The sequence below is a fragment of the Populus trichocarpa genome, chromosome 18 (assembly GCF_000002775.5).
Source record: "Populus trichocarpa isolate Nisqually-1 chromosome 18, P.trichocarpa_v4.1, whole genome shotgun sequence".
Lineage (NCBI taxonomy): Eukaryota > Viridiplantae > Streptophyta > Magnoliopsida > Malpighiales > Salicaceae > Populus > Populus trichocarpa.
Genome location: NC_037302.2, coordinates 11,899,571 through 11,971,306, shown reverse-complemented (window position 1 = coordinate 11,971,306; position 71,736 = coordinate 11,899,571). Strand labels below are relative to the sequence as shown.

Below are 71,736 nucleotides of genomic sequence, written 5' to 3'. Positions count from 1 at the left end.
ACATTTTAAGTAAGTGTTAATTCAATTATTAAGATCACATTACATTTCATTCTAATAGTAATTTAAGTTATCATTCAAATATTAGGAAAAGTCGCAAGAAGTATATTTTATACGTACGAATAATGTGAAGTGGACTATCCTAGCTCCAATTATAACTCAATATAATTTTCATATATTTTGTGACCCATTAATTTGTATCGGTTAACTTATGTTTTTTAAATATTAAAATTTTACAACATGCAGATCTCCCAACTAATCTTTAATATTTGCCTAAACAATCTAAAAGTGGATAAAAAAGAAATGGATTTTTTTTGTACAATTGAGAATAAAATGCAAATTAAACATTTTAGGATAAAATAAAATATAAGAACTAGTTGATATTAATTTCTATTTAATCATGAAAGTAATAAAAAATATTAATTTCTTAGTTACATTTATTTTATTAGAAATAATGTTATTACTAGCCTTAATTGATTTAAAATTATTTTATACTTCTTATTTCTTTTATTCTTATCCACACATAAATTCAGAGTTGTGAGGGATCACTATTAGCTAGGAATTCAGTAGCTATGACCAGCAGTTTTCCGATATTTTCCCTCTGGGACCAGTTGTTGAGAGTATGGTTTTTCTAGAATGTGTGTTTGATAATGTATGGATTTTTTTAAAAGTATTTTTTATTTTAAAATGTATTAAAATTATTTTTTTTACATTAATATATTAAAATAATCAAATAACATTAAAAAAACATATTAATTTGAAAATTTTCAAATCAGATAAACTTTTAAAATACATTCAAATACAATTTTAAACACAAAATCAAACCAAAAATTCAAATACATACCAACATGCTTCTTCGTTTTAATGTATAATTCAACAATGCTGTTGAGTGAAGCCCATGGGGGTTTGTTAAGAGTTGTGGTGTGCAAACGTGTATGCATAAGATAGCATTCACTGTACGACGACCACGGCCTGCATGATTTAAATTAGGTATTATTGTGCAATTATTTGCAGCAACCACTCTCTCTGCCGCCCGAAGCTGAAAATGAAAGGACACTGTTGCTGGTAGAGTAGCTTTTTTATTCCAACAGTTTAGATTCTTGAAATGAAGACAAAGAAGTCTATGCATATATTTTAACATAAACTTGTATGTAAAGAAGAATGTCTATTGTGTTTTATGTCATAAACTTGGAAAGATCTTTGAAGTATTTTATTTTCAAATAAATAACCGAGCAGTCCATTATTAACTGCATTTAATTATTATTGAGAATCTGAGATACGATTGGAAAAAACAGAAGAAAGAATTCATGAATATTGCTGGGACTCAATTGCTTGGGCGGCAGCTTCACGGGCGCTGGAAAGGCACCCCAACGTGGCATCATACTAACCATAACCATTGAAAGACGAAACATGATCCCTGGAAACTACTGGCCAAGGCCATGATTGAAATATCTACAAGATGTTGAAACGTGAATCAGAACACACGAAGAATTGGGTGGCATCATTACTAGCTGTTGAGATCCGTAGAAACTCATTAGGGTTTGATAAACAACCCAACACGTTTTTTCTTCAGAGAAGGGATAGGCTCGAGATAGGGCATCATATATACAGCACAGATTTGCAGTCCATAATATGTTACCAAAATGGTGCCAAAGGTATGGTAAACACAGGAAGAAAGAAAAGTCATAGCAAGAGAAGATGGTTTTCGATCCCACATGTTGATGTTGTTCTCTCCATCAAAAGTTTCTGTCCTCCGCACAGTAAATGGAATTGATGTGTTATTTGGAAAATTCCGAATGAAAACATGAAGATGTCGTATAGATTAAAGACCCCTATCAACCCATGCACGTGTGTGGCATTAATTAGGCTCTCTTCTGGGAAATGACCCCTCCCTGCAGCAGCGATGGCACCCCCCTCCCTGACGATCTTTATCCAGGCTAGGCTGGTTTATTGGTCATCTTCAATGACTAGAAAAGGACCCTTTATGCTCGCATACGGATTTAATTTCTACAATATTGCAATCTTAATTTCAAGCAATTTCTGTTACAATTTATACAAATTCCTCAAATTGTTTTTAATAATAAAGAATAATATAAAATTATTTTATACTTTATTTAACTTTTTAACTTTTTAGATTGAAATTATTCTTTAATATATTATCAAAAATTTAAAGATAAAATGATTTTTACCTATTTCATTAGTATTAATTAGATTAATAAAATCAAATTAAGTGTAAGATTGTAGTAAGTTTGTACTAATTTTAAATTTAAAAAACTTTGAAATAAAATGATGTGTTAGATAGTAATATAAAATTATTTCTTAAATTTAACTTTACAACTTAACTTTTTGAGCTAAGATTCTTCTTAAACGTTTTTTTATTGATAAATCATGGAAAAAATCATAACAAAGTTTCATTTTTTTGTACTTGGTCCTTGTAGTTGTAGGTTTGTTTGTTTTGGTTTTCTAACTTCATTTTTACCATGTTTCTGTCTCTAAGTTATGATAAGAGAGAGAGAGTTGTAAAAAAAAGAGAGAAAAAGTGCAAGGACAATCACATTATGACCATAAAGAAATATGAGCTTGGTGTTAATGGCTTATCTTGGATAAAAGAATTCAATGGAGGTGGTTGTGTCATCTGACTATAACAGAAAAAAACAAATATAGGCCTAGCAAGGTTTTTTTTTTTAACTTGTTTTGATTTTCTTGTTTTTGAGTGATTAATTGTTGTTTTGGATTGGAAACAATTATTTTGAGGTTTTTATATGATGTTTTTTTATGTGGATATTTTCAAATAAAAACAAGTTGAAAAAAAGACTTGGGAGATCCAACAACTTGGACACCAAATTTCTAGTCACCTGAGGTGATTGAAATTTACACCCAAAGATAGCGCATAGATTGTCTAAGTAGATGATGTATTGTCTTGTCTATTTAAAAAAATAAATAAATAAATAAAAAAGACGAATGATGCATTGGCTAATCTATTAAAAAAATGGAGTTTTTTCTTATTAAAAAGATAATTTTTTTCTTTAATTCAAGTTATTAGAATTTTTGCAAATATCTCTTTTAATTGTCATTATCTTATATCCAATAAACCATGTTGATAATAAAAAAAAGTATATTCTTGTCAAAACAGAAAAATTATATGAATAAAAAAAGGTAATTTCCATTAAGTATTTCTAATCATCATACTTTCTTACTAATATCTATTTTATTATTGTAAAAATATGTATTTTATAAAGTGTCATCATATCGTGTGCTCACTAGTTAAGGGAGCAGGATCATGGCTGGATTTTTTCGATTATGATCGGAATTTTCTAATTAGATCCAATAAGGAGGGCTGGGTGCTTCACCTAGTGCCTTTGGTATTCATATTTAACACTATATAAAATTTTGAGTAGCCACGCAAGTTACATAAGGTAGCTCTATTGATTTGGGTGAATTGACAATTAATGCATAGAGGACTGCAGCTCTAGAAGTTTACGCAACTCGTTAGGGTAAAAGAAAGAAATTAATGGAAATGGAGTCCTTATCACTTGTCAGTTCATTGATCTTGGATGAGTTCATGCAAAGTTACAGACATTAAAGTTAGACCAGCCTAAGACCATCCCCCGCTAGCTAGGAGATGGCGTCTTCGCCAATCTATCTTACCTTTCGAGTACTGGAACCTGTTTTTTTCACGAGGGTTTCACTTTCATGCTCCTTTCCAAAAGTTTATATATATATATATATATATATATATATATATATATATATATACAATAGTCTTAACTTATAGTATATTGGTGACTGATACGCCGCGGGCTTTATTTTAAATATAAAAAAAATAAATTATTGATGCAATGTTAGTAATTTTAAAGAAGTGAAAAAAACTTAAATGACTTGGTTCAATAAGAGTAGCTAGTTTAATAATATGATTAAATAAAATTTAATGTTGAAAATTGAAATTAAAAAAATTAATTAAAAAAAAAACTCGAGTCAACTCGGGTTAACCTGCTAAGCCCATGATATGAGATATAAGATCGGAATGACCTCTTAGAAAGGAAAGTGAAAAAATCATGAAATTTAATCCCCAACCAACCCAATGTTAAATAATAAAATTGAAAAAGTAAATTAAAAAGGACCTAAAAAAACCAAAGTTAACTCGGACCAATCTTTAAAACTTGTAACCTAGATCGTAAGGCTAAGACTAACCCCATATAAGTCAAATAAAAAAAATCATGAAGCTAAATCCGCAATCAATAAAATATTGAGGGGTGAAATTGAAAAAAAAAACAATCAATCAAAAAAGAAAAAAAAACAAATAGCAATCTAAATGATAAGAACAAATTTGAGATAAAAATAAAATGAAACTGAATGTTGAGTGATGAAAATAAAAAAAATAAATCAATTAAAAAATCATAATAAAAAGATCGAGGATCAAAGTTGATATAAAAATTAAATGAAATCAAATACAAATGGATGAAATTAAAAAAATCAATCAATAAAATGATTCAAAAAAAAAATAGTAATCAAAACAATAAGGAACAAATTTGATTAAAAAAAAACAAATGACAGGATATGTTTTTTTTTTTGCAGGCCAACATGATTCCTGAGGAGAGGAGAGAGAAAAGCAAGAGGAGAAGAAAAAAAGATTGTTGGATCTCAACTGTCATGCTTCTACCAACATGTGTCGGACCACCAAGAAAAGTGCAAATAGATGCTTCCAACACCTCCATAGAAGTTGTCGTTTGGCCACCAAGTGACTCATCATGCACCGCTTGAACATCGTGGATGTCTCTTACCCACTAGAACCTGCGTTGCACATGCCAGCTTATTTGCCATGCCCATTTACCCTAGTTCCTATATTTGATTTAGTTTTAATTGTGGTACTATTTACACTAGGTTTTATTTTCCTAGGGTTCACCATTATAAATAAGGGCTTGAGATACCTATAAAAGAACATAGAGGTAGGGGAAAAAGAACCTAGCAAAAGTAAAAGAAAAAAAACTAGGACACTTAACTACCGACAACCCCTCACCAAAAAACAATCTCTCCATATGGATGTGATTCTTCTTCTCTCCCGATCAGTCCCCTCACTGAGAATAACCATCATTTTTTAACAAACTCGTCTCTTCCACCACAACAATCCCATACAAACTCCTCTCCTCTATAATAACCGTGACACCAACAATTGCAACCCTACTCTCCCTTCCCCGATTTCCTCGAACCATACTAGTCTTTTCTTAGTTCAATAACAACTAACTCTCTCCCTCATTGATCCCACACGACAATAGTAATTGTCATCATTCTCACACAACACAATTAGAGCAAACACCAGTCACTATAAACCCAACAACTTCTAACCCAAATCCATACAAAAATCGACCAAATTTAGCCTCAAAATAAACAAAAATTCAACCTTAACTATGATAATAATCAAACCAAAAGGAACAAACAAAATCATATATTAAATCACAATTGTTTGTGGTGTTTTGCCCATGTATTAAAATTGATGAATACATATTTAGCTGTCTTAGTATATTGTTTATGTATTTTTGGTGGTTGTGTTGAATATTTGATGTCATATATGTTGAGAGCTCGATCTAGGATCAGATGACCATTCTCAATTCCTATCTTTAAAGGTTGATTATTGGATATTTAAATTGGTGACTACATGTTTATGTGAGGTCCAATACATGTCTTTCGTCAAAGTAAGGATTGAGTCTTCTCGAGCTCAAATCCAAAACCACTCTTTAGTTTAAATCTAAAATAAAAAAAACATTAGGTTTTGATTATCCCTAAGCATAATGAACACATTTAATTTTAAAATAAAAAATAATACAACTTATTTTACGTATAATAAATAGAGTCATCATATATTTTCTATTACATTAGCAACCTTTTACTTAGAAAATCTGAAAGATCAATTAAATTTTTTTAATTATTATAAAACTAGAGGACTCGTAATTTATCAATACATACTTTACAGTAGATAAGAGCACTCTTAAATATTATGTTGATGTAATTCTTTTTCTGTTTATTCTTGTTGTAGATTCTATTAATTAGTGGTACATATGTGGATGTTGTTTCTTAGTAGCTTAATTAATTATGTTTCAAAGTGATCGACCTTAATATTACAAAATATTTTTCTCCATTTTCTTAGAAAGTTTTTTTTTTTTACAAAAAAAAATTATATAAACGTTAACATCTATAAGATAATTCCATGGTGTGTGTGTACATTAAATTGGCAATTGTATGAGTAATTTGGATGATTGGTGAGTTGCAAATCCAGGAAACTGATCCATCAATTGATAGGCCAATCAAACATTACCGATTCAAGTTTGAAACTTTGATCGATGGCATGAAAATCAAAACCCATGTGTACGGCATGTGCACGAAGTGTGAAGGTTGAGATAAGCTAGCTAAAAAAGTTTCTTTGACCTTGAATAGAAAGGGCCAAAAAGAACTTTAGGGTTGTCAATTTCATACCGAAGTTCGATGCATCTGCCATTACCAAATTATTGGAGCCAAGCTTGGCTCCTTTCATAAGAAATTAATTTGCAAATAAGGTTGTGTATACGAGCCTCGTGACTGTGATTGAAGTTACCGAAATATAGTTTATCTTTGATGGTGAAAAGACGTGTTCTTCAAAGAAAATAATAGAAATAAGAATTTATTCACCTTTTTTTTTTACCTAAATAAATACGTTATATATATGGCTACTTTCAATTTTGTAATTAATTTCTAGTTTTTTCCGTACTATATATATATAGGGTGGATCTACTACTTATGCTATGGGTGGCGCCGTGGGACCCCAACAAAAGATAGAAATAATAAAGTGAAGGTAGAAAAGTAAGATTATAGATTTTGAAGGGCCTGTTTAGAATTTTCTTAGTGAGAGAGGGGCTAAGGTAGAGTTTTTTTTGAAAATGAGAGTGTGTGTGCTAGATGAGTGGGAAATACGGAGGATTTTTTTTATTTTTTTTAATTGCCTCCCGTTTTTCTTCTTGGTTTGGCTTTGTTTTATATCCAGAGTTGCATTTAGCACACCGCAATTAATACGAGAATGTTTATTTTTGTTTTTTTTTTAAAATTAAAATATCTTTATATGAATGACCAGCTGCTACCCTCTTCAAACTCCTAACTTGGGATGCTTTTGTAGAGACATGCAGCATGCCACATTCATATTACTTTAAGCTATCATAAATTAAGAAGGAAACATATAGCACTACCATGCTTCGTAATAAAGAAAATTCTTGCTCGTCATTTAATATCAAAATGTTTTAACTAATTTAAAACAATCATCAAATCTTTATTCAAGATAACTACAATCTAAATAAGAAGAAGAGGAAGAAGAAGAAGAAAAGATTGCGGTCGCCGGTGATGAAATAACATGGACAACAAGGGGAAAATATTTTTCGAGAGGGGAGAGAAGAAAGAAAGTTAACTGGGATTTTACTTCTAAAAATGTCACTATGATTAATTGCTGCATGCCAAATTTACAAGACAACCAAAATTAATTTGGATCATCGAGAGTTTTCTTTTATAAATTTGATCTATAGAACAAAACAATCACAATGAGTTCCTTGCTCAGAAAATCAATCAATTTATAACGATAAGGTCCTCTACACCACTCAATTAATTAAACTGTCCATGCAATAATTTTACGACTGTGTCACGACATGGTTTACTAATTAGTCAAAGCATTGTTTGTTTGTCAATCATACAACCTAGCCGTGACCCATCAAGTAAAGAATCGATCCTTGTAAAAAAAAACAGATTTATTATATAGTTCAATAATTCGGGTGTATTTTTTTTTTTATTGTATAGCCTAAAGCTTAATTATTAGATTTATTATACCTCTTGTTAAAACTAAGAGAAAAATAAGGTTTGACAATGGCTAAATACTGGTACCAGTGAGGGAATTAATGAAGAAAATGAAGATCTTATTTTTGTAACCCCAGTTTATTAAAATCTTCATGAAGTAGTTCTTGACGCGTCCTCAGTTAAAATCTTCCCATTCTAATCAATGAGCCAATCTATAACAACAATTCATAAATATCGTTATTAATCACCCTGCAATATTAAAATAAATCACAAAGCACATCCTTTTTAGGTACAAGATCAAGATAACAAAGACGAATTCTTAAAGCATATCCTGCTTTGAATTCAACTTTCCTATAGAATTACTGCCTTGCAGGGTCTAGCTAGTTTGAACAAGCCTGAGTATGCACCTCTCAGATTAGACATCATAGAAAACACATAAACTCTGGAGAAAGCTCGCTTTAAGTTGCAGTGCAAAGATGTAGTTTGCAGTCATTTGGAATAAAGTTTCCATATTGTCCATAACTTCACAGCCTGGAATGATCTTGTGGAGCTGATGCAGTTTCTTCCGCATGGAAACTCTAGCAGTACTCCTAGGGTTGTTCCTGATTGATGAGAGTTTCGGCCTTTTCATCTTTCTCCATTTGCAAGAACGTTTTCTCATTTTGTGTCTCAGAGAGAGGGGGCGACGTCCTAGAGAGGGTGTTTTCTTTGAGAGAGAGACGGCAAGGGATGGAGGAAGGGAGGAGATGTGTAAGAGCTTGAAGAGCTGGGGATCTTTATATAGGCAAACATCCTAGGCAGATAATTCTCCTAAGGTCTTAATTAATACTCAGAGATTAAGGAAGAACCCACCACGTGCGTGTGTGTACGAGTTCACGTGTGAGAAAGGTATACGAGGGATACATGATAGGATGTGGTCAATTTTTTATATGAAAAGTTAGGCTAACAAGAGTCACATTTTATATATGATTAATTTAGATTTAAATAGTTATGTTAAGCATCACATTGGAGTCTTACCTAATTAAGAATGCATATTGTCTTGGTAAGAATTAATTGTTTAGTATAATGCAATGTGAAAACAGGCAGGGTTAATAATAATAATAAAAAACACAGCTTACAAATCTATAATAAGCAATAAATTTAAAATAATGTAAATAAAATAGGGTATTTAATTGCTGGATTTTGAATGAAAATAAGAAAATAAAGAGGTTTTATACCCTTTATCTTTAAAGATAATATTTTTGTTACTTGGTATAAACAATTTTAAAGCAAATAGTTTTTAAAAACTCCAACAACACTATCTTAAAATTACCTTTCAAGGTTAATAATTAAATTGAAAAACAAACTTGATTATCTCCATAAAACAACTGAACTTAAAAGCTATAGAACTACATAATAGAAAAAATAAAAAAGACATGAAGAAGACAATATGAAAAGGATTGCAAAAAAGGTAGAGCTTGCTAAACTTGTTGTTATGCCTATACATAGTGCCTCCATCCTCTAAGGACCTGGGTTGCAAGGATTAATTTTGATTCAGAGTATTCATTTTAGTAATTTTTAAATAAAAATATTAAAAACATTTAAGATATTAAAAATATTTAAGTTATTAATCTAGATATCAAAGATGTTTAAGACTTTAACCAAAACTCTCTAGGTATTAAGTAAGATGATAACATATCAAACAAAACAATTTTGAAAACGTGACATATTCAATGACTAGATAGGTTGGAAAAAAATATTCTTAATTAAAAAATTATTTTACAATTAACCTAAATTAAAGCATAAGCCGAAACGATTATGAGAGTGTTGTTTTAACCCATATCCTATAACGTCTAAGATCTCTCAACTTAGAAAGTTTTGTGGCCCACAAGCTTAATTTTTGCAACTATATAAGCCTCTTGAAATCTTCTAATATGAGATTAAGGTTTTTGGGTTTGAAAATTTTGCCAATTAAAATTTTTTTTAGATTAAAGTTTTAGAAATGTTATTGTTTCATATTAAAGTATTTATGTTTGAGAATATTATTCAATAAAATATTAAATCTAAATATGAATGGACCCCACTTTTAATCATATCAAAATCAATTTCCAATTATTTTTACATGAATGAAAATTGTCTAGTAAATTGATAGATCATTATATCAGAGAGAAAGTAATTAATGGACATTATGTCTTGAATTATTCAGCCTCTTATGTAAACCAAGATAATAATACTTACATATTTCTCTTACAATAATTTTTTTTTTACTTCTTACATTTGTATTCATTTTAGCACTGAACAACTTTGGGTTCATGAATGACCTAGTGAATTTAGCTTTTCAATGTTTTTAAAGAAATAGCCATATTTTTCTCTCATGTATGTGATTTCTCATATTATATGTATACTATATGTATTCATTTAAGCCTATTTTTTTTTATGAACTACACACAAACTATGTCGTTAAAATTTTAGTAAACGGATTTGTAGTATTTTTCTTTGACCTCATAAAGTCAACAAAAATAATTTCAATTAAAAGCAACAATTTAATGGTATTACACAAACACCCCCCCCCCCCAAACTTACCATTATACATGCTACTTTGTGCCATTCCAGTTGTTGGTCGTCATAATGGACACAAACCACTAGCACTAGTTTTGGCAAACTCTGAATATCCTTTACGAAATTTTGAAGTAATTCAACTTCCTGTCCAGTTTTATCAAAAGTAATAAAACATTTGTGATCTTACAATACAGGTTTAATTAGATGATTTTCAATACTGAACTACTCTATTGAGTGTGAAAATATATAAACTAGTGGATTTTGAGTTCGTAATGTTAGATATCCAATTTGCATCACCATAACTCTCAAGTATTGCTGAGTATCCAATATAGTGCAACTCATAGTCTAAAGTATATATCAAATATTTAAGTACCACATTTATAGATTTTTAATTGTCCCACCATAAATTATTGGTAGATCTACTTAGTTTTTTCACCAAGTCAGCAATATCCAATCTTGTATAATTTATAACATATATCAAACTCATGTGTGAGAGAGATAAATGAGAGGTGTATGATAGGTTTTGGGTAATTTTTGACAAGAAAAGTTAGGCTAATAAGAGTCATATTTTGTGATTGATTTAGATCTAAGTAGCGCAAGATATGAATGATGGCATTCATATGTTCTTCATTATAAGAGTGTATGAATTGAATAACAACAATTTATGAATGATTAAATCTAAGAATGATTAATTATGCAAATCCAAAGTGTCTAGAGAGTTGTAATTCACTCATATTCTCCCCTTGAATTGGACTTAGGATCAAAATAATACATATATATCATTATAATGAAATTTAACATCAAGGGTAAATAACATCGTGACTTAGTATGTCAAGTTTCAATATAATATGATAGGTTAAATAATCTATAGCATTTGAATCAATTATCCATTCACAATTATTATTATTAGGTGCATAAACTTTAAGAGTTTTACCTAGGTTACCTAAAGTCGCGATCAAGGTTAAGGATTCTCTAGTAAAAGGTTCGATGACAACAACTTCTTTTACTATAACAACAAAGGCATGGTGATCTGGTTTAGAATTTTAATTATTGGGTGTCTTGGTAGGATCCTACCATTATAAATATCTAATCAACTCATAACATCGTGACTTAGTATGTCAAGTTTCAATATAATGTGTACACAAACACTTTGATCTTAAAACTCTTACTTCATAACTACAATTTTGTGATCCGAATGACCAATCTTGATAAGCTTCATGATTTAGTAAGCTAGATGCTCACTTAGATTGTAGATTAATTTACCTTTATTGAAGTTTGGACTAGCAAACCACTATGACAATTGACTCTGGATGATTAAGTTCCTCATTCAATGTTGTTCAATAAACCACTATGACAGTTGACTCTAGATGATCATCATGTTCCTCATTCAGTATTGTTCTGTGAATAACATCATGATGTATAAATGTATAAGTTTCTTTAAAATCCATTATTATGTTCTTTTTAAGAATCTCACATTGAATTTGTTCATACTCTATATCAATTCCATTTAAGAAGATACACACACGCAATCATACAATTGACTTTTTATATACGAGAATATAATTAGGATTTTTATTATAATCTTATCACCATAGTACAACTTCTAGAAACTTTTAACAAGATAATCATAATAGGTTGATAGAGGAAGAGCAAGTTACTTAATAGAAAATGCTTGTTAATTCAATGTAAAGATTTATGATTCATTTAATCTATAATATAAAGTTTTGGCCAACATACTCTAAATCTCATGTAGGCAATCAAAGATAACACTTATGATATCAAGTACAAAAAAAGTAATGTATTAGTAGAGAAAGAACAACAATATCGTTTTGAGGAAAGGTATTTCATTGTATAACTTTTTTAATTGATATGAATACATAATAAATGTATAATGTCCAAATTAGAAAATAAAAAATTATAAAATATTAGAAATTATCTTTCTCTACTAAAAGAATTAGCCTATTTTGTAGATTCATTATTCATGTGAACAATGAAGCTCCTCTTTTTTTTTTTTTTTTCTTTTAATTTTTCAATTTAGCTCCTTTTTTTATTCCCCCTTTTTTTTAATTTCCTTTAAATTTCATTTTTTTCTCAATTTATCCTCATATTTTTTAATAGTCATTTGGATTGTCTTTAAATCAACCAAGTCAACCGAATTATGTTGGAGCAACTCCTGCGCGATTTAATTTTAACTCGTACTAGACAAAAAGATGAGTCAAGAGATTTTTTTTTAATTTAATTCTTAAAAAAAAACCTTTATCCTCAGACTTTTCTTACTAATCCAACGAGTTGCACTAAGTCGACCGAGTCACATCAGGACAACTTTTACATGATTTATTTTTAAACCCAGGTTAAGTAAGGAATCAGATCGAGAGATCTTTTTTTTTTTGTCAATTACATCTATTTTCTCTCAATTTTATCCTCAAAGTTTTAATTTTAATCTTGAGTTAGGCAAAAAGTTGGATCTGAATTTTTCTCCTATCAATTTTTTCTTTTTTTTTTCAATTTCATCCTCAAATTTTTTTTACTGGTCAGTAGGGTTGTCTTTGAACTCGTCAAATTAATTAAGTCATATCGGGGCAGCTCCCGTAGAGTGTAATTTTAAATTTGGCTAGGCAATGAGTCAGGTCGGAAGGTTTTAAAATTGACCCCCTAAGATAAATTTAATAACAATACCAAAAAATTCTCTTTTATTTGTTAAATTCAAGAAAGTTTTGTAAAATTCAATAGGATTTCAAACTGGAATTGTAATAGTTTTTATTATTTGACAATGGAGCCCACTACCACTAGTGCACATGATAAAGCAATCCCTCAAATTAAGCTGAGCTACACATTCACCTCAACAAGTGTGAGTGTCTGTCTGAAAGATAGACAGAAAGAGAAAGGGAAAGTGAATAAGCTGTTTGTTTGGAAGACACGGCGAGGGACTTCCGGGGAACAAAGGCAAAGGGCAAACGCATGCGCCTCTCGTTTTTCTTCTCTATGAGCCAAATGACGTCAAAGCAATCATTTTTCCATTTTGGTCCCACCCCATAAAAAGAGTTTTTTTTTTAAAAGACATTCTATGTAATTCCTAAGGGCATGAATATATATTACCCCTTTTTTTTGGTTAAAAATTACTATTTTTCTAATTAATAATGGATCTTCTGTGGAAAGATCAGTAATCTATATTAAAAAATTAAATATAAAACAAATTAATTAAGATTGAGTCTATAATGCAAATATATATATATAAAAAAGTGGACGATAATTAAGTAAGTATATTTAATAGCCTATTGTATTAATAAAATCCTGCGGTGATTATTGCCGCATTCTATGTTGCCTAAGACGGTTTGGTTTTTCCTCTAGTTTCCCGCCTCTGTTTTCTTTTAACAAGGTACCAAGCATTAGTTATACGCGAAAATTTCGGGTTGAATAAAAAAAGATTCTAATGCCAAAAAAAATAATCAAGTATAGCTAATAATTGTTTTAGAAAATAAAAAATAATAATAATGAATTCAAAATCTAATAAACATATTTATTAAAAAAATTAAAAAAATTAAGCATAAATAAATGTTAAATTTGTTTTTAACACTAACCATGTACTAGAATAAAAATAACTGATTCAAAGATAGGTCGGAAGATTAGTCCAAAACTCTACTTGATTTAAAAAAATATTTCACAACGTCCCAAAAAGTGTTAAAAACACAGTGCTTGAAATAAAAGGTTGCAATTTATAATTTCTTTTTATTTCAGTTTTTTAATTTTTAATTTGTTGCAAACAATGAAATACTTGAATAATTTTTTTGATTTACACTTAAAAATTTTTATATAAGAAAAAGCATTGAAACAATTTGTATATATATATATTTGCAGATAATGGATACGTTGCAACCCTATAAACCAACCAAATGAAATTATTTTAAAACATGAAATTTTACCCTTAAAAGGTTGGTCAAAACCTACTTATATTTTATTAGCAAAATTAACAGGCTTAAAAAACCCTCAAAGGCTCGAAAACCCACAGTTTTAAGCAACTTGTCCAAGGTCGGCACCCAACCTTTGTGGGTTTGGTCTTGGGAAGAACCCGACCCCATGGACTTAACTTAAAGGAAGAGTCCAGCCTCTATGGGCTCAGCCTAAAAAAGCCCAATGTCCATGAGCTCAACCTTGGGAATAGCCTAACATCGGGGAAGAGACCAACACCATGGGCTCAACTTTGGGAATTGCCTAATATTGGGGAAGAGACTAACATCATGGGCCCAGCCTTGAAAATAGCCCAACATCATGGGCTCAATCTAGAGGAAAAACTTAGTCTCTATAGGCTCAGTTACATTTTGGATCCTACTCTCCCTATACCTTTAAATGTATAAACCCTCTATAGACCTATCATATTTCCATCAACATTAATGTTATATAAGTGATAGTGTATAAAAAATCTCTCAAGTACCTACCATATTTCTATCGAATTAATCTGAACTGGTTTAATCTGAACTAGTTTTTGGTTTGGTTCGAGTTGAAATTTCTAGATATTAAAAACTTTAGTGCGGTTAGATTTTTTGGTTCAAACCGACCGGACCGTATCATACCATATCGTGAACATGCCTGTATGTATATGTATATCTATATGTATATGTATGTATTTAATCATTGAAGAAGATTGTACTTTGAGAGAGCCTACACAAGACCATCCTTTTAAAATCCCATGTGGAGACCATGTGAGAAATTTATTTTCTCTCTATTCTCTGTCCAAAGCCGAACCCCATGCCATAAAATTTCTCTTATGTGGGTCCTTTTCAGTTTTCTCCCTCTCAGCATTGCCATGTTTTCCGGATCCTGCCAATTCTTCTCCCCAAATAAACATCCTCGCAGTGCAATTCCATGGAACTAGAAGCCCAAAAATTAAAATGATAATAATAATTAACTTTGAGTGGGTGTATTTTAACTAGTTAACATCTGGTTTGTTTTATAGAAATTACCAGTTTGAGTGTTACAAATCTCGGATTATTGGAGACTTACCTGATCATTAACTTCAGGATCTTGAAAAATTAGTCAAATTACATGTAAACTAGCCTAAATATTTATAATAATAATAATAATAATGATAATGATAATAATTCTGGTGATTAATTTTATTGGACTGGTCAAATATATTCTTGCAACATTACTGAGATTTCTATCATTAATTTACATTTCATAGCACATATTTTGTCGTGGAACACGTCCTAGCTAGCTTGGACAGACCTGCAAAAGAGGTTTGAAATTATTAACGTAGTTGAAAAGTCCAACTTAAAACTTCTTAATTCTGAATGTTAATTGGGAATTTCTTATGAGTAATTAGGAATTTTAAAATAGTAATTGGGAATAGGAAAAATGCTTTAATTTCTGTACTAATTCAAGATCATTAAGCATCCGAATGCTAAGTAAAGAAAATAGAAATAAAGAACGATTTATACATATACTTTGGGATATTGATCTTAATTTTGTATAAAGTCTTGAAGGACAACTCATGAATTCCAAATGCTTTTTACTCAATCTTTGTCCGAAGTACTCCTTTCCTTTCTGAATCCTAGATATTAACACAAGTACTTTGTATGAATACAAATTCCAATGCCAGTCTAGAAACAATAATTTCTGCTAAGCATATATAATAAAGAATTGTTTGTCTAACTTCTTTCTCCTTTTTCTTTTCTTTTTTTATTCGAACTTCTTGTACAAATTTGGTACCTAAAGAAACCACATGTTTTAATATGTCCACGTTTCATCCCTTGTTTTCTTTCTATATTATCTTTTTTTTTCTATTTTTTTTAAAAAAGGAAAAGAAAAGAAAGAAATAACATGAAATGAGTGAAAAGGGTCAAGTTGAAAATAGATTTAAGAATATAGGGACTAATTAATGATTCGTAAGACCAGGGGGATTATCCAATTAACTTTGCAAGACTATAGGGACTAATTTATATCTTAGGGCCGATTTCTTTTTTACATCTTCTAGTTCTAGGGTTTGTGTGGTGGGCCATGGACACCATGTGCCTGCATGTGCTGTGTCTTTCTCTCTTAAAGGCCCACTGCTGCTTTTCCTTTGAGCAAATAAATGGGGTGGCTTCACTTTCTTCTTCCTTCACGTTCTTCTTCCTTCTCATTCTCTCTCTCTCTCTCTTACATCATTCTAGGATTCTGAGACACACTTTCTTGGATCGTAGAATTGCATCATTCTGCAACTTGTCTTACTTACTTCTTATGATTTTCTGTGCTCTTGCTCTATACAACAAAGGTATGCTTCACATCATTATATATCTTGCTCCAACAATGCATCATGTAGTTCCCATGACTAGATAGATCCATGAAAGTGCATAAATTCACCTTAAACTTGCCATCGTCTTCTTTTTGAAATAATTGTCCACCTTCACCCTCTCATGATTCCTTAAATCTTATTAACTTATACTCACTCGCTCTTTAAATCTTTTCCCATTTTTCCTTTCTTAATTTCTTGGTTTGGAAATATATTTACTTCTTCAATTCTATGCTATGGATCCTCTCTTTGGTTGAGAAAAAATTGTTGGAAGAAAATATTAAGAAAAGTATAAAGCCAGCTAACTGACCAAACTAGCAGCTAGACTGAAGCTATAAAGCTTGTAGCATTTCTTTTCCTGTGCTCACATCTCTTTCAAATTCTTCTTGTACTGTCTTCTTATCTTATGCAGAATGCGCGATCCTAGTTCACTCAAGCAACAATTTCTCAAGAAATGGATATTGGGTCTCCAAGTATGTGGTTCTGGGAAGCAGAACATGAGCATCTTGGAGAGAAAGAAGGCAATAGAGCTATCAGCAGACATTGCCTTAGCTTCTACTAGAGATGGAAGGACTTGTTGGAGTCGTGCACTCATTGCCAATGCTTCAAAACATGATGATAATAAAGTCCTTGTTCAGCACCTATTAGCTCCTGAGAGTGAGAGGCTAAAGAACGCGTCAATTGGATTGGTCATGGACAACAAGAGGGTTAGATGCAAGAAAATCTTGAAGAGGAGTTGCTGCATTAAAAGAGTAAGAAAAAGTGAACCGCAAGTTGTTCTTGCTAAATCTATTGCTAAAAGGATGGTAAATAGAAGAACACAAGTATTGAAGAGTCTTGTACCTGGAGGGGAATTTATGGATGATATCTCTCTGATTGAAGAAACCCTAGACTACATAGAATCACTTCGAGCTCAGGTTGATGTCATGAGAACTCTTGCCAAGGCTACTGAGCTAGTCAATGGTAAATAGGAACATCGATGGAAAAGTAGCTACTTTCTATAAATTCTAGATCTTCTATTTCTTATTTCTTCTTCTTCTTCTTTTTTTTTTCTTTGCAAGACTAGATATAAAAAAAAATAAAATCAGGAGGTGCATGCTAAAAGGTAGCAAGGCATGTACAGAGGAACCATATTTATTAAATCAATCAAACCTTTTGTTTCCCTCGCCTCTACTAGCTAGTCTTAGTTTTAATTTACATTAAAATGATGAGCAAGATTCCGGAAGTGTTTGCACAAATTTCTAAAACTTAATTATTGGTAGCCAGCAATATTGCACTGAGCATTTTCGATTTCCCTTTGTACTGATGATGTTTCTTCTTTTCATTTTGTTGTCCAAGATATATGGGATGTGCTCAATATGCAAACAAATTAAGGCTTACAAATTGTGTTCAAGAACATGACTACATGAGGAAATTCATTAACAACCCATATTTCATCCACAAAAAGAAAAGAAGGGAAAGAATAAAATAATCCAAAGAAGGAACTTCCACTATACGAGTACTTGAATTGTTGCTTAAAATTCTACTTTGATTGTCTTTTGATAGTGTTCTTGTGTTTGTCCTTCAGTAAAGGGAACTAGCTTGGTACATACTCTCTGTTGTCACTCAAACTGATATCTTACCGTATGAAGTATTGCTTAGACAGCTAGCTGTTTGGTTCTTCTTTGCTTATTTTGGTTAAGGACGTGCGATGATCTTGCATTATTGAGGCATGTAGGAGGGAAAGTTGGTGTTGACACAAGATAACAAAGAAAGGCCAAATTACTATACCCGTGCAACACCCTGCATATACTATATTTCTTTGATGGTGACAGCAGCAAAGATTTTAAGATGTAAGAATTCATAAATTGTAGTCCATGATGACGCAGATATATATTATATATACACGCACACACAACCGTATCCATGAATTTATATATATATATATATATATATATATATATATGTGGCCTATAGAAATATTTCAACTGGTTGTTACATGCAAAGCCTGATCCTTGCTTATTAACATTTATGGAACCACTGGATTATTGATCTCATGACCTGGTCAACTATCATAAAAGTGATCAGTCTCCATTGGTGATCAACATGAACCATGAAAGATGTATTATAGTTTAGCATTTTCCAAAGTTTTATAACTGGCAAACCTTAATATAAAAGATGGTAGATATTAAATGAAGATACAAAGAACCACAATCAGCCTTTCTCGTTCAGATTTCTTTGTTTATTTATTTTTTATGAATATTGTTCTAGTAATTCTATTAAAATTAAAGATGGTACAATGTCCAAAACGAGAGAATTGGCCAAAGGAAACAAAGATAAAAGAGAAGTAAGAGAGGCTTCAAAATGTCATGAAGCTAAAGCAAAGATGGGGACTGAAACGGGTTGCAGTTTCCTTTGATTTGTTGTTAACATCAGAGTAAGAAGATGGTAATCCATATATACCAGTTTCCATTGTTATTACCATTTATGATCAATATTAAAGAACATCATTGTAAGAAGCACCGGTTTAGTGGGATTTCTATATATAGTCCGGCCATGTATTTATATTTCTCCAACTGTAATATCCTGATTGTTTTAATAGTGAATTATCGAGGATAAATTAATTTCATGATTACAACTCTTAAGAAGATTGAAGATAGGGTTGTGATCACAACTACTAATAAAATAGTTTTACTACAATTAGGAGGCTATCCAAATTTTGCCCAGATGAAGATGGCTAACAATACAAGAAGAGAGCAGTAAGTCCTCTCTGCCTTCTCTAGATGTAACGAAGAGTTGGTTGGCCAATTAATTATGTCCCATCTAATTAAATTTGACCATTTACCGTCTAATGTTGCTGGCCAGCTATATATAATCAATTCATCTCTACATATAATGACAGACACATGCATGATTTTTGGAAGTCATAATGGTCTTAAAATATGCAAAAGTGTGCGTGTACCATCATGGACAGTGAGTTGATTGTCTTTACTAAGAAGTGAGACCAGCAACCCTAAAGTAAATAATAATGCTACTGGCATTTTCCATTTGAGAAATAAGTTTATGCACAAAGGAAAGCGACCTACAGCTAGATTTCTGATTTGATGCCCCTGCACAAATTATTATGAGCCTTTAAAATTTGGACTAAGCTGGAAAGAATCTATGTTTAGCCATTTCCTTCGTTGTATTGATCATAGAATCCGTAGGGTTGGGGGCTAGTTGTTATCTGTTGTGTCAAGGAAGAAATACATGGTATTATAGTATATCACTTAGGTTTTACGTAGGGTGAGACAAAGGCAACGAGCCAAGCCACCAGACTCCATTGATAGTCCCACTGCAAGAACACTTTCAGGTTCTTGAAAGGCCTGTTGAGGTCAAATCGGCCCCCCCTTCAGGGCCTTTTGGTATTTGTCCAAATTGTGTCTATATAACCTTTCTTATCTGATAGGTTATGATTTTTGTGGTCAGCAAGTTCAGTCCAAATTTGGGTTCGAGCATGAGTTCGAGTTTGATTACAATAACATTAAGCCTGCTCTCAACTTCACTAGGCACAGACAGAGCAACTTTGGGCCAACCACATCGACCTAGTAAGGATTTGGGTCACACTTCAAAGAAAGGACCTCATCATATAAAGCCAGGCTCACAGTGATAACTTATCTGCCCGAAGAGCAGAGACTGGAGATTTTTTTTTCCCCTGGATTTCCACGAGTATATTTTACTGTGCCGTTTATGGAAAACAAATTTTTATAGTAATTTTATATTGAACAATAAAGGATATTTTTATATATTGTTCCACGGGGCATCTTGACGAACTAAGAGTAAAAATAAAAAAATAAAACCTAATTAGTCTTCCGAGTTTTAGATAAAAAGTTGTTTATGCTAAAGTAAAAATAAGCACCTTTCTAAAGCATTCTATATAAGGTAAGTTTTATTCTGCTTGTTTCTAAAGATAAAAATATGTAAGAGCTATTGCTAAAATTGGCTTAAATTGGTATGTGTATAATTGGTTAAAAGAAAAATTATCACTAAATCTAAGATAATAATTTAGACTTGTGCTTGATAATAAAGTCCAATCCATATTTAAAATAATAAGTGTTGGATCTGAACTATGACAAATGACAAATCGAACTTTGAACCCGTTTCTTGGATCATGCCTAAAATAAACCTAAAAACCATTATTCACACTTAATAAGTCTTTTTGGGATCACGTTAACTCGGACTAAATTCACTAGTAATAATAGGATAATAACCTAATCACATAAAAAAATTATTTTAAAAAAACACTAATTGACATTAATAAAAAGGAAAAATATTTATAAACAAAGATAAATTTATTGGTATAATTTTTTTTAAAAAATAAATGTTCCCACCTTAAGAGCGACTCTACTAGTAGGATAACAGTTTATTATATGAAAAAAAAAAAATCAAAAGGGAGCCTTTAAACTCATGGATTGAATTCATATTTTTGAAAAACAAATAATATATATGTATAATTATAAAAAGGCTAGCGGTGATGTTGGAGAGAGGGGAAGAAGATGGAAGAAAAAAAAGGGTCAGGATTTTTTTTTTTCTTTTATGTTTATATTTTTGCTAGTCTTCTTTTTTCTCTTTGCTTTATTACTCTCTATTTTTGTCTGCTTGTGATTTTACTTTGGGATTTTTTTTTGTTTCTCGGTTCTTTCTAATATTGCTTCCATTAAATTTTTTTGCACTCTTTATTCCTTTATTTATAGGCTCTTTATAAAAAAAAATTAAAATACTAATCTTTTCTCCTCTATTTTATCTCTTAACCTCCTAATTTCCTATTTTATTTTAAATCCATAGTTTTTTTTTAGATGGACTTAAACTCCTGTATGTTTTATTTTGGTCCTGATTTCTTAATCTAATTGTCATTTCACTCTTTAATATTTCTTCTTCTTCTTTTTGAATGTGGGGTAAAAAATCAATTACAATAGTTTTTCTCTCTTTACAATACTTATGGTACAAAATAAAAAAAATATATTTTTCTTTGACTTTGTATTGTGAGTTTGTAAAGAAAAGAAAAGAGTTTCTTTGAAAGGAAAGATGTCATTAGATTAATAAGCTTTCCTTGAATAAAAATACTATTTGGAAAAAAATAATTATCATCATCCAGTTGGACTTCTCTTTGAAATTAAAATCATCTAAAAGAAAATTGTTATCAAATTGATGGGCTTATCTAAAAAAATGCCATTTTGATAGAAAATTATCATCGGACTGATGGGTCTTACTTGAGAAATTGTTATTTGAAATAAAACTATCATTTGAAATGTTGTATTCGACATTGCAGTAATCATGTCCTCTTTCTTGAGAAGGAGAAAGTTTTTTTGTGTGTTGAGAGGGGGGAAAAGTCTTATGTTAAAAAGAAGATGTCACATAGTATTATAATCACTAGAAAACCCTATCATCCTAAAGCATCATTGTAACTTGTCTTTTATTTCTAATGATCTATTGTCTTTAATCTATTAGTGATCTATTTATATTAGTGATAATTAATCCACTACAATGAGTTGAACCTTAAGTAGATGTTCAAGTCTAATTATTATAAGGTCTTGTTTATCTTTGTCACTCCTAAGTTATTATTTTTTTTTATAATACTTGGTGAATTGACACGTCTATAACTAGTAACTACTTATCATGACATATGACAAATAGTCTATCAAGTCATTCAAATGAATAACCAATAAGCTTATACTGGGCTCCTTTAACCTAACCTAGATCCTAGAAATGGTCCATAAATAATGTCATGTCTAAGATTCATTTATAATATTTTTTGAATGAAGATTGTATGCTCATTTATTTGGAATGAGATCTAAGTGACATAAAGATCTCATTTGAACTAAGTTTTGACAATGACCCTTTTAGTGTTCATTTATCTTTTAGGTATGTTATTTAACATTCACTTTTTTTTATTTAATTTATCTTGGTTACCCCTCATCACTATAAGTGAACAACCCCAATCCCGTTTGTTTTTAATTTGTTAAACATATATATGAAACTTGTTTTAAAGACTAAATATCTCTTATTTAAAATCATAAAATAAATACGTGAACAATGTACACATGTAAATTATACAGAGATTTATTAAGTATGATATTTATAATATCGACATAATGTGAAAGGATTGACTTCTTCTTCATCAAAATGATTTGAGTCGTAACAACTTATTTTTAATGAAAAGCAGCATATCTTATTGATATATAACAAAATTTATATATGGAAAAATTAGAGAGAGTGAAATGGAAAAGATTTATTTATATATAAAGAATTGGATTTATATGAGAAATAGAGGAATTATAAAATTTAAAGGGAAAAAAAGAAGGATAATAACCAAAAGCAATGAAACAATGAAGGTGTTTATAAAGGGAGATAATGTAGAGAAAGGGTTTTTTTTCATTTTCCAAGTTAACTTAAGTCAACCCAACTGACTTGGGACCTGACTATTATTCCAGGTCAACCTTCAGGCCGAGTTTTATAATTATGGTTTCTAATGATAAAAATAATTATGTCCTCTTGCTAAAATTGGTTGAAACTGATATATGTATATTTGGTTAAGAGAAAGAGGATCATTAAACTTAAGATAGTGATTTGGGACTTGGTCCTCGTAATAAGGCCCAATCCTCACTTTAAAAATATAACAATTGAATCCAGGAGGATGATAAGTGACAATTGGGTTTTGAGCTCGTTTCTTAGGTCATGCCTAACATATACTCAAAGACCACTATTAAAACTCAATAGGCCTTTTTAGGATCATGTTGACCCTGCCTAAATTCTCTTGCAATGATGGGACAATATCCTAGACACATAAAAAAAAAAAAAAACCTCTTAAGAAATGCACACAATGACATCAATAAAAAAAAAGATATTTACAAACAAAGATAAATTCATTGGTATTTGTTTTTAAGAAAATGAATATTGTCAGCAACTATGCCAATAAAATAATGGTTTATTATATGAAAGAAAAGTGAATCAAAAAGAAACTTTTCACCTCATATATCAAATTCATATTCTTGAAAGAAATAATATATGTATGTAATTTTGGAAAACAAGTTATTTTTTATTCAACTTTTAAAGAGCATGACTCATTAAGTGATTGTCTTACCTTTGGGTTGAACCTAAATCACAAAAAAAATATTAAAAAAAAATTGACATCTAATTGATAAGACATGTTCAGTGATCTACCAATAGGTCAATCCTTTGATAAAAAACAGCCAACAATATAAATGTTTAAATATATGTATATATATACTCAAAATATTCCTACCATATTTAAAAAAAAAATCATTGAAGATTCTAGCGTTCTGAATAAAAAAAATCTACATTTAAACGCATTGAACATGAAATTCAAATGTTTACCAACATAAATTCTCCACACATATATTTAATCACATCCATGCAAAATCAATAAAATCATGCTGAGAAACTATAAATCACCCAACCTAAACAAATAAATACAAATATAGATCAATTAATCAACACGTATAAAAATCACACTATTCAACAAAATATCACCCAAATTATATTAACACATGTGCAAATAAAAAATCAATCCACACTAAATCATCTACACATCAACATTACAATACAAGTAATTCAAACAAATTGGCTTTTAGATATGAAATTGACCTTCTATAACTATTAGAAATGAATCAAACAAGGCAGAATAATGTCAACGCGTGCTTGTCATGCGTTGAAATACTAGGTTATGATAAATAGAGAAGGCACATGCTCTTTATGTGCCAAGGATGTACCTGCAAAATCACATAGAAATGATGATCTTTCAAGTGGATATGGAAGCTGATTGTTCCTTATTTATTTTGGGGATGATTTGGTTGGGTTTTAGCTGTATTGTCGGGTTTGATTGAGATAATTTTTTAATGAAATTAAGGTTACGATTTTGGGTTAAAAAAAGATCATGATGATGTGTTGGGTGGTGGATATGAAGGCTATTCTATAGGGTGACAGAAAGAGAGCAATGGATGCATGCGACAAAAAGGTGAGAGGGATTGTCGTGTGGAGGAGATGAAGGTAGTGGAGCGATTTGGAGAAAGAGGACAATAGTTAGGTTTGTGGTGGTCTGAGAAGCTATTGTTAGTTTTGTTCTCTGAAGAGAATGCGATTTTTTGTGGTTTACTCAGTCTATTACTGGGTTTGGGGTTGCTGGTTTGACCAAAATTCAGCAAGGAAAAGGCTTATGGTTGTGGAGGAAGAATGGAAGAAAAGGCTTACTTCTTCTTCTTCTTCTTTTATCTTTGTGTCAACCTCTTTTTTTTCTCTTTGCTTTTTTTTTTAAAAAAAAGATTTTACTCTCTAGCTTCTCGCATAAAATTTTTTCTAGGATCTCTCAAAGTTCTCTCCACTTTTCTGCGCATATGATTTTTCTTTTAGATTTTTTTGTTTCTCGATTCTCTTCAGTTTTGTTTCGGGAATTTTTTTTGCACTGTTTATTCCTTATTTATAGTCCCTTCACCATATATATATTTTAAATTCTTGTATTTTCTCCTCTATTTTATCTCCTAATCTCCTCTTTTATTTTAAATTCACAATTTATTTTGGAGATAAAATTAAACTCTAGTATTTTTTTATTTCAATCCCTATTCTTCATTTGATTGGTGTTTCGCTCCTGAATTTATTTTTTATTTTTTTTAATGTGGGGTCAAAAATCGATTATGATATATATAAATTTATACTAAATTCTTTTTTTAATGCCTATATTAGTATGATATATTGAAAAGAATACATTCATCAAACTTATCAACTACTCTTAAATAATACAAAAAAAATAAAATATGATTGCTATCTTGTATTACTTCCAAGAAAATATTAATGATATTTATGAATTTTGATTGGCTCTAGATGATTCAAATAAACAAATAAAATGTATATTTTTTTAAACTTAACTTGATTCAATGGCTACATCCAAGAAATTTGATGACCTAGTATTTAATTTGGATCGATTCTAAAATTAAATAAAATAAAAAGTTGATCTGGTAAAATTTCACTGACCCAACATAACCTGATTCAAACTTATTAAGTTAATTATAAGATATCACCCCTGCTTTATTTTAAGATTATGTTCGACTGATCTAAAAGAAACCTTGAATTGCAAGGTTTGCAAACTAGCCGCATGATAACCTAAGCATAAGAATTTAGGATAAAACCTAAACTTGGACGAGAAATAATTCTCGAATCCTACTGTTTTCATCAACAGTTACAAAAAAACATACATTAAACACTTTGAAATTATAAGTTCTGAGCGTGCACCTAAAACTCACCATAATTTAATTTACAAAACAAGATTAAACTCGTTAAAACTTCCTCTATATCGATTAAGCCTCTGCAGCGTAGTGATTTATCAGTACAGATTTACATGCCGAAGATCCCCAGTTCGACATTAATGTCTTCGAGGATTAAAATGCAAGAAGCTGAATAATTCTTTATCCCACTTCGGCCGAAACTTTAATTCAGAATCCGAACATTAATCTTTATGCTCTTAAATATAATCTTTAGTAACCTTCCCAGAAAATCAAGAGAGGAGTGCATTGCCCCTAGTCTCACATCGGTGCTTTTTCTTAATCACACACTCAACATTTAATTAAGAAACACAAGTGATCACGAGCACTCAAATTATTCGCTTGTCACATGAGTCTAATGAGCACACTTTTAATAAATAAATAAATAAATAAAAACCCTCTGCAAAGTCCAGTAATCCATCATCAAAGCAGAATATTGGTGACCCCATAGCCATTTTGAGAGATAATCGAACCCATAAAAAGCTACTCAACTAATTTTCATAAAACCCTTTTTAATACAAAAGGCTAAACCCTAAACCTCGTCGTTTAACAACTTGTTAATCATCCAACCAATATTATAATCAGAGAATGTCTAGCTTCACTATTGATACATGTCTTTGTAGCTTTATTGTGGTTAACATCAATCATACTTGTCTACATCCTTTTTAGCAATGTTGGCCCTAGACTGCATGCTTGGTTATAATAATGCCTCACAATTCTTGCATCTTACTCTCTTAACTTTTATGGCTATAGTACTGGGAAATGTTTGTTTTTGCTATACAAATCGTGTTTTATAAAAAAAAATTAAAAAATTACTTGAAATTAATTTTTTTAATGTTTTTTTAGCATTTTGATGTGTTTATATTAAAAATAAATTTTAAAATAAATAAATATTATTTTCATGTATTTAAAAATAAAAAAAAATCATCACTACGTTACCAAATACTACCTCAAAAAAACAAACATGGTGGTCCTGGACAGCTCGAAGGAGTCACGTATCACTTCCTCATCAAGCCTATTCTTCATGCTTAGCTTGAGTTTATGGTTTTCATTTAAAGATGCAAAAGGAAATGGACCTCTCGATACCTTTTTTGTATGTATAATTTAGTATACAAGCATTAATGCTTCTACAGTGGTAGCATGTGTTCTCTATCATCAAATCTTGAAGGAACCCTCTCCCATCTAAATCTATTATTATCTAGAAACTCTTGTTATACCTAGTAGGTCCCTTGTTCCCAGCTCCATGTTTACATATTCATAAACATCCAGTTACCCTTTCCAACTGTAATATCTCATCTGTCTAAAACCCTTTTTTGATGAACTTTAGGATCTGCATACGAGGACAGCAACAAGCTGTGCCTGCCAGCACTAACCTTTTAAGGCCATTTTTTACCCATAGATGCATAATTTCCCATTTGAATCTGATCTCTCATATGGGTCAATCACACCAATGGTGATGATTTAAGGAGGACATTTTGCAGCTCTATTCTATCCAATAAATTAAACATGTGTATGGGCCATATGTTTAGAACCCTCATCACAATATTGACATGATAGGGATTTAGGCATAGTCTATTTAGCATTCATGCATGTTAAGACTTGCTTATATCTGAGACTTAGCTGAGCCTTTCCTCAATCTGCTGTTAATTTTATCACCTCCAGTTAAACACAAATACAGTCTATAGCTCCTAATCGCATACATGGATTCAATTATGAAGCCATCTCCCTCTGAGGCACATCCTGAGACAATGGATTTTCTTTCGAGCACTTGGTGCAACTTTGCTGTTCAAGCTCTCCAACCAGACTTGCAAAACCAGCCGATTATTCTCCTAGATAATCCAATCAAGAAACTCGATTGCGACGTCATGAAACCTCCTTTCTCGGTGAGTCAATTTGTAGCAGTTTCTATGTTTGCAGTGTTTTATGATTTGAATGTTATTGGAGCAAAGGACATGAATGGAGGTTTATTTGTCTACCTTGCAGAAGATGGACAAGAGTGTCAAAATGGATGATGCCTTCAAGTCTCTGCCACCATGGAAATCCAATGATATGAAGGTAGGCACACTACAGCAATAGTATAGTGGTTATGATCAATGTTTATCATTTAGTTGAATTTATCCAAACCAAATTCATTGCTTTATTTCTTCGGTTTTTTGCTTACAGTCATGGATATGGATGCAACAAGCAATGCATCCTGAACTGAACTACAACAGTTGTTTCCGCAAGAAATGGGTGCATAATCTTGTTCTCATTGACTTAAGCTTTTTTTATAAGCTATAAAAACACATACAAAAGAACTTAATCTAAACAATTCTTAATGCAGTTCCCATGGAAAAATATACTGCCCTTTAAGACCATTTCAATAAAGAAATGGTTGAAAGAGATAAAGCTGAAGCGAAAAGAAGAAGAGAGGCTACAAAAAGCTGAAGTACATGCAGCTATATCAGTAGCAGGAGTAGCTGCTGCCTTAGCTGCAATTGCTGCTGAGAACTCCAAGAAAGATGAATCCAGCACTGCCAAGGAGGCTGCCATAGCCTCTGCTGCTGCTTTGGTTGCAGCTAAATGCGCACAAGTCGCAGAAGCAATGGGGGCAAAGAGAGAGCAGCTTAGCAGTGCCATAGGCTCAGCCATGAGTGGCACAAATGCAAGTGACATAGTAACACTCACAGCTGCTGCAACAACTTGTAAGTTCCTTCAATTATTTTTCTGTAGAAATATGAGGAGTGCTTTTAATTCACTTGATAATAGAAAGAATTATTCTTTTTTGGCAAATAGAGCTATAATTGGGCTCTTGGGTTTAGATTACTAGATTGGCCTCACAATGGGGCCATGGCAACAATAATATGCTAACCCAGAGAGTTTTGTTCACTTACTTCCCTAGTTGTGTGCTTTTGGTTACAATTGTTTGTAGCATTGAAAGGAGCTGCTACCCTTAAAGCAAGAACAGGATGCAAGAACAGACTAAATGCACCAGTTCTCCCTTTAGAGGATAACAATGACATTGATTTTGACTTTGAGAAGTGTAGATCAGTACTTGCCAATGGAACAGAGCTCCATGTTGAAACACCTGATGGTATGTTGATGGAGAAGTCACTACTGGAATGTCAGCTAGTTTAAATAGTAAAATCATTTGGCATTTTGCTTGATTATAATTTTTTGTGTAAACAGGAAATTTCAGGGTGAGATCTGTGTCTATCATCCTTAGCAGCAAAGCCAAGGTTTGACTAATATTCTAGTCTTATTTCAGATTCTGCAATGCATTAATCATCAGAGGTCATCAAAGTTCACAAGACATCATCATGCATGGACAGTTGAGATTAAATAGTCAATCATCCATAACATTTCTTTAAACTAGAAGTTTATGTAAATTTTTCTCTGGTGTAATCTTAACCATTGATCCTTGAATTAATTATACAGGTTATTCTTAAGTTGAGGAAGCTCAATATCCTGAAAGGCAAGAAGGAAAGTAGGTTATACTATTCCTGCTCTCCATTTTTCCTTTTAATTACTTTATCTTAAATACTACATGTAGCACTAAGTTTTCTTCTAAATACAGAACAGAGAATTAACCATTATGAGTACGATAAATATGCTTCAGGTATTGTACTGGACTTGCATGCTGAGTTGTACAAAGATTTAGAAGCTGATCGAGAGACTGGTCATACATGTTATCTTATCGTGTTAACAACCAATATGGGGATAATCAAGCTAGATATGGGGGATGATTATCATCGTTACAAGACATGGGCCACAACCATTAATCACATGCTCATGCTCTCTACTTCTTATGCAAACTATGGGCTTCAATTCTATGAACACTGAAGCTGCTAATCTACTCTGTTGTGCCAGGTCGATTTGCATATTTTGTACTTTTATTATGTAATTATTATCAATTACATTCTATTTTTTGTTTAATACATATAAATAAAAACTGTTTCAGGGATATCATAATCTAAGGTATTTTATGTCCAAAACATTGTTATTCAAATGGTGTAAGCGATTAATCAGAGAAGAACATAGCTGTCTTATGGTCTATCTTAGGTAATAATTTTGCAACCAGAACTTGATACCAAAATAATAATCAAGTCATGGTGGATCAAAACAAGATACATGAGAAACATCATAAACGCTGTAGATAAATCATGCGTAAAAGCACACCAGATATGATTGAAAATTATGAAGTGATTGCAGGTCATGATTTAGAGGGGGGTAATGGTAGTGATAATGTCTTTGTATGTCTTAAAGCTTCTCATATTGATTAAAGCAATATGTCCCTCATAGGGCTGAAAGGCATGGGCATGATGGACCTAAGATCATTTAGCTACTGAAAAGCAAGGGCAAAGACTAGCTTTCGAAAACAGTGAGAAAAGTTTTGGAGTGGAGGAGATGGGGGCGATGGGGCTTTGAAGAGGGAAGAACAGATTTATACTTGGGTCAGAGATAGAAACTAACAAGCCTAAAAGAAAAATAAGAATGGCTAGCTGGAATGGGAAGATGGGTTTCTAATTGATCTCTTGACATGCCTCGATTCTTTGAGTGAATCAACTAAATATTACAAACGCAGCAGAGCATAACATGGGTGATCTTGCTTTCTTGAACTTACACAAACATAACCAACAAAACATAACTTGATTCATCATAGTAACAAAGAAGTTGGAACAAGTGCTATTGCAGTTTATTATGATGTCCACAAACTTTAAGAACAAGTGTCTGACAGAAATTACACTGGCGAGTGGCATCTAAAAGCTGAATTTGTGAAAGATACAACATGACTAGGCAGACTCATAACTTGATGTTACACATGGAATTGGCACTTACATTGTATACAGTTGCTGAGATGCCAACGCCACGAAGCAACTCAATCTAATTAATCTCATAAACCTGCAGGAGACACTTCAGAATATGGACTTGCAATTTTAGTTTCATAATATGATCAATAGACTTCTGAAACAAAGTTTCAACATCAGCCTCTTCACAACCACGAATCATTTTCTGCAAAGTAGAAATATTTCTTTTCAAAGAAAATTTAACCAACTTCACCTTCTTTTTGGCTATCAAATCGCCCCTTTTCACCTTCATGTCTCTTTTATTCATGGATAACTAGCAAGCACGTCTAGTCATGAAAGAAATCCTAAAGGTCAAGATATTTGTGAGACTTTAAGACCTAAGGGATAAAGCAGGTTTATATATAGATGAGCTTCACTCCCTTGGGACAATAGTGTAAAGGAATATGGGGGAGATATGGAGCAAAGCTTGTCGAGATCCGTTACATTTTGTCATGTTGTGATTTCTATTTACACATTTTAAACAAACTCTAAGCTTTTGTTCCTAAAAATCACAAATAGAAAATGCTAGTAAACTTCACGGAGCGTATTTGATTTTGCTTGCCTCTAGACACTATTTTAGGCAGTTAATGCAGTAGACAAGAAAGCGTGGCAAACAATCACAATTCACATGAATTAAAATTCTCACATTGAAGTTGACTTATGAACACAATTTTATTTCTGTAGAAAGGTTTTGATATTCCCCACTGATGCTGGGAGTGTTCTCATACGAGTCATACAAGTCCTGGTTCATGTTAAATTATCAAAATAAAACTTGCCTCGACCATCTATGAGGCTGCTTAAACCACTTCAATTTAAGTATCTAATATACTCAAAATCCCTTTTAAGTAATAATGCTCAGCTATGGTTACTGTTATTCCATCTGCTTACTGGTTGAGTGGAACTGTGGAAGGAATATTTGGAGAGACCAGAAGGCAAGGGCCTTCAAGGAATATCTCATGTAAAGGACCTTTCGAGGAACATGAAGTTGAGAGGACCACTTCGTACTTTATTTGGTATGGATGCTTCTGTAATTCTAACTTACCTCTCATTCTCATTTCTCGTTCTGAAATTCTATTTCATTTCCGTTTCTCCATGTAAACAATGAAGTTGTAATACAGAGCACATTGTCAGTATAAACCGACCAAACGAACCGACAAATAAATCTTTGTTCTACTGTAAATTGTCAACATCCCACTCCAGCCAGAGAGTCTCAGTGATGCTGGCTGGTTTATTTCTTGCTACCATGATAGGTGTACAGTAAATTTAACAAATCCAACTTTTCTTAAGAAAATTGGCACCTATATAAAATAAACTGACCCATAACTGTAGAGCCTATGCTTGCAATTACATTCATGAACCTCCTGTTCCAAGATGTGGTCCTTGCACAGCTTTTTTTTTTTCCTCTCTTTAGGAACCTAATCTAGCTGCAAATGGGCTCATTCAACTCCACCCACCAACCGACAAATAAATCTTTGTTCTACTGTAAATTGTCAACATCCCACTCCAGCCAGAGAGTCTCAGTGATGCTGGCTGGTTTATTTCTTGCTACCATAATAGGTGTACAGTAAATTTAACAAATCCAACTTTTCTTAAGAAAATTGGCACCTATATAAAATAAACTGACCCATAACTGTAGAGCCTATGCTTGCAATTACATTCATGAACCTCCTGTTCCAAGATGTGGTCCTTGCACAGCTTTTTTTTTTTTTTCCCTCTCTTTAGGAACCTAATCTAGCTGCAAATGGGCTCATTCAACTCCACCCACCAACAAGACTTGACATAGGTTTTCAGGGCTGCCATGAGATGATCATTATGGGCAAAATGCAACTCAAGCTTTCATGGAAAAAATAGTGGAGATTCAAAGAATGTGAGCTATACTGAGTCAAGTAGGCCAACTTGCATAAGAGATACTATTGGCATTTTATTTGGAGTTCACTGTTTCAAGATTGACAGATGAAATAACGGCATTTATCTTAAAATCTATAGAGCTGTGCTGACTCCTAATTGATTAGACACATCACAGAATCCACATTCACACTGCTTTGAATAATGCCAGATATAAAAATCAATTCCCATTCCCGTCAACGAATATTTAACGTTTTACCTAAAAGAAAGGACCGTGATATTTTTTTCCTGATTTCACTTCGGATTATGTAATGAAGTCACCACAAATGTGACTTCAAGTCATTATCGAATTAACAAACTTCCAATTGAGGTAGCAGAGATCAAGACTAGTTGAAATCAGAAGGTCTTTGCTGAAAGGAAACAATTATTACAAATCCTCTTTTCTTAACCACAGGAGCTTGCAAGAAATTGGCATATGAATAACAGTTACTTAAAATGCAAAAATTATGTTTTTACCTGTGCTGTCTTCCCACATAATTCGACTGTTGATTTAGCACTTCTCAATTGTTAACTTCTAAGAGATGCCAATCAAGGATCATGATGATGCGTTTGGATAATGTTTTTTCAAACATCATGGCACTGTGGTATGACAACGACAATCACTACATAAATTTTAAAATAAGAACATATCAATGTACACCATACCAACAACAAAAATTCCCTTCAAGTGAGGAAGTATGTTCCATAGATCAAAAGTGGCAAAGAAGTATTTCTACAACAAATTAATCTTGGGAAAGAAAAGGGACAAAATTATCAGAAACCTGTGACTTGGATATGACTGACTGCACAAAAAATAGAACAATTACCACTAGTTAGCCAAAGCATATACAACCACTGATGCTTGAAGATCACGGTCCACCTTGAAGTGGGCATGGAAAAACCTTCTTATCTGCCATTATATTTTAAACTTAGCTACAAAGAAGATATGGTAACACTGAAAGCAAAACTATATATTGACATAGGTTCCGCATGTACCTCTGTGAAAGAATGTGAAATCAGAAAATCTCTTAACAACTTCTCCTCAGAATCAAATAATACAACATGACTAGGCAAAGACCCGTTTGTCATCCGTGTTACAAAACTAACAGGATCCATCATGAAGTGGTCTGACTCATCTGGGATTCCTTTCTCTTCACTGTTGAATGAGATATCAGACCATAATTAAGAACTATTAACAATAGCATTTCAAGAAATATACTCTTAACCAAATTGCTAAACTCCAAACCTTGGAGAACAATCCAGAATACGCATTGGCAGATCATAATGCAGTGTGGAGTAGTAAGGAGTGGCATGGCAGGGCATTAGAAACAGGATACCCTTTACTTTCTCATTTTGCGCTTCTTTGGATAGATAAATCATGACATCCTCAGTTCCTCTCTGTCTAGCATAATCACAAGTAAGATCAACAGAAGAATACAAGGGGGAAAAAAGGTACTAATATGAACCTTTTTCTTTGAGAGCTCCCTACTATTCATTCTTTTTTCTTTCTCAGGGTTTGATATATAGCATTTTCCCATTTTATTTCTCAACTAAATTAGAGAAGATAAAATAACCAAAAAGCCAAAACAGGAATAACATCAAAGCAATAAGCCACATTAAAAGTTCAGCTGTTGAAGCGGACAAGGCTTCTGATCAGCTTTGTATTTGGTAAAGTTGAGGAGGTATCTCACATACCTGATGAACCAAGCTCATGTACAAGGCCATCGGAATGTTAGTGGCAAGCAAGAAAAAGATGGCAAATCCCACTTTTGAGGGCCTTTTCATGTGACTGTTAGGAGAACCTTTTCTTCTACTATCAGAATCAGATTTTGCCATAACAGATAACGAATATCCAGAGAACATCAAAGCTATCGGGAGCATAGGCAACACAAACCTGTAACTCAGTTTATTAGAGGATAAGCTAATTTAGAAACATGAGCCAATCAGTTTCCATACAAAACAAGGACGCAAAGAAAAAAAAAGGAAAATATACCAAATAGAGAGTACCTGAATTCTTTATGCCCCTGAATACTGTAAACAATTAAAACCCATGCAATGAGTCCAGAGAGCTTCCAGCATTTAGACTTTATGCTGCCAGCAATTGAAAATGGTAAGAATGTGAAGAGCATGACTGTAAATCCTTGAGAGAAGTACCAGTGCCACTTGTGAGTTCCGTAATAATCTCCGCCAGATGAAAGAAAATTGAACTTGAGAAAATTAAGGGGTACAATGACCCATGAGCCATACATCAAACGATCCAATAAACATGAAAGCCCAAGCACCAAAGCCCTGATGATAGACAAAATTGTAAGTAAAACAACAGTATAACCATACAGAAGAGAAATTAGAGCAAAAAAATTGAGAAGATGAATCCGTGCAATTTACACTGTATTCTAAAGCACTAACTGCAATTCAATGCATTGTTTTCCCCTTCCTTGCTATTGTCATGAAGTAGGTTTAATCCAGCTACATTTAGTATGGCATTAGAAGGGATTATTAATCCCCTCAAAAGTTCCAAACAAAGCAGCTCACCAAATGCAAGAAAACTAACAAAGAAGTAACTAACTAAACAGAACCAAACATTAAGTTCTGAAACTGAAATGCAGCATTTTCCAACAAACCATGTCTTGAATTGTGAAATGTCAGGGCATTTGATACGATTCAATTGAACAAGAAAAATATTTTAAAGTGTATTCTTATGATGTTCATTCAACTCCATTGTTAACAATATCTCAAAGGAAGCATGGCGTGTTTCCCCAATGCTAGAAGAGAGGGTAATATTTTTGCTAGAGATAGCTGGCTATTGACCAACCATAAAAATGACAATTACAGGTAGCTTCTCAAGATCAAATATTCATTAAATCCATGAGTTTTATTTGCTAACAGCTAATGGTAGCAGAAGTAAAGGCAATTGCATCAGTAGTGGTAACACTAATGGCAATTGAACAAAATGTCTTAAACCTATGTCTTAATGGTAGCAACCAGGACTCTAAGTGTTGCACCCCAGTAAGGCATGTTGAGTGGCCTCCTTTTGAACAACTATCCACTGGCAGATGTGACTGGCTGTGTAATCTCCAAGATTCGCAAGCAATTGGAGCAAGGCTCCATACTGTCTCTTAAGGAGCATGGATATGTGAATTAATAAATGCATGCAAAAAAGCTAGAATGTGTAATGCTCAACACCTATTGTATGCATCAGAGAGCATTGTCAAGGGTCAGGCAGATTATCAGAAAAGTCCTCAGTGATTTAGATGATAAATTCAAGAAATAGAAACTGGAGGCATTGGCAATTTTCACAGCCTATGAGAAGAGACTCATAAACCAATTAGATGGATTTGCAGACATAAAGTGCACCAGTAATTACAATCTAAGTCTTTGTAGAGAAATTACTTTCATGTTCATGCATTACAAGCAAAACTGAGATGAACCAGCCATTAAAAAATAAAATCCCTCTCCCTTATTCCAGCACAAAAATCAAGTTTCAACAACTAGGTTTCTGACATCACCCTATTTCTATGTTAAATGTTGCAATCATCAAATCATAACTTCCTCATATTACTTGTATTTAATTTCAAAACATTTGGATCATGACTAGTCATGCCACAAAATCAAATTAATAAAATTACAAAGCAGGGAAAAAATAATTGATAAAGACATAAGAAAATTATATTTAGCGTGCTAATGAATTCTAGACAAGAGGAAATGAGGAAAGAAACACGACCTACCCAATGGGGACCACCTCCAGAACAAGGAATTTTAATCTATCACGTGTTACAGCCAGCTCAAGAAGGCCAACATAGACCCATGTAATAGCACTTGTTGGCCGGATTGCACAAGCTAATGCTGCTATAGCCAAACCCCACTTCCTTAAAACCAGGGGAACTTTGCTGGGAGAAGCTCTCATACAGGGCCAGTAGTATAATCCAACCAGCGTAAGAACTGTTTCCAAACTATTTGACAATGTACGGTTGAAGCAGAAAAACATGAACCAGTTTGCCAATTGAGAAAAAAGCTGTAATGGTTAAGTCCATCATCTTTCACAAGCATGATCGTTACCCACAATAATATGAGACCACAGTTTCAAGTTTAAAATGAAAACAAAACATTTCATTTATTAGTCAAAGTTCAATCTGAAAGAAAAAGAAAAAGGATACTGCCCATTTTGCCACAAAATTGCCAAAGATAGCATTTGAAAGTCTGTAGAAATATAAATCACCAACTGCAGAAAACAGGGCTTGCAGCAACCGTGGTGCGTGAGCCTACAAAGCATCAGACATGAGAAATACATTGACAACTGCTGAATACCGATTCAAAATGCAACAGACAAGCACCATTATTACAAGCACCTGTTGTTTGTTTAAAAATGAATATGAAAAGAAGAAAAGTTACCCATTTTTACGCAACTCTTCATATCAAGAGAGCATGCATTTATTTGGTAAAAGTTAGATTCAATTTATTAATTAACTCAATAGCATTACAGTCTCAGACTTCAAGCATGCAATTAGAGATAGTTAAAGTTAATCAGGAACAGTAAGAGATTGTTAAACATTACTGATTATTTGAAACAAATTGCTGCATGATAATTTCTCCAGCAACTCTGTCCTAACAATCATGGGCTTAATGCACAACCACATATAAATCCTATAAAAATGTTGGTGGTCACCATGTCAACTCTTCAACCGTTGTTATGATGCACCATAAATAGCTTCAGGAAAAAAATCACACGGGTTTCACCATCTCCTTCAAATAATAATAATAATAATAATAATCTTCTATTTCATGAGAAGCTTCAAGCATTCAAATATAATTTTCCTACAGTCCTCAAGTTCACCAAGGTCAAAAAAAGTGTACAACAGCATTCCAGACCCTTCTCCACCTCACAGACTTGCCAGGAAAAATTCTTTTAGAGCTTTATACTAATCACACCCTAATTCCTTTAGTTTTCAACATCTTTTAAAAAACAAAACATTTCTAATTTAAATCCATGATCACTTCTTGATGGTGGTGGTCATCAAAATATTGAATGGCCTTCATCTTACTTCCTATTGAGTCTAGTTTAACCCTCAAACCTGTTACAATATGCATTACAGAAAATGGTAGTTCAAACCACTCGATGCCTAAAGTCTCACAAACGAATTTGAAATAACCGTGATTATCCCTTGAAGATTGCTTCACAAAAATGTATCTTATTCAAACTTAACAAAGAAAACAGTACCGAAATAATAAAAATCATATTAATCATGAAAACAAACCGAAAGCTAAATTTACCATGAACCATGGAGTATCAAGACCAAACAGTGCAAGAACTTTGTACAGCACAGCAAACAACAACGGGTGGAAATAGCTACGAATCCCCTTCCTCCATTCCCATGTCAAATGACCATACCTGCCATTTTAAACACATTTTAGTTATCACAACTTCCTTTATACCACTTTCACTACTTCCAAACCAAAATCAAAACTTTCTCTAAACTTTGTTTCTATATGAAACAAAACGAATAAAGTTTATAACTTCAAACTCAAAAACTTACTTCAGCTATAAAGAGCAAAAGGGTACTTTCAAAATTCAACTTGAATGCCGAAAAACCAAAAGAGCGCTTCCAAAATAGCATAAAGTTTAAAGCTTTACCTAATTGCACTAATATTTGGCCAAAAGAAAAGGGCAGTTCCCAAATTGAATAGAGAATGAGAGTATTTACCCAAATACAATTCGATGGGCAACTTCAAGGGCTTGCCAGTGCTCATCTGGATTGAAATAAGTTCGAATCAACAGCGAATTGGCAATTCGGAAAGCCAAACAGAGTGTAAAGATATTCTTTTCAGACGAAAAGAAATTGGACTTCTGGGATTTGTATCCTTTTTGTTTGGAGATATCAGGGCTTTTGGTTATTAAGGGTTTAGTGGGTTGTGATTTAGATGATGCATTTCGTCTCTGATTCATTCTTCACGAAATTAGCAGTGAGAGAACTGAAAATCAGATCATAACTCGCGTCGACTTACGATGTTACATGCCATGTCGAAAAGGCCAGTTAGGTGTCTAATCATTAAACTAACTACAAAGCAGTCCTTACGCTATTATTTATATTTCAAAACAGTCCAGAATCATACCAGCAGACTTCAACTTGCAAAAGAAGTATCAATGTGCTTTCATATAAGAGAACAGTAACAAACCCCTCCAGGGCCTCCACTCCTCCAGTGATTATATTTAAAACTTGTATAGAATTGTATTATTTTATATTTATTTTTATTAATTATGATAAAAATAGTAAAATTTAAATTCATAAATATTTAGTCATTAAAATTATAATATTATATCAAATAATTATTTCAACCAAATAATTTAAATTTTAAATAAAATTCAAAATAATTTTATATTATTCTCTAATTTATACTTCTCGATCAACACTTATGCTTATAAAATGAATATGGACGTTGTGTGTCAATTGCTTCCCTGCTAATTTCTTGTATCTTGTAATTTTACTACTACCAATTAACTTAAAAACTTGCTGACTAGAATTTAGTTCAAATTAGATCAAAGAAAAAATTATGTTTTTTTATTAAAATAATATCATTGTAATTTTTTAAAATAAAAAAATTGAATTGATTTAGATATCATGAAAACGCATCTTATAATTATGATATTAATTACTCACTCATGTATTCATTGAGTTAAATTTTCTCTAAAAGAATGATTTTTTATAATAACATAGCTTTTAACCAAAAAAAATATTTTTTTATATTCAATTTCAGTATTAAAAAAACCTTATGTAATCTTGGTTTTACTTAAAAATATTTGTGTCTACACCACAAATGATATATAATATATAATTCAATGCTGGTCAAAACTTTAAACGTGAAACTTTAATCTCGAGTTAATAACATATTTTGTAATTATACTTTTTTTTTAATGTAATTTTCTCATACACAAACTGTTTTTATAAATCCTATAAAGTTTTGTGTTCTTGTCTAATTTTTTTTATTAACGTGAGTGTTCGAGTCAGCTTGCGCTCACCTCAACTAATTCCACCGGCCTTGAAGTTAACGACCATGTAAACCTCCGGTAGCTATCATATAAAGTTTTGTGTTCTTGTCTAATTTTATTATACTGGGTGTAATGTATCAAAAATATGTGTCAATATATATATATATATATATATGAAAAAAAGTTATATAAAAATTATATATGGTATTTTAGAAAATAAAAAATATATAAAAAGAAAGTGTAAATTTAGCAAATGGAAAAATATAAAAAAAAAAACTAAAATTTAAATACTAAAAAAATCAAATTAAATTTTTTGAAATGAAAGGCGTATACTTTTCCCAGTAATTTTAAATTTAATTTATTCAATATTATCTTAATTAATTTATATAATATCTTATCAATATCAATTTAATTTCTAATTTTAAAAGATGCAGCATTTTCCCCTTGTTTTTCTTCTTTTGATTGCATTCAAAGATTTTCCTTTTTTATTTTTGTAAAATGAAACAAGGAAATAAGCCATTAGGAGTATTACCATTTGGAATACAGTTATTTATTTATATTTTTACCTAACTTAATAAATTTTCTTAACCAAGTATCGTTGTAGACTTAACTAGGGGTTAATAATGGGTGATAAAATTGTAAGAAATTGTGGCTTAGGACTTGTTTGATATTTATATTAGAATTGGATGGCTGACTTGCGCTAATTACTTGAGATGTGAAGTGCACAATTCTCACATAAATTATTTATATTGTACGAAAAATCTTATGATACTTAAAGCTGTAATCATCAATATAAAATTAAATGTGATTTTTTCTTTACTTTGTTATATCAATCTTCTTTCTTATCAAGTAAATACTATAATTACCCTGTGAACACCATAAAATTCTTCATGTGCACCTGGTTTTGCTTGTAGTGAAATGGTACGTGAAAGCAATGATTGAAGAGCATCAAGATCACGAAGAAAGATGGCGAAATGGTTCGGCCTTCAAGATTATCACTGTATCTGGAGTGTGCGTGTGCGTGTGTGTTCTCCTGGTTTGCAGGTCTTTCCATAAGAAAATGTTGTCCTTTGTTCTGGTAATTTCTCTTTTCGAGTTGGATTACATTACATCACACGGTTCGGGTTATTGCCTCTTGTACAATGTGTGGTGGTGTGCATATAAAGCATGCTGCTGCCGCCGCCGCCGCTTATTTTCCTTCAATTATAACCAGTTACGAATGGTGTACTGGCGTAGCAATTGCTATGTCAGCCTATCTGTTGTCATTGCTCCACCAGCACTTCTTTTTTCTAATTTTTACTGCTGAATTGTTAATTAACCAACTCATAATGCTAAAAAAAGAAGAAGAAATTTGGTCAAACTTGTTTTCTGTCCAGGGACTTTTACCGATATTCTGCTAAAAAATCGTTGAACACCTGACCAGCTGACCTGCATTCCAGGAGCTGAAAGCAATTAGGCTTTAGTTTTCCTTCAATATTTCATTGGAAGACCTGCCGAACAACAATTTTCCTATTCTTGATTTTCCCCTGCTGCCGGTTTTTTTGCTTTTTCATAATTACCATTAGTCACCATCTCTATCTTTCTCTCCTGAGAAAACAAAAATATAACCAGGTGTGGAAGCAAGCGAAGCGCTTGTGGGAATATGGATCCCTTAAAACTGTCAAATGTAATCGTCAATTCAACTGGAGAATTTCATGAATCGGTCACTTGTTTCACCCTACCTCCAAAGGTAAATTCACCTGGATTGGAAGAGTACTTGGTCAACAGCAAATTTGAACCATTGAGTTATACATTGCCAAATCTGGAGGTGCTCATGGCGGTGGTATTTGGTATCACCCAGGTCTTGAATTTTGCGTTCAGAAGAATAGGACTGCCATCGCTAATCTCACAGATTCTTGTAAGTTTGATCTATTGTTTGAGTTCATATGCGTGTACTGATTCTATTTAATAACACGCTGTAATGCTTTTTGGCTAATACAGGCAGGCCTGATTTTCAATCCAGCAGTGCTTCCTCATAGTGTTTCAAAGGTTCTATTTTCAAGGGCAGGTGTAGAAAATCTTGTTACAGTAGCAACAATGGGCTACCAGTTGTTTATGTTTCAAAGTGGAGTAAAAATGGATATGGAGATGTTAAGAAATGTAGAAGGAAAGGTCTTACTTCTTGGTGTTTCTTGTGTATTATTACCACTTCTACTCGGTCTAGCAACCTTAACAGTTATGACCAAGAAAGAGTATTTAATGAATTTCTTTATTGCAACAGTGTATTCGATGTCTTCATTTCCTGTGATAGTTAGCCTTCTCCATGAGCTAAAACTTCTAAACTCACAACTCGGCCGGTTAGGACTGTCAACAGCGCTAGTTAGTGACCTTGTTGGCCTTCTGCTTCTTATTGTTTCATCTTTGCTGAGAGCAGCAGACCACGAGCTCAATGAAACCGGAGATGGTGTAATAGGGATGCTTGTTTTCATCCTTACTGTTGCATTGATTCTTAGACCAGCATTGAATCTTCTAGCAAGAAAGATGTGTGATAGCCTGAAGGAATTGTACGTTTACTTCATCATTTCACTGTTCCTGGGTTCTGTGTTGCTTTCACATATTAATGGATTGGCTGTTTTTTATGGGCCCTTTATTGTTGGTCTAGCTGTGCCATCTGGACCGCCACTGGGATCTTCTGTTTTGGAGAAGTTCGAAGCAATTACAGGTTACATCCTTGCAATTTTTGTCACATCATGTGGCATGAGGGTGGATTTTGCAAACACAAAATTTGACGAGATCAAGTTATCAATCGCTGCAGTTGCTCTTACTGTGATTACCTCGGCCAAATTCTTGGTGTGTTACGTTTCACATTCATTCTTTTGGGAATCGCCAACAAAAAATGGTGCTGCCTTTGCCCTCATAATGTGTGCGAAAGGCGTCGTTGAGTTGGCCTTGTACAGTTTCTTGGATGATGCTCAGGTAACTACTAGTAACCAATCCATGCTTTACATTCATATATTCCTTAATCTTGCAACAAGGCTTAAACTAATGTTCCATCTTCATTTTACTCTACCGACAAATGCAGGCAATAATGGATGATGCTTTCATTTTCATGGTTGGTACAGTCATCGTCTTTGGCAGCGTTGTACCAATTCTTGTGAGAAGGCTATACAATCCTGAAAAGAGATATGTAGGATGCCTGAAAAGGAATCTCATAGAGTCCAGGCAAAATTCAGAGCTGCAAATTATTTCTTGTATCCATGCACCAGGAGATGTGAATGCGGTAATAAATCTTCTTGATGCCTCCTGTGGTGGAGATAGCCCTACTGCGGTTACAGTGCTTCACCACATCAAGCTTGTCGGGCAATCTACTCCACTCTTCATTTCCCACCGAAAGGGGAGGGTAATAGTCTGTGATTATTTACATTCAATGAACGTCATTCGTTTGTTCAACGAATTCGAGCAAAACAGTCGTGGATCGTTGTCGGTGAATGCAGTCACAGCAGTCTCTCTGCTGAAATTCATGTATGATGATATTTTCTCACTGGCAGTGGAGAAGCTCGCATCTCTTATAATACTTCCATTTCACATTAGATGGTGGAAACAAGATGGTTCAATTCAATCAGAGGACCAAAGCCTAAGGGAATTGAATAACAGGGTCCTTGAAAAGGCACCTTGCTCTGTAGGGATACTAGTTGATAGATGCAGTAACCGGCGGCTAGTCTACAAAGAAGATGCGCCAGCAGTAATCAATGTTGCTATGATCTTCCTGGGAGGTGATGATGATAGAGAAGCCTTAACTTTTGCTATTCGCATGGCACAAGACACCAGGGTTAAATTGTGTGTGGCACATCTCCTTCCAGCAAACTTGAACGAACTGGAAGCAAAACAAGATAATGTGGCGTTGAAGGGAGTGAAGGAAAAGGATCATATTACGTTTGGAGAAGAAGTGGTAGATGGAGCAGCAACAACTGTTTCACTTATTAGATCCATGGTGCCTGAATACGAGCTTATAATTGTGGGTCGAAGAGACAACTTGGATGGCATTACCCCACAGACAAGTGGTCTAAGACAATGGTGTGAGTATCCGGAGCTGGGGCTAATAGGAGACCTCATCATATCGGATGACAACAAGGCAGACTGTTCCTTATTTGTTGTTCAGCAGGCACGAGAACAAGTAGAAGAACAGCAACAACAAATGCCTTAGTAAAAGCAAAGTAGTGCGCATCTTATAGTTGCAGTGGTAGTTTAAAACTTTTTGTCCTGTGCTCTTTTTTAAGTGTGATAGAGATTAATTTTTAAAAAATAAAAAAATTTAATAAAAAAATCAGTTTAACCCAGCCTCGTACATATTTATGTTAGATTTCCAGGTAACTTCTTTCTTTTATTTTTATGAATGAAGATTTTCCTCATTATCAAAAGAAACTGAAAGGGCAAAGCCCAATACATAAGTACAGAGAGGCCACAGCCTGCTAGAACTTTAGGTGCTCACTAAACACCAACTACTGCAAATAGAATGAAATCTCGGGTTTCTAATAGCTTTCTGCAGAATTATAGTTTGAAAAAGTTTATAGCTAACAACTTGATCGACCCGTTTAGCCATAAACCCCTGGGGATTACAATCATTGTCATGGATCCTACCATTACGCTCCTTCTATATAGCGTAGACAGCAGCATTCCATGCTAATCTCAACAGAACAGAGATAAAGCATTCGAGGTAACTTCATAGATTCATTTGTAGTTGGAATCAGATTTCTTGCGCCTGGTAATGGGAGGTTATTCTCTGGCAATGGTGCAGTGCAGCTGGAAGGATTCAAAGACGTTGGCTTGTCTTTGCATATAGAGGTTGTCCGAATAGTAGTAGTACTACTATTATCTTATTAAGATAGTTTGACGATGAAGGGAGTGAAGCTTGAAGGGCAGCAAATAACTCTTTTTAAGAATGCATGGTCGCATTCTGATGAAGGATTTGGAGGAAGTCGATGGCCCATCTGGTTTTAATTCATTCTGTTTCCAGAATTCATTTTTCTGGGTTGTTTGCTTCCTTGGATTACCAAAGGCTTATCTTCCCTTTTCCATAATGATTCCGTATGGATATGTTTTTCATGGAAACAAATTGAAGTGCTTACTACAAACTATTGATGAAGGCTCAAGCTCCAGTTTTCCTTTGAAAATTGATGTGGGGAGCATTTGATGATCAGAGTGGCAACAAGGATGCTCACTGGAACTTTAAGATAAGAGGCAAATCTAGGTCATTGAGTTCGAGCTCCCATACGCGTCTTTATTTGACAGCTTGACTGAAACTCCTAAACTCTGAACTTCGCCGATTGGGACTATCGACTGCCCTAGTCAGTGATGTATTATTTTGTTAAATAGTAATACAAAATTATTTTTAGAGATAATGCTTTTAGTTTAAATATTTTTTTTAATGATATATTAAAACTTTGATAATCAAGTTATGTCTTTGAATCTTGTCATTTTATTTCATACAATTAAATTAGTAAAATTAAACATAAAATAATTATAAGTTAATACAAGTTTTAAGTTCAATAAATATTATTTAAAAAAATTTATTAAAAAATAATATAAAATTATTCTTAAAATATCACTTAATAAGTTAAATTTTTTTAGTTAAGATGGTTGTTTGATACATTTATCTCATTATTTTGTTGTTTATGCCTAGCCTCTCTTCCATGTATATGTCCAGCTCGTTCCTGGGCTCTCTCTAATATATAAATTTTTTTTGAAGTACAGTTAAATAATTAACTCTTTTTTTTTTGCTTTATTCTTTAGGTAAATTTTTTGTATTTTTTTATTTGTTTTATTGTCTAATTTTAATTTTATTCTTTTATAATTAGTTATTAAAAATATTAGGGTTTATGATAATTTAAGGGTTTTGATATGAATATGTTCAAAATTAATATTTAAATCTATTAATTTAATCAATTAAATGTTTCTTTTCTTATTATAAAGGAATAAATTAATATTCATGCAAAACCACTATTCTTGGCATCTCTTGCATTGGTAGAGTAGTTTATTGAAATTTAATATTTTCACATGATTTGTTTGTAAGTAAAATATCAAATAGAAATCATGTTTTTCAAGCATTGTTCCTCTTACACAAACACTAAGCATTGTTCCACAATTAAATGTCTAAATTAATACTATCAGCTTAAAACTTGCACAGACTCACATTACTTTGTGCTTAATTTTTATCAAATAAATAAGGATGGTAAGATTTGAACTTGTAACCGTTTGGTTATCAAGACTCTGATATCATGTCAAAAAACTAATTCAATCCAAAAGCTTAAGTTGTTAGGTGAGATCTCAATATATAATTTATATTATTCTCTAACCCAAAGTCCACCGAAAACCTTGCACTTATATTTTGAATATATGACTCCGTACCAAATTTGTTGTAACAATTCTGTTCTTCATTGATACAGCTTAATCAAAAGCTTAACAATTATAATTAGTGTTTCTTAACAAGTGTCTTTGGGAACTGGTTAGCTAGATGTTTTTACGGCATTCCTCATGCTTTGCAATGAATCAGAAGCGTGCGGGGGTAGCAATGAAGCGGCTTGGCCACTTCTATGACTCCAAAAACTATGGCGAGGCCACCTCCATTATGATCACACGTCGATCATTATCTGCTAAGGTATTGTTTCTAAGTATAGTTTTTTTCCCCTTCCAGGTTGTTTTTCTGCAAATCTAAGATCAACATGTATGATCGACAATCCAGGCTGTTGCAGCAAGACAAATTGCTAGTTTTAGCCTAAACATGAGGCTGCAGACCTGGGTTTAAAAATAATCAGAAAAAAACAAGGGTGGCCATGAAAGGTAATTGAGGAGTCAATGGACTCAGAACATAAATATGGAGGGACAATCACATGAGGTATCACAAATAACACTAGAAAATGGTCCCCAACCGCTCTCATGACACTGTTAACATCAGCCATTAATGTTGATCGCCCCAATACACCAATTATTTAAACAATACGATTTCTTTCTCATTGAATGCAGAAACAGCCTGTCTAATGGAGGAAGCAGTCGTGCATTCCAAATCAAATTTGGATTTTTTTACATTACATTAATTGTGGTATACTAGATGAAACAATTCAATAATCTGTCTACTATTATTTCAAAATTAAAATAACCCTTGTTATATATATATATTTTTTTTAATATTACAGTACAGGAAATCTTTCTCTTTTCTTATCCCATCCTTAGCATGAGTAGAATTTTTTGATCAGCCTTCAACAGCCTAACGCAGTGTGTTTTTGACGGAAGAACAACCTGCTTCATCCAGGTGATGATTTGAGACTCAAGGAAATGGATTCTATAGCAGAAAGATAGATATCCAAGTTATTGATGAAAAAATTGTGGTTAAGACTAGCAGAACTTAAATTGATAATCACTTGAAGCTTCTCTATGCAAAAAACAAATTATCTACCCTCTTGGCACCCTAAATATCCTACACCATTTGATTAATTCAATGGCGCACAACAATCGATACACTCTTTCAGTGCGTAGATTTTGGCACGTTAAGCGCTGTACAATCTTTTCAACATTTCCAATCAAGAATTGTCAATAAATGCTGTAACCAGATGATGCAGAAGATAAAACTATTCCCGTAAGCTCAATGACTATGCCCTCCTTTTCTTGTTCTTCTTTTCTTTTCTCTTTTTTTTAGAAGAATACCTGTGCCCCATTAATGCATACTAATGGCATCTGACTATTTTTTAGCTAACACTACCATTGGAAGGAAAGCTACTATGATACAGAGAAACTGTATGCTTCTGGGTGGTTTTTCCATCAATTTCTGATGCAAATTATTATCCTGGATGTTGAACTAATCAAACAAAAACTTTCAAATTAGTCTACATTTTAAGCATGTGAAACCATGAAAAGGCAAAGATTGTTCACCTTGAAAGGACAAAAGGAAGACCATCATAAAAGAATGGTCTTTGCTTCACGACACCTACAATGCTGTAATATGGGGGAAAAAAGAAATGAAAAGCATAATCCAATGTAAAAGCCTCGATTTTGTGTTTTTGGATCAGTTTCATAATTGCTTCTTTCTTTTTCCAGCTACAGATTCCAATTCTGCCTTGCACAATGAAGAAAACGAAGAAAATTTTCCCAGAAAAAGTATCCAAGAAAAGTTGACCAAAGAATGCTAGACATTAGGTGTAAAGGATGAGTGAACAACCTTGTTTTGTCTTCCCACAAGCCAAAGCAGAGTCCTCCTTGCAAAGGAAGGTGTTTTTACTTGTAATTCCAAACTATTACAACTCTGATTCTGCTCATCACAACCCCATTGACCATCTCCATTTTCCCACCTGCCAAAGCTTATTTCAGAATCGGTCCTCACATCACCATCCCCCTTCTTCATCTTCAAATCATCACCGGCAACAACATTTTTATTCACTGGAAATCGAAAGGAAAAGGCCCTTCTTGAAGAATCCTCTGGTGAATTCTGCTTCACCTTTTTCCCTCTAAGCCATATCTTTGATATAGAAAAGCTCTCTCTCTTGCTTCTACCAATGCCATTACCGCTGCTCGAAACAATACTAGCAGTCCCGTTAACTTCAACACTTTTAAGGCTTTCAAAACCATCAAATTCTCTTCTTGATTCACAATCACATTCAGACATTGCTGGCCTGTGACCAGGTGTTAAAGGCAAAGTAGGCTTCTTGCTTGACTGCTTCTTCATTGGAGTCCTTACAGGTACTTGCAATGAAGAATTCTCATCCAATACATACTCAAATGACCCCATAGAATAGCACCTTCTTGAATCAACATTAATAGTGCTACTCCCTTCACCATTATCCACATTCCTAAACTTTCCTAGCTTAACAGGAACAACCTTATCCCATGAATCCACTACTATTGTAGGGGCAGAATCTGGGACAGAATCATCTTTTGTCAAGATTTCACTCGACTTGTGTGAAATATCCAAACGCGATGATCCCAATTCATTGTCTCCATGACAACTCAGATGGGAATTTGTAGTCAAAACTGAAGTGGTTCTGCCAATATCAGCCTCTCTATCATTAACAATCTCTCTTGAGCTCTCACCTCCAGATTCAAGAACAAGAACAATGGGAGAGCAGCTATTGTTTGGAGAGAAATCAGAGAGCAAGCAAGCTCTACAAAGAGGGCAAGTGGAGTGAGACAAGAGCCATGTGTCTATACACTCCATGTGAAAGGCATGACTGCATTTTGGCAACAACCTAAGCTTATCTTCAGGCTCAAATTCACACAAACAAACAGCACAGTCAAAAGGGTTCTTCAATCCTATAATGGCTTTGTAGTGGAACACAGGGAGAGCATCTATAAATGTCTGGTCAACACCAGCATCATGAAGGTGAAAGAGTTGCTGCAACTGACCTTGGAGAGCAGTCACACTCTCCAAGTCATCAGTTTCCCTATTAGGTGGTCTTGAAAGAAATCTAACTAGCAGGTGAAGCAAACCAGAAACAAAGAAAATAATAGCTAGAATTATAATGATAAGCAATATACTAGGACTAACCCTGGTGCTCAAGTTGAAACCATCAGTATCAAGTTTTGGTTGTGGAGGTGGCTGAGAAAGAAAATATGGTTGCTGGGTTGGAGAAATAAAGGGGCTTTCTTTGATTTGAAGGAGAACCCAATTCATATTTTCTTAACAAAAAGACTGAGAGAAACTCAACAAGATTGAAGCTTTAGAGTTGAACCAAGTGATGATACCAATAAGCATCTCATTTGCTACTACAAAATAAATCCCAAGCCCCAATGACGTATCCCCCCACAGGCCCAGAAGTTATTGTCACATGAGCGTGTGGGATACAAGGTCTTTCGGTTGAGTTTTGAGAACTAGACTAGTATAGTCTTCACCTCAATTTTGTTTTTTCTACAAGTAGGGAAACTGCAGGCCAAATGCAGAGAGTGAAAGAGAGAGAGAGACAAGAGAGAAAAATCAAAGTGGCACTTAAAGGCCTGATATAAATGGTGTGGTCAGTGCCAGAAGGTAAGATTTCAAAACAATGGCAATAAATCTTCCACCAGTGCACAATATAAATGAGATTAAGATCTAGTTGGCTTTAAATTTTTACTGTCAGTCTAAACGTGGGAAAGATGGAAAGCATTATATTAGAAAAAAAGCTTCGTTTTTTAGTAGGTGGTAAGCTTTATTTATCTTTTTCTAATGATCTCAACGGGGATCCTTCTCCTAGTTTGACTTCAGAGGAACTCTTCTAATTCATCAACCCCAACGCCCTTTTTAAGTCCCCAGAAGAAAACAAGTGCTCCTACTCTGCCATACATTTTGTGCTGATCTGGAAATGTGTGAACCCAAATGGGTCCTTTTTCGTGTCCTTTTAAAAAAAAAGTTTGGTTTTTACTCTGATTTCATTCCCCTTCAGGTCTTCTATTCCACTCCTAGCCTATCTGATGTTCAGTACTTCGAGATTTGAGAACCCTCTCTCCTCCTTGGTGCTTAGGACAACAGAGGATATTGAGACTTCGAGAATCACAAAGTTTAGGGTTATAGAGGAGGAAAAGGATTAGAAGAGGAAGCATAGGATACTGTTGTCCTTCAGCAAGTGAAAGAAGAGAGGCAGCTTACGAGGTGTTTACTGGACCCAATATTCGCCTAGGCAGTGATGCTCATTTGCCCTTTTCATTTTTTTCCTCCACTTTGTCAAGGATTTTGGTACTAACTTTTTGAGTTGTCTCTCACCTTTGAGAAGGAAAAAAAAGAGAGAGAAAGAAACCTTTTTGTATTGTCTCATGCAAGTCAGCGGTAAAAGCAAACATCCAAATAGGAGAGTCTAAATTGTATTTGGTGGAAGATTCATCCTGTTTTTTTAAAAAAAAAATTAAAAAATATTTTTTTTATCATTTTAATATGGTGGTATTAAAAATAATTTTTTAAAAATAAAAAAATTTATTTTAATTTATTTTTAAGAATAAACACTTTAAAAAATAATCGTTATCATAATCTTAAAAACCTTAAAAATTTAAATTCTAAAACACTCAGAGTAAATGTTGGATTTTTAAGTTTTATTGCTCTAATAAAAACTAAAAATATATGAAATTGATAAGGAAAAAAAAGTCATGAGAAGAAAAAAAAAATATCCATAAGTATTTAAAAAAAAAAATTATTGTATCCTCCTTGAAACATCATGCTTATTAAAACGTTAATATCCATGAAAATTTTAAAATCTCCTTTATTATTAAAGAAGATTTTAAAGTTATTAAAAATATTTTGGGCATAGAAGAAATTTTTAAAATATTTATCTTGAATTTCTTAACTATGTTTATGTTTATGATGTCAGAAAATCTAATAAGAATTATTGTAATCTACCAAAAAAATAACAATACATATAGTATTTTGGTATCGGTTCCGTGTTGGCTCCAAATACTATATCTATATATAGTATATATATACTATATAGTATAAGCCTTCTGGGAAGCGAAAGAAAATTTAGGACCAAATTATCTCATATTTATTTATATTATTAAGTAGAGAAAATAATCTTCTCGAAAAGAAAGCTAAGAATGATCATAAGGAAAGAAAATCTTCACAAGTAAGGTATTACATCTGTCAAATTTTTCCTTAGAAGAATTTTGCTTGTCAGGAGGCAGACCAAAAAAATTGTACATGTAAAAACATAATGTTTAGGTTAAGGAAATTCCTTATATTGAATTCTGAAACTTTTCAAGGATATTCTTTGCATAGCTTTAGCCTCAAATTAAATTATATAAGAATTATTGAAACTTGAATTACTAGTAAAAACATTATTGGTTTTAAAAATATTTTTAAAATGATATTTTAAAAAAAAATATTAAGATAACAACACATTAGATCAACTCGGGTTAATTTAGGTTAACTTGTTAAACTCGCAACCTGAATCATGAACTCTATTGAGTTTAATAACTTTTTGTTCAAATTTTTTTTATTTAATTACATGATAAAAAATAGATGCTTCCAAAACCAAGTACCAAATCAATACCAGCATATTTTGTCGAGACCATGATAACCCCATAAAAAGTAAATTGAAGTAAATCATAAAGTCTAATTTCTAGTAATTATGTTTTTTTTCGAGATCATTTTTTATTTAATAATATGATAACAAAAAATAGATGCTCAAAAAACCGAGTACCAGCTTAATACCAAGATGTTTTTCTGAGACCATTGTAACCTTATAAAAAGTAAATAGGAGTAAATAATAAAGCCTAATTCTCAATAATTAAGTTTTTTTTAATTATTTTTTATTTAATAATATGATAAAGAAAATAGATGTTTAAAAAACCAAACATCAACCTAATGTCAATATATTTTTTTAAGATCACGATAATCTCATATAAAGTAAATTGAAATGAATCATGAAGTTTAATTTATAATAATTATATTTTTTTAAAACTATTTTTTATTTAACAATATGATAAACTGTTTTTTATTTTATAAAATAATAAAGAAAAATAGATTATTATAAATCTGAGTATCAATCTAATGCCAAGATTTGTTTTCTAGACCGCCATGAACATGTATAAAGGAAACTGAAACAACAAAAAAAAATACATTTTACTATTTCCATGAATAACAATATAAAGGGGGGGGGGGGTGTTATGACTTCCCCTCCTCGACTAGTTCTTGCTAATAAAACTAAAGAAAAGAAACTAAAAGTCTTCAAGTTTTATTCTAGAGCAAGATATAATCAATTTGGATGTAATTTTTTTAAAATTAAAAATAAATATATTAAATAATTAAATAAAATAAACTTATTAGATGTATTCCAGTGCTCCACGATTCAAGTCATTAATTTTTCTTGCTTCTAAAAGACTCGCTATCAATGCTTATGTATTTATTTTACGTTAAAATCTGTTTTGGTTAGGGACAACTTTCTAGTACCTAATCTAGTTGGCTGCCTAATCTAGTTGGCTGCATTTCCTTCTTCAAATCTAGTAATTCGCATTTTATATAGCAAGTCAAGACAAAGACAAGAGCCTAGCTAATTATACTTCAAAATTAAAAGTTGTACCTTCCAAACAAAATAAAAAAGAAGCACAAAATCGTGGATACGCCGAATAGAAATTTGCTAAACTGATTTTACTTATATATTATGTGCAATTTGTACATGATTTATATTTATACTAGTTTGATTCCCCACGTTCTGTCTTAGGATGTAGCTTTTTTTTTCCTCCACGCCAAAAAAGGATGTTGGCATTATTAATATTTTTTTATCACTAAGAAAAAAATTAACTACAAACTATATATATAGTAAAATAAATCAAGAATTATATGTACTAACAAATAATAGTAAATTTATTGATTTTAATCAAAAATTAAATCGAGAAACTAAGAGAAAGATATTATTTTTTTAAAGACATAATATTTATTTTAGTTTGAAATTAAATTTTAAGAGTTTTAATTATTTTGAATCAATAAAATAAATTTATTTTGTAAAATTGAGTATTAACGTAATATCAAAAACCTATTATTAATATCGTGAGAGCCCCATATAAAATTAATCAAAATAAAACATTAAACTCAATCTCAAGTGAACATAATGTGAATGGATTAAATTCAGAATAATTCCAGTCAAGTGACAAAAAAAAAAAACATTATGGGTGACTATTGCTACCTGTGGTAAATTGTGTATTTCTCTTATGTTATTTTTTATTTTGTATTATTTAATGTATTCATGATTTCAAATATCGTCTTATGGTTTATCAATGGTTAATTTTATAAAATTGAACTATAATTATGAAATAAGAAGCAAAAGAACCAACAGAAAAAAAAAAGATATGAATAAAAAAAAAGTTTGAAGGATCCAATAAAAAAATACAAATGAAAAAAAAATTGAGATGGTAAAATTAGAATTTGAATGGCCCAAGAAAAAAGATGCAAATAAAAAATAAAACTTCCGTCAATAATTTTTTATGAGGAAGGTGATGTAATAAAAAAAACAAAAAAAAATATTAATATTGCTAACATGTTAAATTACCGATTAAAATTATATCGGTGATTTTAAAAAGATTTAAAACATGACAGTCCTCTCATATCTGCCGTATCTTCTTCTTTGATTTCAATTAACTCCAACCCCATTTCTTCAAATTCCCAACAGCCCCCCTTCAAAACCTGGTCACCTAACCCGCCGGCGCCGGCGCCGGTGCAACCTCCTTCCCTTTGTAACTATTTTTAATACCTTTAACAATTATAATTGTAACAACTCAAAATGTCTAACAATGTTTTTCCTTTGCTTTGCCGATGATTATATTATTGCAAAAAGGAATATATTTATATATATATATATATATATATATATATATATATATATATATATATATATATATATATAATCGTAACTCTATTTGTTTTCTTGAGCTAAGTGAATATGAAAGATACATTAACTTGGTTTTTCACAAAATTCTACCTGGAACGGATTAATCAAACAAAATTCTGAAATTTACAATATTGATGATCACAGCCGATTATATATTCTAAATTTTAATATTTCTTCCCCTTCGTGTGTGCTTTTCATTGTTGTCCACAAAGCCCACGAAAGTCAATTTAACTCTCTCTCTCTCTTTTTATTCTTTTTATTTTATTTTGCTGTCTCCCCTACCAAAATACCTGCAGGCTGCATGCTTTGAAGTCAAGCCCCTTTATCGAGAAATTGTGTACACACGGTCCACCACCCTCCATGCATCGGCAAATTTTGGAACCACCTCGTAGTATTTTATGAATTCATGTGACCCATGTACTATTTCAAGCTCCAATATTCTAAGACACCACTTGCCATTTTTATTTTAAAAAAATGTTGAGATCGGAAAGAAGAAGCATTTTCACTGGTTTTGTTTCTCAAAAAGCTTGACTGTTTGAACTTGGACAAAGATACAAAACGGCAGCCACCTAGTAATGAAAAAGGTAGACAAAACATGAAACCCTTTTCGGCAGTTAACCTAACTACGATTGAGAGCTTATAAACATGAGACTGTGTTTTTCTTTTTTTAGCATGGCTAGCTTGTGCGAGCTCAATGTGAACTAGTTTGTGATACGTGGTAAATTTGAGATGGTAAACTCTGAAAAACATTACTCTAGCCGGATTGTTTTTGTATTTTAAAAGTATTTTTTTAATTGATTTTTTTTTATTTTTTTCTTTACTTTAAATTTATTATTTTTTATTGTTTTTAATTTTTTATGTGTTAATATTAAAAATAATTTTTTAAAAATAAAAAATATTACTTTAATATATTTCTGAACAAAAAATACTTTATAAATCAATTGTAGTTTTCACTATTAATGAGATAGACTGATGGAGTCAGCAAGCAATTGAAAATAAATACTAATTGTGAAGTTAAATTCTTCTATAAATATGCTTCTTCTTTTTTCAGTTTAAGGTGGATTATGTTACAAAATAATATAAAATTATTTTGGAATCTCATTCAACAATTTAATTTTTTAAATTAAAATAATTTTCTTAACAAATTAAGTTCTCATTAAAAAATATTTCTTTCGAGTTCCAGATACTTGAGGATTTGAGTTTTAGTCATTGATACAACATGATTTGTCCATATATATATTGATACAAAGATTGAAAGGAAAAAATTGCAGGCATGGAAATAAAAACGATATCTTTGAAGCATGCATGGTGCATCGATTTAATTATATGATATTTTTATATGGACCGTATGGAAAAATATTGACCATGGCAGGCAGGGCAGCCACTTCATGGCAATTAGGCAAAGACAATAATAATAATAATATACATTTCTCTTTAAATCTAAGATGGCTTTGATTATTAGATGTAGAATTTGTGAGTCAAACTGGCATCACATACTCTTAACTTACCTTTATTGTAATTTCTCGAATTTTTTTCATTAAGAAAACGACCTTTACATAGGCAGTACTATCTACGGTCGCATAAATTAATATGGCAATAAGAACATCCAAACTAGTTAAAAATAAATCAATTTGATCATTAAATTCTAAAGCAAACGTTAGATATATGTCGCTCTAGGGTTAGTCCATTCAAAAGCAGGCTTGATTAATTTTTCTATTGTCTAAGAAAAATTGAACAGCTTTCAAAGAAAAAAACAAAAAAGTATAAAAGTGGTTGCTATTAAAAAATAATATAATTTATATCTTAAAATCTTACCTAACAGTTTAAATTTTTTGGTGAAATAATTCTTTAACATGGTATAAGAGTCTTGATGATCAAGCAATCACGAGTTCTAATCTTATTATTTCTATTTATTTGATAAAAATTAAGGATAAGGTAACATGAACTTATATAAGTTTCCAGATCAAAGAGTTTTCATTTGAAAAAATATATTAAAGAATAATATAAATCATATCTTGAAATCTCATATAACATGAGGCTTAAGTTTTTAAGTAATATATATATATATATATATATATATATATATATATATATATATATATATAATCTTTAGCACTTACTTGAGAGTTGAGAAGAAGTAGTGGTACTAAAGTTTAAATCTAATAAATGAAGTTGAGAGTAGTTTACGTAACTTACTTGAGAAGAAGTAGTGGTAATAAAATTTAAATCTAATCAATGAAATTCAGAGTAGTGTTCGAATACGTAACTCAACTAATCTAAAGCAAATTCTAAAGCAAATTTCCCATAATCAACAACTTCTTTGGTCCACAAGTGGGTTTAATTTCAAAGTTAGCTCTTACATCTCACCAAAAATATTCTGTCAAAGGTTTGAAAAAAAGCAAAAGCCACCCCGTTAAAACTGTAAGTGGTCTAACCATGGGCATCCAAAAATCTTCAACAGCTAGGTAAACGAAACCCTAATAGTTAATTAATCGGCATGATACATGCAGAAGACGAAGACTTATTGCAGGAGCTAGAGAATGAGACGGCATGTGCCTGCGGAAGCTATTCCTTTTTGTTTAATATATCCCCAGCTGCCATGAGTACATTTTGGTTTGAAATTATATATTGGGATCAGTCATCGCCTGAAGTTGCATTCAATAGCTAGATTAATTTCTCGATATTAATTTAGTTCCACATCGCACGGATCTCGGCAGTATTCTGCGTGTTTTCATGATATTTCTTCATGGAAGAACACCCACACACAGCATGGGAATCACCTCACCCTAGCTACTACTATTTCTCTAGACGCTAGGGTGTTTTTAGAGTATGTTTGAATGCGGTGCAAACCGTTCTTTTAAATTTTAATTTTTTTTATTTAAAATAATTTTTTTTATGTTTTTAGATTCTTTTAATGTACTGATGTTAAAATAATTTAAAAAATAAAATAAAATTATTTTGATACATTTCTAAATGAAAAGCATTTTGAACCGCTACCGTTACCATAATCTCAAATACACCTTTAGTGTTGTAACGGTTGCTTAAGTTCTTTTTACTTAGAAATACATTAAAATAATATTTTTTTATTTTAAAAAAATTATTTTTGACATTAACATATTAAAACGATTTGAAAACATAAAAAAAAAATTAATTTGAAACAAAAATATATAAAAAAATTATTTGTTTTTTAATATTTTCGAAATTAAAAAAAAAAGTATAATAAGATGCAAGGAAAAGTAAGGCGACCACAATCATCATGGGGCTCTCTTTACTATTGTTTCGGGCCTAACAGCCCAGCATGTACATACATTAGTCATAGGATTAATTTCTAGGCCATTCTTAGGAGCCCTTAATGTTCTAAATTAGATGGGCCCAGACTTTAACCTTGAGATTAGATCCAAAACACGCTTCTCCCAGCTCCCAATAACTTGCTCACACAGAGCTTTCTTTGTTTAAAATCCTTTGCCATTCAAATCTCAAACTGTGACTGTTATCCTATTAAGAATTCTTGGTTTTTCTCTAAATCCCCAACTGTATTGGTTTTCCCTAATAATTGAAATTGATTTGAGATTTTGAAAGAAAAAAAAAACCAACAAGTGATTTAGTAAGCCAATGATCAATAAGTTATAACTGAGTTATAGATTTGCAGACATAAAGAACTAAGTTATAATCAGGTTCACGATACAAGGAGTAACGAATAATTTACTCAATTCGATATTTGCATCATGTATGTATCGGTGGTTGACTTGGATTATAGGTTTTGATTGGTCATTAAATTATTCTAAATTAATTTTTAATTTTTTTATTGTTTTTGTTAAGAAATTAAATAGTTAATGGGTTGCAATTAAGTTTTTAACTAGATCAACGAAATCACTAAGCAAACCCGGAGTTTTGAGTGAGTTATCCAAGTTTTTATTTTTCCTTGTTTTTTTTTAAATCTAACCTGATTCTAATAGCAAGTTTGCCGAGTTTGATTTGAAAACTATGATATTGGCAGAAGGAAGTGAAAAGAAAGTGGGAAAACTGGTAATCATCTTCCTTCCAAACCGATTGCTTGCTAGTTTTAGTTAAAAAAACAGGGGGTTTGATTTTTGGACTCGGGATTTCTTTTAGTGGGCAGAATCATTATAATTTTCAACTTTTTCTTAAAATGTTTCTTAAATTATTTTTTATTTAAAAAAATATTAAATTAATGTTTTAAAAAAAAATTAAATGATTTTGATGTGACATTTTTTAATTAAAAATTAGCTTACACTAGAATATCAAATATTACACTCCTCTTCATCCTTTGTTGATGATTACATTTTAAACTGACAGGGAGCAGCGGAAGTTCGATGCAGAAGAATAATGTGTCCATTCAAGGGGCTGGAAAGGCCACTGGAAATCATGCTTCATTCTCTCTCAGATGAGAAGCCGGCAAGCAACTGCATACGACTTTTGCAAGTTGAGGTTCTATCCTCCTTGTTTAAGAGAAGACTATTAGGGATGTGAGTCAAGTGACAGTGACTATTAATTGTCAAGTTAAAATAACTCGTCTGCCTTCCTTCCTTCCTTCCTTCCTTCCTTTGCTTTTCTTTTCTTTTCATTTCTCAACAAGTGTGCTTGTATAAAAAAAAACGTTCATACTCCTGGTGCCTTGAGACTAGTTGAAGTTAGCTTACCTTCTGCTCCTGAGGGTAGATCTAATCCAGCAAATCGACAGCTTCCTGCGAGCCCATGAAGAATATTTTGTTGAGCTGATGAGAAAATTAAGACTTGTTCACATTGTTGTCCAAACTCCTAATTAATTAGACCGGTTTCGGATGAACCATCCTAGCAAATATGACAAGGAATAAATCTCTAATCGTAGCATGGATATATATCCTGTCTTTGACGAAATCAAATAAATATTCCCAATTCTGATACGTAAAACTTGATTTCAAGATTCCACTCGAACCTAAAATTAAAAGAAAAACGAAAAGCAGAGAAAATGACATGAAATTTGTCATAGCACATATAGGGAGATGCATGCCCTAATAATTTATGATGAAGGGATCGACCTGTATTGTATTAACCCTAATGATACAAGTGCTTGAATTGGCATGCAAGCTTTGTCCGACTGAACTGTAATTGCAACCCAAGTGCCTAGCACATTACCCTAAATAATATAATGAGAGCGAGCAAAAAGATTCCAAATGTGCCCCATTTAATGCCCAAACATCAAATTTATAGCCAATCATGCTGCCTTAACATGCCGCTTAGGTACACTGTTTGGCCTTTTCCCTACCTTTTTTCTTCTCCGACGGCCAGAATTGCTGTCATCATTTTGCTTCATGTTCTTGTCAGCATGGCTTGATCATTCGAATCCATTTGCCAGGTCTCAAATTGCTCTTTAATATACATAATGCTCGTCGACGACTTAAATGTCCACCGTTCTTTAATGAGATTAATAAAAACAACCTAACATTCCTAATTAAATTCGTTGAAGATATATAACACTAAGACATCCCCTTGCTAGCTCTCACCACCATGCACGACTTGTAGTTCTTACTTGTTCAATTGCCCGGGTTACGTACGTAATGGGTTTCTATTTATTTAATCTTAAAAACATTTATTAGGGAGAAGTTTTTTGATGCATGCATATAAACCATTTTTACTTGATTTATATACAAATTTATCACGATATATTATTTTCATAACAAATTAGAAAACAATCATTTTTAACATTAAAAAATATCATGGGTTTCTATTTAATTATATCGGAAGAAAAAATTTCTTCTTGAGAATTTTTATTAAAAGTTTCTCAAGTTAAAACTGACTTTTTTTTGTTTATGCTTTTCTTTATATATATATATATAGTTTTTTAATAAAAAAAATATAATGTGCATATTAGGTGCATATTTTACTCCCATTGAATATTCATGATTTCTTTTTAAAAAAAAATTATGCATATATATATTAGGTGCACATATAGTTATTCATAAAATAATCACTAAAATTACCATTAAACCTTTAATTTTATTTGAAAAACATAATATCTTTACAAAATGTCACTGTAATTGTTTTATATAAAAATAATTTTATTTTAGTATATTAAAAAATTTGAGGGGAAAAAAAAAAAGAAAAAGGAAAGGGCTTGCAGATGCAAGCCGAAGATATTGCAAGGCGGAAGGCCAGCTCGTGTGCCTGGCCTTTAAAGAGAACTAGAGAAGCATGTGCACCTAGTTGTTTGGAGAGAATCCCACGCGCCTGGTTTTTGTTTTTTTTTTTAAAGAGTGTACGATGCGACATTCATTTGGACAAGGGACATGTTGTCTGTTGCAAGGAATTTCAATTATTGTGATTTTGAAAAATTAGAGTTCTGAAACTTTGATTTTTATTTTATTTTATTTTAAAACATTCAAATTTTTTTTTAGAAACTCAATAACTCTATTTTTAAGGCCAAAATATATATTAATTAGTCTAAAAACTCAATTTGAACTGAATATAATTTTTCTAATTCAAATCACCACCGTTAAACTCTCCACATTAAAATAAATTCATTAACAACAAAATATATTTTTTGTAATTAAAAAGTGGTTGGTCAAAAGTCTTTTTTCTCTTTTTTTTCTACCAATTTTCTCTCTTCTTTATTCACATATTAATGACTAAAATATAAAAAAATAAAATTTTATAATTAAAATATAAACTTCAAAAATAATAGAGATCAAAGTGTTGAAAGATATGCTTTTGAACAAAAAAAAAGAAGGAAAAAACAACCCTTTTCTTTTCTTTTTTTAATTTTGATTCATTTTCTTTCGATTATTTTTTTAACTAATTGAACCATATAATTGTATTTTTTTTAAAATACTAATCTTTAATGAAGAGTTGAAATAATTTTTCCCATAGCCTATATACACAAGCATGCAAAGAAAAATAAATATTCAAAACATAAAACCAAACCAACATAACTTGGAAGGACTAAAAAGATTGAAAAAAATAAAGTTTAATGATCAAGCAAAATAAAAATAAAAATTCAGGTACCAAAGAGGAAAAATGCCATGAACAATGGGGGTGAACATGCTAATGAGTCTACAAAAGCAGTGGCAACACAATAATTCCCTAAAAACAAACAAATTAAGTCTGCTTGAACAATGACAGCACAATAAATTCCCCACCGTTTTTTTATTTCTTTAATATTTATATTTGTTAATAATCATTTTAAATTCATTATCAATCTCTTTTTTAAAAAATAAAAATAAAAATTTTAACCATAATAATTATGGATGCTTAAAAATACCATTAAATTTTAACCAAATGCCAAGAGTTCCAATTTCTGTAAAAATTGAGTAGTTTGATTAAAATAGATTTTTTTTTCTTTTGTGAGGTAACAGTGTTTGTAATTCTTAATTCAATTCCAAAAATTGAGAAATTTATGAAAATAATTAGTCATAACATTCGTTACATTAATGAACTAATAAGGTAAATAAGTTGTCTCATATATACTTTAAATACACAAGATTGTGTCTTTTGTATTTATATATACCCGCAGGTATTTCTACAATGTTTATATTTTTAAGCCTAGTTTGTTTTTGTGTTTTATAAATGTTTTTAAAAAAATTAAATTTTTTTATTTTTTATTTGTTTTAAATTAATATATTTTGGTGTTTTCAGATCATTTTGATATACTAATATCAAAAATGGTTTTTAAAAAATAAAAAAATATATATTATTTTAATATATTTCCGAGTGAAAAATACATTGAAAAGCAATCACAATCATACTCCTAAACACACTCAAAAATTAAAACTCAATATATATATATATATATAACAATAACTGAAAAGAAGAAGAAGATATTTCATGCTGAATGCAAGACTTACTAAGAAATTCTGGGCAATATCAAACAACACTGTATGATAAGATAAAATAAAATAAAAAAGTATGGCCTTGAATTGAGATCTTAAAACTGGATTTAATTGCGAGTCTCATTACTCTATCCATCCATGTTTTTTTTTTTTTAATCTTTCTTATTAATGTTCACCATTTGTATTATTTTTCATACCTTACTCGCCATGAAAAAGAAATGATAAATTGAGTCAAAACATGATTGCAAGAATTGAAAACACTACACATGTTTATATTTAATTTGTGATATTTGTAATCGTAGCAAGAAAATAACAAATAAAACTAAGAGCTGCCTTATTTTTTAATTTATTTCTATAATTTCCCTCCACAAGAAATAGAGAGGGAGAGGGCGCTAAGCAAGCAACGAAAGAAAGAAAGAAAGAAAAAAAAACGAAGTTGACTGGCCAAGAATCCATCCAATGATGGGAGACACGCCTTTCATTCATGTTTTCTCTTTCTTTCTTTTATTTTTATTTTTTTGGCTAAAAGTTGTAGTTAAAGGTCGCTGTCTTTCCCCATTTCAATTTCTTATCTCTTGCGATTCTCAATTTTGCCTATTTTAAGCTCCTTTTTGCCTAAATATTTGGCCATTTCTTCTCTACTTTTGATCAAGCTTTCTTTCCTCTTGTATTTCTTTATCTCCTCATTAGGAGAGATGGCTGATCCGGGTTTTTTACGTTGAGATTCTTTGAGTGAAATTTGGAAGAAGAAGTTAATATTGGGGAGTTCTGTTTTATTTTTTTCCCCTTGTTTTGGACGTTCTGTTGTGAAGTTTGATTCTTTGAGGCATAATAGGAGATGTGTTTTTGAAATTCTCAATCTTTAAGAAGTTTATGGAATTGGGGCATTGGAAATTTGTGTATTTGAGGGAGAATATATGAGATTTTGAAATTTGAAGGAGAATTGGATAGCTTGAAAGTTGTTGTGTTCTTTTTGGTGAAGAAGTAAATACGATGGTGTTGACAATTGATTAGTGAATTCGTCATTGAATTATTGGATTGGTTTCTCGAAATTCACGAGATCTTTAACTAAGCTATAAAGAGTCACATTCAGCTTCTCTTATTGTTTTTTTTTCTCAAGTCAGTAGTTGAAGAGACCCTGCTTTAATTCTTTCATTTGGAATTTGGATGCCAACTGCAGTCTTTTTCTAACCTTTTCCTAGTCTCTCTCAAAATTCACCAGAGGTATTATGAAAAGGTCAATGAGATTATGACTGTTGCAACCAATTATTTGGTTTATTTTTCGAATTTTGGATTGTTATTAGTTGGATAGGTACGAGGAACGCTTTCCATTTTCCTTATGTTCTGTCATGTATAAACAAGCTTGTGAATAGTTTGGGGGCTGAGGATACAAAAGCCCTCATTTACTTTTTTTTTTTTTTGTGGAAGATCAAGGGAGTTGCTTTGGAGCTAGAAAAAACAATCTTGCTTCTTCCCAGAAATCATGAAATTTCTGAGCATCATGGGCAATTCACTTGGTTGTTCTGCCTCTGGAGAACGTTTGGTTTCGGCTGCAAGAGATGGGGATATTCAAGAAGCTAAGGCTTTATTGGAATACAATCCAAGGCTTGCAAGGTACTCAACATTTGGTGTTCGAAATTCTCCACTCCATTACTCTGCAGCTCAGGGTCACCATGAGGTATTTTGTGGTTAATCTTTTAAATTGAGCAATTATTGAGTCATCTCTGTTGTGGTGATGGTGATTTTACATGTTTTTAGATAGTTTCTCTCTTGCTTGAGTCTGGAATTGATATCAATCTGAGGAATTATCGTGGTCAGGTAATTTCATCATACCTCAAATGGAATTTTTAGGCTTTATTTGTATGGTATTTTAGCTTTTATTTACTTGAAGCAACCGTTCATATAGCTTTTAGGTATTTTGAGAAACTTCAAGACAGGTTAGCATCTCTATGAAATAATACAATTTCTAGTTCTTTTTAATTTGTGTGAACAGACTGCTTTGATGCAAGCTTGTCAACATGGTCACTGGGAGGTTGTGCTGACTTTGATGCTTTTTAAAGCCAATGTATGTAGTTTACTTTCAAGTCAATTAGACCATACTTCATTAACCATGAATAGCTTAGAAGATTTAGGAACTATGAATGTGACATTTGTGGACTATTGGATTTTAGATTCACAGAGCAGATTATCTTAATGGGGGTACTGCACTTCACTTGGCTGCTTTGAATGGTCATTCTCGATGCATACGCCTCCTCCTTGCAGACTATATACCTAGCATAGCTGATTGTTGGGAGATTTTAAGTAAGGGATCTAAGGACAATGAATCCATCTCTGAGTTTGATGGAAGGTACTTTCAACTCTTAGTTTTCTTTGCACTTCTATCATCCTTTATTATGATTTTGTTTGCTGAGGTGTGCCATTGTGCTTGCACCAGTGCTCTTCGCGAGGTAATCAATAGACCTGCTGATGGAGGCATAACTGCTTTGCATATGGCAGCCCTAAATGGGCATGTTGAAAGCGTGCAGTTACTCTTGGACTTGGGAGCTTCCGTTTATGAGGTCACCGTGGAAGATGGAACTACTATCGATCTAATAGGTGATCCCATTTTACTTTAAGTGATGATAGCTGATCTTGCACTGTTAGGCTGACTTCCAGTTAATTTTAGAGGAACAGTAATGCCATTTTTTGCAGTTCTTATTTTTGTATATTACTTAAACTGTGACACAATTCTCTACCATGGGTACAAGAGCAATTGTTTTATGCCATCAATGCTCATTAATTTCTCCTGCTCAGTTTCTCACGTAGTAAGAGACTAAGACACTTTTAAAATGGAGGCCATTTGATTAATTTGTTTTCAAACCACTGTTGCAACTCAGTAAATACAGTATACAGAGGAATTGGATTCTGTGTCATCCAAATCGAAATAGCAAAGGACAAGGTTATCAAAATGTCAAATCAATCTGTGGAATTCCAAGATTTTAGTTGCATAAGCAAAATCCTATCTTTAATGACATTATTCAGCTATCAATACCTTATCTATAGGCACGAGGTTAGTACCTATGGGTTACGGGGCACAATTAATCTGGGCTAAATTGTTTAGCTTGCAATGCCAAATATTTAAATGTCTACCCCTGGTTGCTGCTTTGCAGGTGCTGGAAGCACGGCTCTTCACTATGCTGCATGTGGTGGAAATTCACAATGTTGTCAAGTATGTTTCCTAACAAAGAAGAAAACTATGAAACTGAAAATGAGTTATATATATGCTGAATCTTTGTCATGATCATGTGTTGTGCTTCAGATTTTGATTGCCAGGGGTGCTAATTTGACGGCTGAGAATGCAAATGGGTATGAATCTCCTGTAGCATATTTTTGGATTTAGTACTCTCATATGTTCGATGTATATAATAATATAGTGGTTTGCAAGTGGCATCTACTTGAATCTTTCTGCAATGATATTATATCTGCTTTTAAACCAGGTATGGCACATACACATAATTAAAATGTTTTCCTTTACCAGTTGTTATTTTGGTCTGCATGCATACACTGTTTGTGCCTAGATAGGAGGGTGGGCAGTAGAAATCTTAATTTGTTGAGGATGTCACAATGATTTTGGGTTGGCAAACATTGTGCATTCATACAAATAAAACATTCTTAACAAGTTGGCATTGAAATCATTTAGGATAAGAGTTGCCCATGAAACTGAAAAATCACATGGATGACTAAAGTGACCATGGAAGAGTTAAAACTGATGTCACTGTGGCATTGGGTGCTGACAAAATGAATTTCGGACTTCATAATATACCTGCTTTACCCTCTCTTTGTTCATTGTATTTATGACTGCTTTATATTGAGAGAGATCAGCTGTGAAGGTCGTTACCTTTAAATCACTAACATCTTTGACTGATAAAGAAGGGAAATATCATAGAAGTTTCACTATGATTTTAGATACCTGTCAGTGAAGCTATTTTCCCCTTGAATTTTCTCTAGAATGTAGCTGTGGTTTTGCCAATGTCTATCAAGTGAGGATGGCCACTCTTCAGAAGAAAACTTGCTTGCTTCATTTCACCTTATACACCTATGTGCCTTTTTTGCATTATATTTGATCTTAGGCAATGATTATGATTTTTACTAGCAATAATATGAGAATCTCAAACTCTTTTCTACTTAACATCAAGTCTACGTGTTAACATTATAATACATATCAAACACAACATAATTAGTTTTCAAGATCAGTAAAATCTGGGCATTCTAATCATTCCATTTGGAATTATATCATTGCAATGATGGATCTGTACTTTAAAATGTTGTGACCAACAAATGTCCAAAGCTGTTGGATGTCCAATTGCTCCTTTATTGTATGATTTACTGTATAAATTCTATTGAGATAAACCACATCGTTGTGTTAAAACACCTCTTGTTCTCTTTTGTTTGATTCAAGGTGGACTCCATCGATGGTTGCTTGTTCGTGGCACAGAAATGAACTTGAGGAGATTCTTAGCTCACAACCAGGGAACCGGTCTCAAATCTGTCCTTCTTCATATCTATCTATTCCCTTTATGAGCATTGTCAAAATTGCCAGGTAAATACAGTTTGTCATATTTTATTGGCTACTCTACTGTAATGCATTGGCATATGCCATATCATGTGACTTGCTACATAAAATCACAATGACCCCTGAATTTTACACTTTTGTGTAAACTACAAGGTCTTTGCTTCCTGAGAAGCTTTTTCTTGCCTTTAGTATCTTTTTGTGTGTTAACATCTTGCCTGGCTGATAATGTGACTTTCAATTAAGTTCCAAATTAGTAGCTGTCATCAGGGTGGCATTTGCAAAAAATGCAGACCCCTAGAAGCACTGAGGAATAAAACTATTGCACATGATGTTAACTGCTTACATGCTCATGGAAAAGGCTTTTTATTAAATATGCGATGAAACTTTTCTAGTTCAGATTGAGTTCCATGTGAATGAAATCACATTGCTTGAAGTTTTTTTAGAGTGTCATTTGCAGAACTTTTGAGATTGAGTTCCATGTAATAGAAATCACATACATTGCATGAAGTTTTCTTCATGGTCATTTTAGGTCTTAGAGTCTCATTTACAATCACAGAAATTAATGCTTTGTTTCCAAGTACAATAGTTAACTATATAATCAAGGAATGTTATCTTTTGTTGGGACCATTTGCAGAGAATGTGGATGGAGGAACAATGATTCCCTCCCTACATGTGAGGATGCATGTGTGGTTTGTTTGGAAAGGAAGTGCACAGTTGCTGCAGAAGGTATGTTACTATCAATTGTTAGTAGTTTCCAATTTTCTATCATGTTTTCCCTCCTTAAATGTTTTTGTCTGGAAAGGAACTAATATTGTCAAGCGGAAATGGTGAAAGTAAAACTATTGGAAAAAATGAGGAAGTTATTTTATCGTGTACTACCTTTCTGGAAGCTATTGTATAGTGCAAATGATAGATTTTTTTTGGCTTGTGGAGTAAAATGTTGTGGGCTTGAGACCTAAGAGCTATCATTTTAAAGCAAATGCTGAAGGGTAGCAGTATCGCCAGAGTCCATTTCCAGAACCTTGTTTTTCGATTAAATTTTATTTGCTCTCTAATTTTTGCAGTTTTGTTGCCAAAAGATGGAAAGTGGAATCTTAAAACGTTCTCTCTTAACATCAGTGTGTGTTTCATGTGTTTCATACACATAAATGTAGCCTTTTGCCCCATGCATATATAGATGAATCCGGAACTCTGAATGATCATTTTTTGCACCAAAACTTTGAATTCCCATGTTTTTGGAAATTAAAAAATTTTCATTTCAACATTTGGGAACGACACCTCTTCTACAGGGTTATGTTTCTGGATCCATCCAAGTGGTGGTATGAGCTGGATACTCATTTTTTAGGCTTTGTAAAGAGTGATGGATGAGGGTGATATTATATAGCAGTAGTGGCAGATAGAGATTGTGGTGGTCTGTCACCTTCATATGCATTGTTGGTGGTAGTTAGGATTATATTTCTTCAGGTACAAGGTATAGAATTAGAGAACAACTGTGACAGTCCCTTTAAATCTATTGGAAAATGAGAATTATATTCAAGGCTATTAAAACTCAGCATGAACAATTCATCCAGTAAAGCATCTATAGCAATGTAATTTTCCAGGTAACAGAAAAGTCTAGGTATGACGCTCTTAGAGCATACTCGTTTTCTTTCAAACCTTGAATGATTTTACTGCATATTATTTCATGTATAACGTGGTTGATCAAGTGGCTTTTACCTGAGTACGTCTATACATATTTCGTGTGTACCATTGCTTATATCCATTGATTTGTAATTTTCTTTTAATTCTACAAAAACCTTGATGTTTGGGATATTTCCAATTAGTTACGAGGGTATTTGACGAGTTCATGGTGTTTCTGTGTTTCGTGTCACCAAATAATAGCTGAAATTTGTGTAACTGATAGTATATATATATATATATATTCTCACTATCTTCTCCTTGTGTGCTTCTACTGAATTTTCTCGTCATATATAAATAATGCCTTCACCACATAAAACAATATGATGTGCAGGCTGTAGACATGAATTTTGCACACGATGTGCATTGTATCTTTGTTCTGCGATCTGTACCTCAACTGTTGCTCAAGGCCCAACAGGGTCAGTTGCCTGTCCTCTCTGCCGGCATGGCATAGTTTCATTTGTCAAGCTTCCTGGAACAAAGCCATTGGTTAAAGCTATTGCCAGAACAAGTTTATCTCTATCATTTTGCACATGTTCGGGTGAAGAACAAGATTTCACTTCAATGAAAACCCTACTCTGCAAGCCTGATTTCCAATGCACCAGAATTTCCCCGCTTTCATCTTCGTTCCGCTCTTTAAGTTGCCGGAAGTTTCCGTCAATGAATTTCAATGCCAGCCGATGCATGGGAACTTCAGATACAAGTCCATCTTTGGTTCCTTGTACTATTGATCGGAACCTGCGTGAATGCCTAGTCAGGTGTTCGAGATCAAGAATTAGACAATCGACTTCTAACACAGAGCGCAGGAGGTCTTGGTTATCTGCACTCAACCAGTATGTAACTACAGGAACTGGGTGCTAACGTTTTGAGAGTTCTGTTCGCCTCTTTCAACCGTGATGAATTTTTTCTGCCTTTTTGTCCATAATTAAAGATCGTAAGTTCTGGTTGGCAGTGATTATTGGGTTTGTATATATGAAATAGCATCGGCAATACGTACAAATGAATCAAATTAATATCATTGCTCTAGTCCGTCTTTCATCAACGGACGGTTATATTTTTGTTTCTTGTTTCTTGTTACCTGGAAGATGGGAGGGTGGACAAAAACCTTGGAACACCATGCGAGTAAAACTTTCAAAGCGTTGCGGGTTATTCTTCAATCTGAATTTCAATCAACATTGACTTCTTGCTCATCTAGATTTTTGTTATTAATTGTTTTATCTTGATCATTGTTTTCTGCCAAAAGACGGGGTAAAATCGAACATGGACCTTTTCTGTCTGCATATTTTTTGAAGTATTTTTTTACTTCAAATATATTGTTATATTATTAAAATAATATTTTTTAAAATTTTTACATATTAATGTATAAACAAATTTAAAAACAAAAAAAACATTATTAAAACATTATCTAACAGAAAAAACAATCGAGCCCTAAATTTAGAACTGGTAAAAAAACAAAAGAACATTTGGCATCATCAGATGAAGGACCACACGCAGCAGGCACATCTCATTAAACGCTTTTGAAACATCTAGCTACTAGCTAGCTAGAACTAGAAGAATATCTCAAGGCGAATCCTAGGCATTTAAAACATCTAACTACTAGCTAACTAGAAGAATTCCTCAAGGTGAATCCTAGGCAATGTTTTTTATTTGGTTTTCGTTTGTTTTTTATTTTAAAAATATTTTAAAAAAATTAATTATTGTTTGTTTTTCAAACAGTTTTAATGTATAATTATTTTAATTTATTTTTAACTACTTTTACAATCTCAAACAAATTCCATCAACAAAATTTGCAAGCCACACCTCATAATCAATGGCGGTAAAAAGAGATATATATACTGCAGCTCCATGCAAATAACAGCTACCATCAACAGCTCGATCCACCGAGGCACAAAGATTCGCACATGGAAAACCATAGGGCTTTCCTAGCTCCTTCAAAAAAAGGGAAAGACAGACAATTCTTTTAATTTATCAAAGTATGTTCTCTACTAAAATGTCATTACATAGTTTAAAAGAAAATTAGATCCTTAAACAATCCATGAATCTATTCAATAAACTCTCCTGGTTTCCTTGGTCGGATTAGTTTCCTAAATATTTCCTGCGTCTTCCTTCAGAGCTCATAGATCACACACGAATTTATAGCAGACATATAATTGCTGATGTAACTATAACCAGATGTATTGATGTGATAATGCTCCTGCTACGTGCACGTAAGTTCATTGCCCTAGTTTAACATAGCTGCTGCTGAAGAAACCAAGCCATTGGCCTGTTCCTTGGAAAATTAAAGCACTGCCCATGTAATACTTTTCGCTTAGACGCTACAATTCCAGCATTCCTAGCTTGTAAACATGGAATCAGAATCTTACTTGATCAGGCTATTAGCTGGTTGCTTAGGCAGTTTGGTTTGAGCAAATACCTATAATTAAAACTCAGAAACCCTGAATTTTGTATCAGAAAAAAGAAACAAAAAACGATTCTGACTAACCTAAATGAATGATATCATCTCTTTCCTTAAAGAGTATGTGGATACAGTCTTGTCATTACAATAGGTAACGGCCAAATACATACAAGAAAAATAGGAAGCATTTGTTGAAGTTATGCAGAAGCATCTCTCATGATACGGAGTGCGAAATCTACAAAAACAGATTAATTAGCTTGACTTGTTTGAGTAGCAATTCCTATACTTCTTTATGATTAATTGAAAACCATCTGCTAACAAGTCGATATGGAATAAATCAAATTTCCACGCACACCCGCTTGCTAAATTTAAGAGATTACTAAATTGTGGAGATGATCCTGATCTGCAAACCCTTTTACTTCATTTCTTTTTTCGATACTGGCATTTGCTTAATGCATGATCCATCAGAAGTTGGATTCTGAGAAAAAAATACCATCAGAAGTAACGAAGTATGCAAGCAATATCTCTAGAAAGTCAAAACAGACATAGAAACAAAGGGAAAAGATAACTTCCATTGAAAAAGTTTATAGATATTGCATGTTAATTACATTGAGTTAAGTAATAAATAATTAAATAAATAAAATTAATATAATTTTATAAACTTGATAAAGCTCAGGAGGAATAGAAAATATATAAAAATATAAATTAATTAGTTAAAATAAAACTAAAAATCTAAATACAAAACAAAGAAAGATGGATAAGAATAATTACACAAGATATACAAAGTCTTGCAAGGTCAAGAAATAAAAAAATTTAATTTTAAAAAAAAAGCTCAGGTAAGATAGCACCATCAAAAGCCAAACTTCTGCTTCGTTTTCCACTTATGATAAAAACCATGGTTTGGGTATGATACTTTACAAATCTCTGCAGCTAAGGCTGGATATTTGTTTGAGTCCATCGCACGAAGAGCTCGATCCTTCACCAAGAAAGGCACAAGGCGTGAGAAATTAGATATGACAAGCAAAGGGCACAGGGGAACTTCGTGATATACATATATATATTGATATCAATTTGTTTTCTATGGAGGATATATTCGATGAAGAAGTGGATGTGGTTTATATAGTGAAAAAAGGAGATGCAAATAAATGTGATACAAAAAGTGCTGACATTCCCATAACACGTCAAGTCCCTGGCCTGCAAGGGTTAAAGAAAATATCAACTGAGAGGACCCGAAAAAGCCTAAAAGGATCACTCTCTCTCTGTCTGAGAAGTCTAGGATCATCAACAACAGAGAGGAGGGCTTGACTGATTTGAGAGAAGATAGTGGTCTGTCTGGGAAGTAGGTTACTGAGATAAGTCAGTAATGTGACTCAACAACCATTATAT

At 32.4% G+C, this 71,736-nt stretch overlaps 6 protein-coding genes across 10 annotated transcripts; 4 read left to right on the top strand and 2 right to left on the bottom strand.

The window, feature by feature from the left end:
* The first annotated feature begins 16,397 nt into the window (after positions 1–16,397).
* LOC7493355 (transcription factor IBH1-like 1) lies at positions 16,398–17,771 on the top strand. The gene is made up of 2 exons (XM_002325059.4): positions 16,398–16,591; positions 17,022–17,771. Exon 2 carries the CDS (start codon positions 17,023–17,025, stop codon positions 17,578–17,580), a length of 558 nt encoding a protein of 185 aa, XP_002325095.1. The 5' UTR covers positions 16,398–16,591; position 17,022; the 3' UTR covers positions 17,581–17,771.
* A 9,287-nt stretch (positions 17,772–27,058) lies between these two features.
* On the top strand, positions 27,059–29,873 carry LOC7461616 (VAN3-binding protein). Of its 2 annotated transcripts, none has more exons than XM_024590520.2 (8): positions 27,059–27,782; positions 27,886–27,954; positions 28,063–28,131; positions 28,223–28,583; positions 28,811–28,972; positions 29,068–29,117; positions 29,317–29,365; positions 29,498–29,873. In XM_024590520.2, the coding sequence occupies exons 1-8, from the start codon at positions 27,600–27,602 to the stop codon at positions 29,719–29,721; spliced, it is 1,167 nt and encodes a 388-aa protein (XP_024446288.1). In that variant the 5' UTR covers positions 27,059–27,599; the 3' UTR covers positions 29,722–29,873. The 2 variants fall into 2 exon arrangements, with proteins under 2 accessions (XP_024446288.1, XP_024446287.1); XM_024590519.2 differs by having other exon boundaries at positions 27,078–27,782; positions 27,883–27,954.
* A 636-nt stretch (positions 29,874–30,509) lies between these two features.
* LOC7461615 (mannosyltransferase APTG1) lies at positions 30,510–38,621 on the bottom strand. 2 transcript variants are annotated; one of them, XM_002324465.4, is made up of 10 exons: positions 38,309–38,621; positions 37,878–37,995; positions 36,764–36,868; positions 36,335–36,621; positions 34,617–34,898; positions 34,305–34,503; positions 33,856–34,007; positions 33,606–33,765; positions 33,437–33,519; positions 30,510–33,209 (listed from the first exon to the last, which is right to left on the bottom strand). In XM_002324465.4, exons 1-9 carry the CDS (start codon positions 38,548–38,550, stop codon positions 33,439–33,441), a joined length of 1,626 nt encoding a protein of 541 aa, XP_002324501.2. In that variant the 5' UTR covers positions 38,551–38,621; the 3' UTR covers positions 30,510–33,209; positions 33,437–33,438. The 2 variants fall into 2 exon arrangements, with proteins under 2 accessions (XP_002324501.2, XP_002324502.2); XM_002324466.4 differs by having other exon boundaries at positions 30,510–33,232; positions 38,309–38,620.
* A 1,780-nt stretch (positions 38,622–40,401) lies between these two features.
* On the top strand, positions 40,402–43,907 carry LOC7461614 (cation/H(+) antiporter 4). The gene is made up of 3 exons (XM_002325057.3): positions 40,402–41,488; positions 41,572–42,546; positions 42,653–43,907. Exons 1-3 carry the CDS (start codon positions 41,234–41,236, stop codon positions 43,772–43,774), a joined length of 2,352 nt encoding a protein of 783 aa, XP_002325093.1. The 5' UTR covers positions 40,402–41,233; the 3' UTR covers positions 43,775–43,907.
* Positions 43,908–46,605: 2,698 nt separating this feature from the next.
* LOC7493353 (RING-H2 finger protein ATL13) lies at positions 46,606–49,617 on the bottom strand. 2 transcript variants are annotated; one of them, XM_024589964.2, is made up of 3 exons: positions 47,780–49,617; positions 47,494–47,556; positions 46,606–46,906 (listed from the first exon to the last, which is right to left on the bottom strand). In XM_024589964.2, the coding sequence occupies exons 1-2, from the start codon at positions 49,226–49,228 to the stop codon at positions 47,518–47,520; spliced, it is 1,488 nt and encodes a 495-aa protein (XP_024445732.1). In that variant the 5' UTR covers positions 49,229–49,617; the 3' UTR covers positions 46,606–46,906; positions 47,494–47,517. The 2 variants fall into 2 exon arrangements, with proteins under 2 accessions (XP_024445732.1, XP_052304906.1); XM_052448946.1 differs by lacking the exon at positions 47,494–47,556 and having other exon boundaries at positions 47,780–49,616.
* Positions 49,618–62,123: 12,506 nt separating this feature from the next.
* Positions 62,124–69,013, top strand: LOC7461613 (probable E3 ubiquitin-protein ligase XBOS32). 2 transcript variants are annotated; one of them, XM_002325056.4, is made up of 11 exons: positions 62,124–63,038; positions 63,155–63,404; positions 63,485–63,544; positions 63,720–63,791; positions 63,898–64,073; positions 64,161–64,321; positions 64,876–64,934; positions 65,025–65,071; positions 66,165–66,305; positions 66,913–67,004; positions 68,290–69,013. In XM_002325056.4, the coding sequence occupies exons 2-11, from the start codon at positions 63,210–63,212 to the stop codon at positions 68,814–68,816; spliced, it is 1,530 nt and encodes a 509-aa protein (XP_002325092.2). In that variant the 5' UTR covers positions 62,124–63,038; positions 63,155–63,209; the 3' UTR covers positions 68,817–69,013. The 2 variants fall into 2 exon arrangements, with proteins under 2 accessions (XP_002325092.2, XP_006372105.1); XM_006372043.3 differs by lacking the exon at positions 62,124–63,038 and having other exon boundaries at positions 63,278–63,404; positions 63,489–63,544.
* Positions 69,014–71,736: the final 2,723 nt, after the last annotated feature.

Coding starts and splice junctions, on each gene's coding strand:
- LOC7493355 (XM_002325059.4), top strand. CDS start 17,023: ATGCGCGATCCTAGTTCACTCAAGCAACAATTTCTCAAGAAATGGATA.
- LOC7461614 (XM_002325057.3), top strand. CDS start 41,234: ATGGATCCCTTAAAACTGTCAAATGTAATCGTCAATTCAACTGGAGAA. Junction 41,489..41,571: donor CGCTAATCTCACAGATTCTT/GTAAGTTTGATC, acceptor TGGCTAATACAG/GCAGGCCTGATTTTCAATCC. Junction 42,547..42,652: donor GTTTCTTGGATGATGCTCAG/GTAACTACTAGT, acceptor CGACAAATGCAG/GCAATAATGGATGATGCTTT.
- LOC7461613 (XM_002325056.4), top strand. CDS start 63,210: ATGAAATTTCTGAGCATCATGGGCAATTCACTTGGTTGTTCTGCCTCT. Junction 63,545..63,719: donor TGAGGAATTATCGTGGTCAG/GTAATTTCATCA, acceptor TTGTGTGAACAG/ACTGCTTTGATGCAAGCTTG. Junction 63,792..63,897: donor TGATGCTTTTTAAAGCCAAT/GTATGTAGTTTA, acceptor ATTGGATTTTAG/ATTCACAGAGCAGATTATCT.
- LOC7461615 (XM_002324465.4), bottom strand. CDS start 38,550: ATGAATCAGAGACGAAATGCATCATCTAAATCACAACCCACTAAACCC. Junction 36,869..37,877: donor TTGATACTCCATGGTTCATG/GTAAATTTAGCT, acceptor GATGCTTTGTAG/GCTCACGCACCACGGTTGCT. Junction 33,520..33,605: donor TTTCACATTCTTTCACAGAG/GTACATGCGGAA, acceptor ATATAATGGCAG/ATAAGAAGGTTTTTCCATGC.
- LOC7461616 (XM_024590519.2), top strand. CDS start 27,600: ATGGATTCAATTATGAAGCCATCTCCCTCTGAGGCACATCCTGAGACA. Junction 27,783..27,882: donor TCATGAAACCTCCTTTCTCG/GTGAGTCAATTT, acceptor TCTACCTTGCAG/AAGATGGACAAGAGTGTCAA. Junction 29,118..29,316: donor TCCTTAGCAGCAAAGCCAAG/GTTTGACTAATA, acceptor TTAATTATACAG/GTTATTCTTAAGTTGAGGAA.
- LOC7493353 (XM_024589964.2), bottom strand. CDS start 49,228: ATGAATTGGGTTCTCCTTCAAATCAAAGAAAGCCCCTTTATTTCTCCA. Junction 47,557..47,779: donor TTGTGGGAAGACAAAACAAG/GTTGTTCACTCA, acceptor CCCATATTACAG/CATTGTAGGTGTCGTGAAGC.